Raw genomic sequence first — 69,525 nt, forward strand, 5'->3', positions numbered from 1 at the left:
CAAAAATTAAAACACAAAAAAGAGAATATTTTGGTCAAAAGAGTGCAATTTATTGCTTCAATTAACACACAAAAATGAAGAAGAATGGAAGCATTGCTTCAACAGGTTCAAAATAATAGAAAGAATGCAAGCTCGTAATTATTGTCATTACAAGTCGTTTTTGGAGACAACTAAAAGAACAACAAATGCGTGGGACCAATAGGGGTGAGAAGATAAAATCAATTTCCCTGTCCAGGACTCGGGCCAGATCTCTTATTCTCCTCCATGGTTAGAGCAGTGGGGGATTCGTGTCCACGTCCCCCGCCACTAGGTCCTCCTGTTTTAATGGCTTCGAGTACCTCTGCAACATTCAAAATTTCCTTGATGGAATTATCTGTAGCACTCTCATTAATCTTTTCATCTCTGAGCGGACGAGCTTCGACATTGATGGAAACAAAACAGCTCAAGAAGAGAACAACAAGAAGGATCACGGTCATCCCGAGAGATTTCAGGTTTCTTGTTGCTGCCATCTTTGACAATGCAGTGATTAATGAATGAAAATGCTGAGGGAGGCTATATTAATTCAACTCAATACTAGATTGTAGTACTAGGTTTCTTGGGAGTTTTTGGTAGACGAGGTTTGAATCCCATATTTATAGTGTTCGACTTCGAGGAGCAGGTAGAAAACGAAGATGTTCCAGCAGTACTGGTGCAAGAAGATTTTATTTGACCAAAACTTCCAAGCTTGAACACACGGAGTCATGGACGGTCGGAGGGTGCCGCCCTGGAATAATTGCTTTGAAAGTCACGGGCAAAGAATTTTTACTGCGAATTTGGAGAAAATGCAGTTCAAACTTCAAACCGCAGTTGGATTGCACGGATTCTGGTCTAACTTTTACAATGCAAGAATTCTATGATTTACTAAAAATAGTGGGTTAGACTAAAGGATATAATTGCTAACTGAGAATACAAGTATGTTTCACAAATAAGAGAGAAATTGGAGCTATACTCGGTGCTTCGCGTTTTCTTATGATTCCTTGTTTCACATTTGATTTCTCAAAGGCTTGGCGTAATTGCCTACGTTCTAAGTAAAGAATTTTGACGAAAGGAATTATCCAGGAAGGACCATACACGCGACTAATTCCGACCTCGGTAGTACTGGTAAACATGCATGCCATATTGCATGTTTGCATTACGAGACTCATGATAAAACGTAATTAGTGATCCCACATTCTCTATCAATTCCTTTCCACCTTTTGGGCTTTTAGCTTTTCTGGTAATGATTTCTTGGAAGTCAATTGGAGACCAAGATTTTTGTCCTTTGACTGCTCTTTCATGTAGTATGGTATGGGATCGCGTGTGAACGAACATACACAGGTACGTAGTGGAAAAGCTATTTGCTTTGAAAAATATACAAGAGGCCACCAGTAAAGCAGCGGCCATTGCAGCTTTGAAAATTAAGTAAAACAAAATCCCGAGTTGCAAAAGAAGTTTTTCTTTGCATGACCACTGTAATTAATAATGATTTATGGGTGGCCCCAGAAAGGACTAAACAGAAATGGTTTCCTGCAACAATAGGATTTTGTCTACTGTCCACTCAATGAGTTGATGGGAATAGGATAATATGCTTTCCTCTGTACTGGGAAGTACATCGGTGATGACGTTGATGTAGCCAGCCAGCAATGGAAGCCAGGCAGAACCAGCAGTCTCTTTGATTATTTGTCTCCTCGGTCCATTCACGATCAGAGAAGGCAAATTCGCGAGATTTTCTGCTAGCTAGTTTTAATACTACTACTACTATATGTTTCAAGTAGAGACTCATAATCCCCCAAGCTTATGATAATCTGAGCAGGCATGTATCATGGTTTACAGGACATAGATTTCACGTATGCTCCGAGGACGTGGTAATTAAGGATCTTTTTAACATATAGTAGCTAGGTGTTATAACCACCCAACCCCCCAAAAAAAAATTGTTTTTTCTTAACATTCAATTGCAATATCAATACTGTGTTCTTAGCTATTCTTATAAACCTGTATGATTGGACCGTATTACAACAATTTGCAAGGCAGAATGATGCAAAATAAGTTGATATAATTGCTCGTGGGTTATATCAGGTACGTTGTGCTGTGGTTCAAGCCAAACAAATGTTGCTCATCGTGTTGCTGGGATGATGCATTATATATGTTTCACCCGCCACTTATATTAATACTTCCTCTTTGGATTGTTATTTTTTCCGGAGGTTTTTATAGATTAATCTGCTGAAGCAATATGATGATGATGTACGTGAGATAAAAGATGATTGAAAAATATATTCACAGAAAATATATATAAAAAATAATAATAATTTAGCTCGAATCAAACCTCCCCTTGTTGGATCTAGTATCAGTTGATCGGCTGGTGATCTTCGTTCCCTAACACTTCCTAAACAGACTTGCTCAGTCGAAGTCTGCCTTGGACTGGTGGATGATCCACAGGGACATGGGCGGTGAGTGAGTCGGTTGGTTCATTGCCCATGACTCCATGCAAGTATTGGACGACCAGCTGGCCTGTGTCACCAAAATGGTCGAGGCTCAATATGAATTATGAACCAACCCAAATTCATTGGCCGACGACTTCTAATCCTATGCCATTTTCTTGCATCAGAACAAAATTTTTTTGTTTTATTAATTGGTTTCTTCCCCCCTTTCCCTTTCTATAAATCAATCTCTATCTCAAATTCATCATCTGATTCACTTGAGTCCATTGGCAATTGCCGCCACCTCAGATTTTTAAAATCCTCTTTTATACCTTAAAACTATTATCAATTATATCCCAACCTAATTATAGTTTAATAATTTGTATCCCCCTTAAATTACAAGGATTATGTATTGCACGCCCTCAGACAAAACAATGAGGGGGGGGGGGACTTAGTAAATTTTTGGATTAATCAAAATTCCATGTAGAACAAGAAACGAGTGAAGCAAACTCCAAAAAATTAAAAAAAAAAAAGATAGTAATACATGTACGAAATGTCAGATAATACCGAATTGGATTGAGAGTAATGTGAAAGGATAGCCAATTAAATTTAATAATAATGTGTTTTAAGAGAGAAAAGAGCTAATTACGAGGAAACAAGAACAAAGGAAAGTAGGCTCGGAATATTTCTTTCTTTACTGAATTTGAATGACATTTTACCATTACTCTTTTTATTTGGTTGGTTTATTAACTCGCTCTTGGATGATTTGTAATTGTGTAACTTAATTCGGATATTAAATACACTGCAATTTAATACTCATTAATTATGCATATAATTTTGTAAAACGCTAATATTATTATTAGTTATTCAGCTATCAACTAACTAATAAAATGAGTGAAAAATTGAAAATGCCAATTCTAACTAATTTTTGCTTTTCAAGGGAACACTTGTAAGAGAATTTCACTAGAGGACAAATTCGTTAGCCACACTAGATTTGTTAAGATTAGTCATCTTATGCTAACCATCAATTAATAATACAACACACAACACGTTACATTACATAAGAAATTAGGCATTTTCACATTTTGTAGTTGCTCATATCACAAAGATGGTTGTTTTGAGTTACGACAACTCCAACCACCACCACCAATATTTGATTTTTAATCCAACACTTATATATATTATCCAAAATAATAGACTGTTACCTCCTCCCCTCCCCTCCTAACTATGGGTCCATGGCTGGACTGCTGTTTTGGTTCCCAAGATAGAGTGGAAACACAAACAAAACACCATAACATAACCCGTTTAGATTACTGTTTTTGGAAATATTTATTAAAAAAAGTGATTAAAAAATGTGTTTATAAAAAATATAAACATTTTTTTTTTGTTGGTCCAAAAACTATAATCCAAGCATCACCAATTAGACATGAATCAGTTCGGCTCTCAATATGCTTCATGAAATTAGCATACTAGTTTAAAGGCTTAAAACCCCCAATATAACAGAAGAAATCTGCCTACATAATCCACCTTGTACGCCGAATTTCTAAATACAAATTCAACCAATTTATCGAGACAAATTTCACATTTTAAGACTCTTTAGCATGAATTTTTTTTTTTAAACCCATAGAATTTACTCTTAGATTTTTTCACATAAAGAACATCTTTTTTTTTTTTTCTTAAATCGGGTGAGCACTAAAAGAGGAAATTAAGCAAACAATTAAATTTGTCAAGGGTTCTATTGCCTGAAGATTTTCAGTGAGTATTATTAAAAAAAAAAAAAACTGCTCCGGATTTTGGCACCCATTTCACTGGTAAGGAAACGTACTAACAAATTAAAATAGAAAGAAAGAAATGTTGAATTCGTTCTCCGCCAGCTTCCGGAGAATAGTTAGCAGTAGCATTCATTGCACAGTACAAGATCTCTGAAATAAGATCATTAGTAGTTTAATTACATCAAGGTTGAAATAATCAGAAAAGGAACTAAAAATACAACAATGCGAAACAAATCTAGCTTACAATCCGATACATATTACCCGTAGAAATACAAATTAATTGAAAATCAAACACTAGAGATTATTAGAGTACCCAAAAACAAAAACAAAAATGCAAAGTGGAAAGTTAATTCCAAATTTAGAATAATGCTTCAAGGAATTTCATTTCCCTCGGTTATTGAAATTCATCTTTTCATAATACCGAATCGAAAGCAGCGATAGCGAGAGGTTAACCTCGTCTTTTCCCCACCGTGTTTTCACACCGGTGCCGGAAGACTTGGCCGGAACCGGCGGAGCTGGGGGAAGGCACGGCCATGCGGAAGACACCGGTCGAGAAGACGACGAAGATGACGATGGCTTCAGAAGCGGCCAGAGGTAGAGCGAGTAAAGCCGCCGGAAGCCGCCTAGGGCGAGTACCACCGACCGGAGCTGGAGCGGATTTTTGGCGTAATGTTCGGTGCAGATCAGCTCCCAAAGCCGCTCGTCTTGAGCAGCCCTGCTCCACTGCTGGCTGACGCAAGCCGCCGCCGCTAACGTCCGCGCGTCCACGTGTTTCAACACCTCGTACAACAGATTGTCATCCGATAAAACCGCCTCTCCTGCTCCGCAATCTTCTTCAGCCCTGGTCTTCTTCTTGATTATTTGGTCCTCCTCGCCGGCGATAACTGGTCGCTTCATCGACGGACTCCGGATCTGAAACGCTATGATTAACGAATTTTGATGCTTTCCAGAAAAAAAATGGGGGGCTGTTTGGCGAGGGGTTTAATTTAATTAGGGCTAGGCGAGTTTTTTGGGGGTGGGGGCGGGGGTTGAGTATTATCGCAGAGGACAAAAGAAGAAATTAATGCTGGTTTCAAAGTTTTCAGCTGTCATGTGAAATGACTAAATTCTCCCCGTGATAATAACAGTGTCTACAGTGTGGGTTTTGTCACTTTGCTGCTGTAAAGTCAACAGTAATGGCTAGGTTTGGTACATCGCTTTGGCTTTTTCCTTGTTGTTTTGATCAACTTGCCTGTTGCTTATGCCTCATTGTACTGGTTCGAGTAAGTAATTTCTCCTTTTGGCAAAATAAAAAATAAATGGTTCTCTTTTGGAATTATCAAAAAAAAAAAATATATATATATATATATATATATATATCCTGTGCGTTTTTACGAACTGCTATTTATACCAACCAGGCTTTGCAAATTGTTAGTAATATCTAGTGTAGGTTCCCATTTTGGGATGAGACAAATAGTTTGTACGGGTGGTCGAAACTTTTGTTCCGTGAGGGGTCAGCGACCCGAGTAGAATGATGAACAGGCGTAGCCGAGCGGAAATGGGACAGGGACGGTCATCAGTGTACAAAGAATTTACTTTAAAGTTACGTGATGTGCAATAAAAGTTACACGATGTACAAAGAAAATTACGTGCAGTTAAAAATGATCAAAATCGTCTTGGACGGTTGCAGGTGCAACCGTCCGTGCCCCAAGTCCGTAGCCGAGCTGACTTGTAATGAGCTGATAATGGGACCGTCTCCCTGTCGTGATTTTGACGCTTAAGCCAGTTGAAGAATGAGAATACAGAGTAGAATGAGTGTATTTTCTCGTGTTGTACCTTTTCTTGGCTCAACCGCCTGGTAGCATTCATGTATAAGACTTCTTCTGATAAGATGAGTTATGAGGTGTCTAAAGTAGTTACTCTCAAATCCTTGGCATATAACGGAAAACATGCGAAGGTAATTATTCTCTGTTTGGCGGAAAGCAAAAAAAAGAATCGGGCAATAGTATGCACTGAAGCAACAACAAGGTTACAAAAGTTAAAAGAATATTAGAAAGTAATAACTAATAATGCGAGCAGAAAGGATGAGGGGAAAGAAGGTAGCTTAAGGTACTTGATTAGTCTGTGTCCTTTTCCGTGTAGCTGTCAAATTTGTTTTTCTTTTCAGTAGAGTTCAAAACAAAATATCCCAAAGATTTCTTTAACTAAGACCGACACTTTGGCTTTTTGCTTGAACACAATAATAATACCAGCTCATCCTATTCTCAAGTATAATAATACAAACAATTCGTGCATACTCTCTAATTTTTCAGTAATTTCCATTGCAAAGTCAACTTGTTTCGGGGATAGCATTTTACTGTAACGCAATCGACAAATAATACGCTTAGCCTCCAAGTAAAAAAGGAAAAGTTTAATCGCAGGGAACTTTTGATTGTACGTCTAATTTCGCAGTCATTAGCTGTTTTTGGATGTTATTGTGATGGCAACTACTTTGAATTAGACAGACAGCTCAAATTGTAAATCATCAACTCATCAAACCAAAGGGAAGAAAAGTTGCCATCGAACTGCAGGAAAAAAACAAGAAGCAAAAAGAAAATACGTTGGCTCCAATTGACATGCGCACTCTTTTTCTTGGTTTTGATAGCAAAATTGACGTCTTCTAGAGAGAGGGAACGAAAGAAATCTAACTCTTGTTTGGATTGTTATTTTTATAGAAAAATATACTGTAACGATCTAATATATGCGAAATAAAAGGGTGATTGAAAAATATGTTTACAGTAAACGTAAAAGCTTGTCTTTGAAGAATCACGGTCCAAACTAGTATTGAGTTCTCTGTTATGAAGTTTATTTCTAGTCTAAAGTTGTTCACGCTTGACTTCAAAGGAATATTATCAAATTATTACCGTGCTATTATAGGAATCAATTTGTGGGCAAAACTACGATGTGGCTAGTTTGCAACAAAATGTGGTCAAACCAAAATAGATCAATTCATAAAGTCGAGGGTTTTTTTTTCAACAAAAGGAGTTCTTGTACTCGAGTCTCACCACAAATATGAAAACAATATAATATTAGTGAACGATTTGTAAAAATTCTCCTAATCAACACATAATTCGGAGCTTGCTGTGCTCATGATGATGATCACAATTAGATCCACCTAAACTTATACATATATATATATATATATATATATATATCAAGAGTCAATCAAACGTATTTAAATCAGCCCAGAGATTATGAATTTGTAGAATCAAGCCCCCTTGTCCATTCGTTTTACTGAATCAATCGTTTCTTTGGAAATCTGAGAAATGCAAAAGGCCCAGTCGTTATTGGGCTTTCACTTCAATTCTCGGCAAGTGCCTGCATCGAGCCATACAAGTCAACTCTTTTGTATAACCATAGAACAGCCAAGCATATACTTTGAACTTTCCATTCCACTGAAAAAAATGGGATGGGATCTGGGACTGTTGAAAGTTAAAAAAATAAAAAGAGAGAAAGGGAAAGAACACACAAAAAGATACAATAGAAACTTGACATGGCATCTGCGAATACTAGTGGCCGGTTCCCCCATCGCTTGGGCCGGAATATGCTCGATACTCTGTTCCCTTTGAGGACGAGTAGCTGTGAAAAGTAGCTGATTTTGAATGTTTTAGAACAAACGACTGTTCATCAGCTGAATCCAACTTTTGTGAAGGACCTCGATGTTTAAGGTGCCTGGAGCCATCGACATTGATCATCAAGGATGACAGTAATAACATGAAAACGATGATTGAAGTTGTCTTGAATAAGAGGAAACCATGAGTTTGCTTCATGTTTTCTTGAACGGACGCAGTAATCTGCAGGCAGCCTCTCTCGAATGTATTGCTTCTTGCAACTGATTTCTTCATCAAGTGCTACGAGTATATATACTATATTCAAAAACGTGTCGCCACCTTTTGAAAATGGGGAAAATAAGAAAAACTAGTCATAAATACATAGTAGAAGAAGAAGATCAACTTAGTCACATGTCTTCGTAATGTCTATCCAAGTCGATATCTAGTAATATTAGTAAATCACATTTAAAAATTAGGCATTCAAAGAACTCCGTCTGACATGATCAGTAATCTGACTTGTTTAATGATAATTATTCCAAATTTGTGATCACATTCCATCGGTAACTGTTAAGGAAAATTAGGCAGGCCCCTCAATTGATCCCTTTGCTTCCCCACGAAAGAATTTGTGGTCGGTGCTATGGCTGGCCGGTTGTTTAAGGCCGCTGCAGGTATAATGTCAACTGTCAAGAAGCAAAGTTGAGAATTACCACCAGTGGGATTGCATATCTTTTCATGCTTTGTAAGAGCTGGAACGTGTTTTCTAGTTGTCTCTGTAGAATAATGGTTGTGTTCCGCATGCACGGAATGCGCCAGCCAGCTGAAAATTCGTAGGTAGATTTTAAGAGGTCTGCTGCTGGTGGTGCAGATGCTTCTTCTCGGAGTCCTATTCAAACTGCGACCCATGCAAGATTCAGATTTTGTCGTTGATCAGAACCCCAACACCTGTACAGAAAGAATTTCTCAAGATTTCCCCTAATTACGGTTGGAGGTCGATCGATGTGCAGCTGGCCATGCAAATTGTTCTCCTGTTACAACTAGTCTGTATAGCCTTCTGCTATTGGTTTCATTTAGATTAGATATATCTTGCAGCAGGAAAACAATATTCTGTAGGGCCATTGGATTTAGTCACAAGGTCAATCAGGAGACATGGTCACCTGTGTTGTAATTAACTGGTGTATTTGCAAATTACAAGTGATGTGTACTAATCATATTTGCGATGTATCTGCTAAATGTTTTAGAACACAAAATAAGAATTTAGGTACAATAGGACTTTCTTGCAATCTCAACTGCCAATTAAGGCACAAGTGACATAAGCAACAACCCGTATGAACTAAGATACTAGCTAGTTAAATAGAGAAATTACAAATTTTATCATGTTCCAAATGACATTGTAGGACCCATTAATTCCACATGAGATATAAAACCAAATAAAACCATGGGAGCTTCTTCTTCTTTTTTTTTTTTTTCTTTTTGGTCCAGTAAGGGATTGGTGAAATTTAAGAAGGAGGAGGGGACTAGGGAGATTTGAATCCGAGAACGTTTAATTCTTGGAGTTTCAACCTGTGAAAGCCTTGATTGTCTAATTGGCGGACATATACATATATATATATATATATATATATATATATATATATATATATATATATATATGTATTAATTTTAAAGCAAACTAATTCTTCTTTTTATTGATGAAGAAATAAAAAAGTTTCTGGTTGCTCTATTAATGCACATTGATGTAAAACTCTCTCACGCGTTAGTTTGTATGATTAGGATATTAAAAATTAGTGAGAGTGTCTAAAATAAGGAGCGAAAATACCTTAAATATAGGAATCAATGATTAGATTTGAAAAAATGCAGTGGCTGAGAGTAGTAGCAATTTTCAAAGTTACAGGTTTTGTAAGATTCTTATTTTCCTTTCAACGAATACAACAGGCAAAAAGAAAAACAAGCTCCTCCCGCTATCAGAGGGAAGACTAGAAACCCACTCGCAGACTGCAGATGCCTAACAGTTCCTAGAAGACAGACGAGCTAGAACAACCGAAAAGACTTCCCGGCAAGGAAAAAGAGGACAAGTGGTAGCTAATTTTGGACTAGAATTTTTGTATTATACCAAAGCGCCAGTAAAAACTTAAGTCCATGTTTTCCTTGCTCCTCCTAAAATTTCTCCAAGGTACAACCACAACTCAATTCACATCAAATATTGAATCAACAAACAAATCCCTACTGGTTAGAAACTAAAATCTTCAAACTGTACTAAAATGGACAATGCTAAATACGTCACAAGAATGTTTGAGAATGTTGGCACCGTTGCTCGGCCGATTTCTGGTTGGGGAATGTGAATCACGAAGCGTTGACATATTGATATGTTACCAAAATTTTCAACCACAGACCGCCTCATGGGCCACAAGCTGAGGATTGAGGGTGCGGAAAAAGAGTTTACTTGTACAACTGGAGATTATGGGATTTGGCTGCTTTTCAATTCAATGAATTATCTCTCCATTTTCTACAATGACATGACATGTATTTTCATTTATTAGAAAAAGATATGACCATTTTAATTTTAACTGTTGTTAATAAATGAAAATTTATATCATGTATTCAGACGTGCATTGTGAGAAATAGAGAGAAAATTCACTGAAGAGAGATCGAGTTCGAGATGATGGGGAGGCTCGTGTGATTTACTTACGTGAAAGTTTCACGGAAAAAAAGTAGTTATGAAACTAATTGCATTTTATAATAGTGCATTCTCCGGGTATGAAGTGATAATATGGCATGTACAAGTTCAAACTGCAAATCTTTTGATTGAAAAGTGAGCAATTAGATCATATTTTCTTGCATGCAGGATAGAGGATGCAAGATTTAGATCACATTATTATTATTTTTTTGACAGCCCTTGTGTGATTATGGGACAAAACCTTTAAATAGAATGATGCTGGCTGGTTTCTTGATTATTAGCTGTTGTCTACTCTTTGTTTTCGACTCTGTCCCTAATTTCTGTGATTTTGTCGGCAGCAAATACATACAAGACACAACGAACAGCTCATGCCCCGAAATCTGTTCAATGTCAAAGGAAGCCCCGAAATCTGCAATGCTTCCAGCAAAGACCGCAAAACCGATGCGTTACTACTCAAAGTAGAATTGTAGCTGAAATAAAATGCGCATATTTTAGCTTTGTTTCATGACAGAGCCACCGTCCAGTCAAATCCTGTAGAAAGGGTAAAAATATGGCATGCATGGTCGTGAGAAGAGGCAAAAGGAAGGGAAAAACTTCCATATTTCTACACACTTCTGCATGCATGTCAAATCCGTACAATAGATTGTCAACCATTGTGGACTTTGCTCATTCACATCCTAAGTTTGTGGTAGTTGAGCTGGTAAATTCTATTGTGAGTAGCAACGCAGAAGATTTCGTGAGCAAACTCACCACTTCTCCTCAGCCTCCTCCCAAGTGTGAAAATTTGAAGTCATATTCAATACTAGTAAATCAAATTGATTTAGAATATTGGGCTGCAACGTTCATTTCATTGGTAATTGCTTGTTACTTTTGATCGCACTACTAATATTAACTTCTTCTTTTTTTTTTTTTAACTGAGAATGCGGAAATTACTAAGCTATTGCCTGCTGTCTATTACTATTTAATTATTTAATTTCCCAGGATTCTTGGTATATCAATCAACCCACATGTAATCGGCCAAGAATTCAAATAAAAGTTCCTATATAATTTGTTCTAGGATTGCTGGAAGAATGATGATATAGACATGTCATGTCAAAATCTAACTTTAGATGTCAAGTCATATAAGAACTAGAAAATCGATCTGCTTAATTATCACATAACGCTTAATTCCTTTAGCTATATATTGCACTTTTCTCTGAACCAAATAAATCTCACTCAGGTTTATAATCCATCCAGGCTACCTTTCAACTTTACACAACTCTTTTGGTACTAAACCGATGCATGCAGGCATTAGAAATGCATGCAAAGACTAGAATAAACCCTCGTTAATGTCATCATATTTGACTGTTTGAACAACAGAGCAGAAAACAAGATGATGCATACTACTTATCCAGCATTGAGGCGGCTTGATGTTGCGTTTTTTCAAACATAAGAATATTTCATGGTAGCATGCAGCCGACCTTCGTATTGAGGGCATTAATCACTCAGATCCTCCCCCCTCCCCCCACCCCAACACACACACAACACAACACAACACAAAAGTCTTCATTGTGATCTGTAAAAAGTGTGTAAATCCGATCCATGAAGAGGCACCCCGTGTTTCTTTCTCCACTTATTACCACTAGTAGAAAGCACAACTTACGGGCATGGAAATTAAGAAAAAAAAAATTTAACTGTCTTACTAAGACCAATAGAAATTGGCTTTACTTTTGTGAAAGTGAAATTGAAAAGCTAAAAAATGGCACAAACCAAACTCGCTCCTCATGCTTTATGCTTTATATATAGAAAGATGTATAATGTCAAACACTAGTAAGAATATTGTTATATAATTGGAGCAAGAGGAGAGAGCCTTTGAACATGACTCTCAACTCTCAAACATGTTGCTTTTTAGCACTAATTCAACTCAACCTTTGTAGGACCAACCATGGACAGTTGACGAGAGGTTATCCTTTCCCCCAGAAACTGGTCTGAAGAACACGTCCATGAAATAATGGTGGCTGCACAAGAAAGCCACAACAAATTAAGAACTTCTTCTTTTCACGTCATACTCAATCAATTGCCTTGTATTTATAGACAGAATCATTAATGAATTATAAAGGGAAAAATAAAATCAGGTATTCGGGACTTTATGTTTTGATGCTGTAATTGGTAAATGTTTTTTTTTTTTTTTTTTTAATGATTCCCGTATTATTGTACATGCCACTCTCGAGATTTACAAAGAAAAACAAAATTCAAATTTTGGAGAAAAAACCGGCTGTAAGACTAACAAAAGAACTACTACTACTGCTCAAGTAAGATGCTAATTTTACCGCATTTTTTTTTTATGGCCCATGCAGACTGAAAGAGAAATTTCCAATTTTGTGATGAATTTTAAAAAAATTCTACAAAAGGGGTGATTTTGGTGAGATATTCCGCAGGGAAGGTGTTCGCATTCGTGAAATGCGAGCTCTGTAGAGCTCGCATTCGCGAAATGCGAGCTTCCCATTCCTTGAACCATTGGACACCTCCCTTTCCTTCATTTTGGACACCTCCCTTATTACTGCAATAAATAGAAAGACCAGACATGTAAGCATCGACAAGACTTACGTTCAAATTGAAATTTAGTATATTTGGAAACCTTATTTAAGAATAATGGTGTCGTATTTTAGTGACATACTTTAGAGAGATAATATGTTGGAAAAGTAAAATTTTGGTTGGACAACAGTGTTTAAGAAATAATATAAAAATTTTCTAAAAAATGGGCAACCCATTCACATAAATTTGTAGGAGTTCAGCTACAGTAATCTACGTGCTAATAACTGAGAAAGAAATGAAAAATCGAGAATATTCCAAAAAAATCCAGGTTTGAGTAGTCAATACCTGAAGTTGGAAATTGAAAAAAAAAAATGAAGACCATGAGAATTCAAAGAATCCAAGCTTAAGAAATGCCGGAGCATTAACCACTGTACAGGACCAAACATTATTTGCAACCCAAATTAGTAGTAAAAGAACTAATATCATTCACTGATTCACTATATTCACTATATTCCTCACAGAACTCGCATTCCGGGAATGCGAGCTCGGTGAGCTCGCATTCCCAGAATGCGAAGACCCTCCATTTGTAGAACAACCTCCAAAAATCGCCCCAGTTGTAGAACCCTTTTTTTTTTTTCATCATAAACTAAGAATTCACCCCAGACTGAAAAGGGATTGGCTGTAAGACAGTAGTGCTTTTAGCCAGAGGGATTTCTTTGACAACTTCTGCACCGGCTAGTGCCAAAAATAGGTGGACGGTTCAACACTCAAAAAAAAAAAAAAAAAAAACCCCTTTCCAAGGTGTAGGGGTGTGTTGTCTGAATTCCTTTGATCATGCCACATGCCGTCTAACCTTTTTGTCACCTGGTTATTGGTTTGGTTGTTTTCTCCAAGCAAATGAACTTATTTTTGAATAACTCTTACAAGAAAGGAACCATGAAATATGAACAGGAAAGAACGCGTAGCATGTGTGGAATTCCGCGTACTCATCAAAGATTCAAAGGTGTGTGAACTGTTAACTTAAGCAGGGCATCTGGGCTTGAATCGAACTTGAAGAAATTACCTACGAGAAAACGATCCTACAAAATAGTAGTAAATCACGTACTTTAGTTTTGGGGAAAGCTCCATGCATACGTAATAGGAATCGTCAGAACGTTTGAAAACATGAAGTCAAATCCAAGCCACAAACCAAACGTCCTGCAAAGTAAACCCCATCTACCAACTCCAATATCTACTCACCCCTCACCTCAAAATTCCTCTGCACAAATAAGGAAAGTACAAAGAGTCCTTGGGGCTCGCTTCATATTCGTTTTCTAGGGTCCACTGCAAAAGTTCTTCACCGTCCTCTTATTATAAAAGTCGACTATAAATACGACCAGCATACATCCCAATCGAGTTCATCATCAAAACAATCTCACGTACGTGTAGCTTATTCCTTCTTGAAGGTGATAATCAGCACTCGCAGTCGTACCTGCAGGTGGTGGAAATGATGTTCAAGAACTCAACATCAATGAAGAACTATTCTTCATCAGTTTTCTTTTTGATTCTGCTGGTTAGTATGTTCTTGAATGTTGCCCATTGCCGAGTCCTTCGACCCACGGATAGCGTGGATGCTGCAAGCGATCAACAAATTGAAGGGGCTGGTTCAAAAGGCATGACTACTTTTGCTGTTTCCTCCAACAATTCCAGTAGGGGTAGTAGTACTATGGAAACAGTGAGAAGTTCGACAGCCAACTTGTCTTCCGGTCCAAGCGGAAGAGGTCCAGGCCATTGAAGCACAAGTATAGAAATTTTAATCTTCCATCCTTTTTTTTTGGAATTGGACAAGATCGTGAATCTTGTTTTTTCTTTTTTTCTTTTTTTCTGTTCTCTTTTAGTCTAGCCTCTTTGTTTCTCTTTATACACTTGTGATACCATGTAATTAAAGTAGAGGAGATGAATGAGAATATTACACAATTTCTTCATTTTTAATCTCGCACTGTGTTGCATACTAATCGGTAACTACTCTTTTGCTTTTGCTTTCTCACCTTCTCCCCACAATAGTGTCAACAACTAGCTAGTTTCTCTTAGAGGAAAAAAAAAAAAGAATAGAAAATAATTGTCAACAGGTACCTTTTTTTTTTTTTTTTAAGTCAACAGAGATCACCGGGAGGGAGAAATAAGTAGCTAGATGTTGACTAGCTCTCCAAATAAAATTGCGTAGTAAATTCAACTGCAAGACTTTGCAAGGGTGTCCATTAGTTGGCGTAGGAACATTGGTTGTACTGTAAAACCATTCTCACTGCTGTCAATGGCAAAATATTCCTGATCTTTGATTCACTCTGGTCTCCAAATGTCTCTCCGGAAGATGCAATTAAGTGAAATAATGCCGTTGCAACGTCATTAAGAAAAAGTCAACATCGAGCTAGAGAGAAAAAGTCAACACTGACAGAAACACTTTTACTGTTTGGCGTCGAGGAAAAATCGTTATCGGCCAACCCTTTGAAAAAAAAAGTTCGACATAAACGCATATATATGGTGGTTCAAATTTCTCATCTGAAGATTGTGAAAAAGAATTTTGTCTGACCGTGGTGGTATTGTAACTAAAAGTCTTCCGAAATAAATTTTAAAAAAAAAAAAAAATTGTGAAGAAAGAGACTGATCCAAAACGGAAGGATTTCATGACGAGGGGAAGGTGGAACTGGAAAGTTTCGATGAACAAGATTTGCTTGCATCCATTTACCTGAGCAAGTAATTGTCACCTCGCTAGTTCCATCATACTCCATTTCAAGCTAAAATGGTCATCTCAACTTTTATTACACCATAATCTATCTAATTTAGCTAACACGAAACTCAATTACACCCAGGACAAGCTTGAAATGAAAACTTGTCTGAAATGAAACTCGTGAGGCCCCATCTGCTGGGAGGGCCGATGTCACATAAGAAGAAAACAAGGAACGAATCACCCGCGTCTAAGCATCGAAACTCCATCAAATTCTAGCATCATCAGTCTTAAATTTGATATCGGTCACAAGCCCAAGAAACCCAGGTTACTAAAGATCAATCACCCTAAATGGATGGAGATCCATCTCAATATAACTCAACAGAAGTTCAAAGCATGTATCATAGAGAAGTTCTTGAGAGGAAGATATCATTTTGCTTTGAGACCTAACTCCACAATGCATGGTGGAAATAGTGGGCCATGAGAAGTAGTTGCCTGAAAGACTACAAGCAATAAGATGCTCTGTCTCAATAGAGATTAATTACCCTTCAGTCTTCCTAACTTCCAAAACACAAGATGCTTACAAACATGCTTGCTTTCTGTTAAGTGTTGATTACGAATCCAAAACTGAAAGGAAAATCAACAAAGAAGTGGCCATAGAGGTATAATGGTCACCATAGCACTGGACCAACCAAAAGTGGACTACAAGAAATCACTAAAAATTTAGAGAAATAAGATACAGCGGTACAAGGAAAAGAGGTTATGTAGGTATAATAAGAGTAACTGGCGTTTAATTTTGATCAAACATGCATATCTCTATGTCAATTTTCCTGTACCAGCATATTCAAGCTAAATTTATTCTGGTTTTCCATGAAGTATTAGCAAACAACTTTTGCCTTTGATGACCCTGACAGATTTCCACAGGAATCATCACTCACAGAGAGCAAACAATGAAGAAGTAAAGCAGAAGAGTGGCAAAGAGAAGGCAGGTCTTGGTCAACATCTCCATGAATTGTATGAAACGCATGGGGTTTACGAATGAAAGGTAACATTGGTTTATATGGAAGAAATACAAATAAAAAAAAATATGTAATGCAAGTCAATTAAATTTGCTTCAAATATGAAGTCAATATGCAGATCATCCTTTGTATATCCCCAATCATCCATGCTCCATCACCATAACCTTCACACTGTCTGATACATCTTTAAACATATTAACCAGAAAAACAAAGTAAAGGAAAAGCAATTAACTCAATCAATTAAGACTACTGTACATACCATTTCAATAATCAAAGCATGAATAACTGGTTAAAATCATCATCCAGCATAACATTTCATAGAATAAAAAAGTTATGCTAAACATAAAACTGCTCAAATTTGCCCCCAGTGTTAGAACAGATACAGTGCATGCAAGACAAGCCGCACATTCATCTACTCCCATCTTAATTTTACTTACCTCGGCCAACAAATAGCGGAAAAGCAGAAAAGAATAAAATATCAAGTTTAAGTCATTTTTTACAACACTTGTAGAAAGCACATTGGTTGTCATTGCGTGACATGTCATCCATAAAAAACAACATATCTAGCATAATCAGCAGATCACAAATTTACTGCCTGTTAAAAAACAAAACGTAATTTTCACACAAAAATAATAACTCAAGCTCAGAGATTTGAAAACGCTTTCTCCAATTGGGTCCTCAAAGAGAGGACTGCAAATTTGAGACTGGACATCTGTTTTTAACAGACAAGTAGGCAATAATACTCTATTCCCCACCCTCAACACCCCCCCCCCCCAAAAAAAATTGACAATGATCCTGACTACCAGTCAGCAAAAGATGGCATATGCAGCTATACCACATACTCTTGAAGCTAAAGCTTTCCATCTATGAACTTTGTTTAGAATGAGCAAGTAATTGCCCTACTCCTCTGGCAAGGCTCAGCCTTTGAAGTGAAAATCACCAATACCCAGTAACACAAGATTTTAATAAAATTACAAAGAGGGATGGAGATAAATATACGAAAGTAACAATCTAGTAAGCATACTGTGAAACTGTTCCCTATTTTATTACCGTCTTTTACTTTTTCCTCTTGTAAATTGTTTTTTTGCAAGACACAATTGGCGGAGTATGTCTCCTAACTAAGTGATGCAACCAACCAGTGAGCTACTCCTAGTTTCTCAAGCAATGTCTACACCTATCAACCAAACAAGGAAGCTCCACAGGACAAGACCAGCTTCCAGCAGAAAAGCATCTCCAACAACATAAATAATTTTTATCCACCAAAAAATTATTAGTGCGAGACGTCTCTGCTGATGCAAGTCAAAAATCCAAACATTAGGCTTTACCTCAGATCTTTTGACTTATGCTTGCTGTACTCAAACTAGGGGACAAAGCGCTCAAGTTCATCAATTCCTCCTTGTTTGTAGCATGAATGAGACATCAAACTAGTTTCCCCTTTTTCCTTCCGGGAATTCCAAACATTGACAACATAGATACCCATGCTCCCAATATACAAAGACAACTCAACGTGTGATTATTTTTTCCAGTCCTGGAAAAGGTTGCAGGCAGCAGAAGGATAGGACAAACAACAATAATCTGATTTGCAATTGTACACAGGCAAAAAGAAACTTAAATGTATAACTGTTGTGCATCCAGCATCAGCAAGGCTGAATATCCTAGCCATCAACTGAGCTTATTACATGGAATGAGATCTATGTTGTTCCTCGTGAACTCAAAGGAGGAGAACCAAAGAAGTTCTAGTCTTAGAGTCCCTCCTCAAAGCATACTTTAGTTGCTACATTTAACATCACCAGATCAACTTGGTCACCAAGGAAACTTTATCCCCAAAGCTAGAGAAGCAAAAAAGACTAGAAATATTTTTAGTGTACAAGAATCCTTCAACCCTCACCCCTGCCTTGGTCTAAAGCCACTTTTACACCAAAAAAAAAAAAAAAAATCCACCTTAATAAAACCAACCTAGATAGCCTCATGTAACAATGACCGTGAGCAAAACCTTCTAATTGAATACCATGTAGACCAGATTAACAGCTGCAATGACTATGAATACAACGTTGCAACTATCTTGGAAGACATTCAGGAACTAAGCACAGGTTTTGAAAGCTGTTGTTTCCTTTTTGTACCCAGATCAGAAAACGAAATCAGCCATACACTAGCTCATTTTGCTGTAAAGTTTGTGCATGATGTAGAATGGGAACAAGATTTCCAATATGGCTGATAGACTTAGCACAAAAGGACATGAAGGCAGTGGCCCCTTTTTGTAATTAACTCTTGTACTATCAAGCGTTAATACCCATATACATAAAACTGTTAACATTTGTTGAAAAAAAAAGAATACCATGTAGACATATGCTAATAAAGCTCTAGTTTCTTTAAATATTTAAAAATTCTCTAACACCAAAAATGTTGTTGCTAAGATCTTCTAATCCATTTTTCCTGAATACTTGCTGCATAAAGCTACAATACTTGTCACATATTGAACCTATGAACTCCCACTGCCAACCAACCATAATGCAAGAGTTACTATAAGCAGGAACCTAGTACCAAACACCAATCCTAAGGCCCCAAAAAATTTGAAGGATTTGAGGTCATGAACCCCATGCCAATTGTGATAACTGATAAGTACCCACTCCGTCAATTTTTGTGACATTTATCAACTTTCCTTGATCAATTAAACTCACCTAAATGACAACCATATTTAAATACCAAATACAGACAATTCAAAGGAGGAAAAGAAATTGAAATATTCCACTGCAGCAGAACAAAATGACACATCAAGAAAACACCAAACACGCACTGTCACTTTTTTTGTCACATTCATCAACTTCCCCCATCATTTCAATGCACAAAAAGACAACCATACCAAAAACAGACAATTTAAGGAGGGGGGCAGGAGGAGGAGAAATACCATTGCCGTAGTTTTTAACGGTTTCTACCAATCTGTTAATTAAAGCCCGTCCACAACAAACATTTTTAACAACGTGAACAACTATGGAAAGCCCTAAGCAGAACAATCACCAAATCAACCCACACATACCAGCACATTTCCTGACAGAAAAGAGAAAAAGAGACCACAATGATAAAGGAACATCCAGCTAGACAACATTATAGCAAGGCAGTCAAAATATGCCCAAGAACTCCAGTAATATTACAAATTCCAGATCTCGACATAACGTAGATTAAGTACTCCAACTATAATTCCTAGAGAACATCCTCAAGACGTCACATTTCTCGCAACATTAACCATATAGTAGTAATTAAGAAACCTAGATAAACTCTCAAGAATCAATTTTGAGACCTTCTACCTCCCCGCTTATCCCACCATCATCCGCGGCATCCTCCTGCGGCTTGTTCTCCGATACAGACGACGGAGCATCAGCAGCGGCGGAAGCAGATCTGGACTTGACAGTATCGAGCATGCGGCGAGAGATCTCCTTGGAATAAATCTGCAGAATCTCGATGCCGTCGTCATCGGTGGAGGCGGAAGCACCGGCAGCCGCGAAGGCCTCGTCTTCAATCCTCTTGGCGGCCTCGGACGCCTCCCCGGTCGGAATGACGCCGTAACGCTTGGATAGAACGGAGGGAGACGACAGCGTCTCGATGAGGCGATTGATCACCGCGTCGCGAGTGCGCTGAGTTGGCGGCCAAATGCTGAAGGAAACATTTCCGATGCTTTTCTTTGAAGAGGGGTCGGACGACGCCGTTTGGTCGACCTGGGGCTGTTCGGCTTCAGCCATTGTAGGGGTTTTCGGGAGCTCAATTTCTTCTCTCGAGGTTTCTTCGAGGTTAATTTGTGCGGAATTGGCGTTATTCTTGTCGGTCATTTTCACTGTGCTTCCCCTTTTTACTGTGGCGGAGGGTCCGGAGAGATGTTTGAAAGAGGAAACAATTTAAAAATGGGGGTGGAAATTACTGCGGGAGGGACTATATATAGGCAGAGGACGGGGGCCAGGTGGCAAAATTGTGGTGAGCTAAAAATGACAGTACACCTGTGTAGATTGATAACTAAGAACCGTCCAGGAAAAGGCATTGAGCTTGTCTCTTCTTTATCCTCCCTCAATTAGGGGGGATGGGAAAAAGTTTCTTTGTTTTCCTATACATTTGCAGTAATTTTTCCCTGCTTTATTTTGCTACAGTAGGTTTTTTTTTTTTTTTTTGTATGTGTTTTTTTTTTTTTGGGGGGGGGGGGGGGGGGAGGGGGAGGGGTTCAAACAAATTAAAGCTATAAATTGAAAAGAAAAAAAAATTGATCATTTGGAAGTCAAAGTTGCCAAGGATCCACCTTTCTTTAATTTCAAGCCAAGCTTTTTATGGCCATTGATGTAGACTAATTGTATGTTTTTTATATGGAGACCAAATAACTGCTGAAAGGTGAAAGATTGCTGGTAAGAAGACTTGGCTGCAACATTTTGAGGCCGTTCTTCTACAGCTTTGACAGCAATTGGGTAACAAAGAGTATCCGTAAAGGTTCAAGTTTGATGCCTATTAACTATTAAGAGCAATCTTGTGCTCAGTGTTTTAGGAATTATAAATGTTGTATGATATGAACAGCCTAGAGTCTTCAGATGAATTGGTTGTTCTTGGTTTTTCCAGCATTTCGAACTGCAGGTCAGAGAGGTGGGATTCGTGGGCTGCATCCTCAGAAAGGTCCTCCTTTTGTCAGCAACAAATTCAACGAAAGCAAACTCAGAGGTTTACATTTTAATGCAGCAAAAATACAATAGAGGCTGAATGTTGTCCAAAGATCGCAGCATGAATAACTTCAAGCTCTTAGATTTTCCATATATTGGCCATCAACATTGCAAGTCGATGTTGGGATAAATTCTACTGCTGCAATGCGCCTTAGATATCTCCAGTAGTCACCGTAGGGAGATGAACCAATTGTGGTGCAGTTGTAGTTCATCACTTTTCCAGAAACAGGATCATTGCTGTAAGCAAATATTACGTCATTCTTTGTGAAGCATTCTACTACTGCTTTTGGAGAAGAAACTACCACTACATTACGGGCTCCAAATTTAGGAAACATAGCATCACCATACTTTCAGGAAGGTTGTGCATAAATCTGTGCGTTGGCCTTTTCGCGAGATGGAGATGACCTATAATAGGAAGAGCCTTTGGACCTGGTGGTAGATTTTTAGGCTTTCTGAAACTGAATTTGAGAAGAATGAAGGAAAGGGAGAATAAAAGAACCAAGTTGAGGTACTGATTGGCTCCCATTTTCTCCCAACCCTATTATCATTTGTAACTTGTAAGCCCCAATTGATTGTATAGATTGAATTCAGGATTGATTTTTGACACTCATTTATAGATCCCTGTCTGACCACTTTACTTATACATGGTTCATCGGAGATTTACCTTCTGAACATTATGTCTGGTGAGTTAATGAAAGAGTGAAAATCTGGGAAGCTCCTAAATTATCACCTTGTTCACTTTTGGCCGCTGATCTAAATTTTGTTTCGGATTGACCTCTGAACAATTAAAAGTGCATATTTTAAGGAATTCTGATAATTTTAGACGAAAGTCTAGCGGGAACCAAACGGCATTTTGGGGCGATTGCAACGATTAGAGTATTAACAGGGTATTGTGGTAAAGGGCTACCATTGTCTACTCAGGTTAGGAGATATAAATGCCACTCACAAAACCAAACGAACTTTCAACTATAGATGCAGTAATTTGTACTGGAAAGCATCCTTTTGCATTTAAGGACTACAATGTTGGAAAGCAATTTGCTGCTGCTATCTCAGACTCCAAGTTGTGATTTCCCAAGCAATGCACCACTGCAACACGAAAATGATAGTAGTAGGCTACAGCGGCTGCAGTTATCCCTTACAGAGTTGGGATAACAAATGTATCATGGTTTGTCGAGGTTGTAGAGGGCTTCCAGGGGCTCTTTCTTGGGCATGGTTAGTCCTGTCCCTTCTGTCATATCTATTTTCTGTTCGCCTTCCCTCTCCTAATCAAAGCACTGGATTAAAGCTCCCAAGGCAAGTGCTACAACCCTTCTGCCTAAATTAGTCCCCAGACAGGCTCGTCGCCCTGCACCAAATGGAATCAGCTTATATCCTTCGTTTACCCTACCATCAAAGCTCTCAGGCTTGAACTTTGTTGGGTCGTCCCATATGTTTGCTACTCTCATGATGCAGTATTCATCTTTTCATCGTTAACAAGGCAAGTAATAATTAGGAGCAAGGAAGGTTTTGTAGTAAGTATCTTACTGCTCAAAGAGTAATTATAAATGCCTACATGTTAGTCACTAACATCAGAAATTGAAAATATGGTGTTATTATTACTGAATAAGTGCGCTGCAACAAATGTCATGGAAAAACTGAAGAGGCAAACTCAAGGAAAATGGAGAACGTTGATGTTTGTGAAAAACTTGGCAGTGTAGTCAGCTTGCGGAGAATAGACTCTAAAATAGAAATAGAAATTAGATATAGGAGAACAAGCATAAGTTTTCCCCATTGGCAAGACATCGTGAAGCTAAAATTCTTACCAGTATGACGGATTTGATAACTACATCAGAATCGTCGTATTCAGGTTCTGTTTCTTGTAGTGATAGCATAACATCTATCAAGGTTGTCATCCTTTCATTGTTGCTTTTACCTGCCTGAACCGTTTCGCTCCTAATTTTTCGGCCCTCGTCAACAAGTTTCTGGAAGAAGTTGTCCATATCCAAGCATTGTGTATCGTGTTTTAATTGTATGCCTCCCAATTTAGATTCTGACTACCGACTGCTGTCCAAAGAATCAGCCCCGATTCACATTTTTGTTCAGCTTTATTACCTCTATCGTTGTACATATGAAATCTGAATCTATCCGACGTTTTGGAGCGAATATTGGTACCAATGACTCAGTAAGGATGGAAAACAATTCACTGTGAGCCTGATTTGCAAAAATCCTGCTTTGTCAAAGGGAAACAACCCAACTTTGAGTTGAGGACTTGAGATGCTGATAAATAAAAGTCACCACCAGCTATCGACTATAAGAAAAAGATTGGATTATTTGAATAATAACCCAAAACAAAGAAAGAAACGTGCCATGCTGTAGACTGGGAATCTTTGCAGCTTGAACATATATGATGAAGAGGAGACATCGGTTTTTTTTTCAGCAAGTTTTTCTTGCCTGCCACTCGTTGATAATAACTTGATAGCTTGTACTGTCAAGATTCACAGCATCTAGTTGGCTTGCAAAGTTGATAGAGAAGTCAGATTGATTCTTGGCGCCGAATGCATAGGGCCTTCAAACGGACAGCCTTCTGCAGAGTGATTCTGCAGATAATAAAAGGGAATGTTCAATTCACCATCCTGTTCAACTTTATCCCAATCAAAATACTGGATGAATGTACCCACTGTGAAGCTTTTCCTACTGCATCTGGAGAAGAAACTACCACTACTTTTTGCATTTGGTTCAGTTTTGTCAAAATGGTGGTCGTAAGAAAATTTTATAGTTCAAGAATAATGTGAAAAGACTGAATATCTTTTCTTAGAAAGAGTACACCTTCAATTTGTCAACTTAAGAGGATGCAATTGGAGACCATATTGACACCACTAATTTACTTTTGTGTAGTTCTGTTATGGCTACTTAGCGTACCATGCAACGAAAAGGGGAGATGTCAAATTGCCAAAAAGCCAATAGGGCTGGAGCACCTTGCCAAGGATGGCTAGCCTGAATCCCTGTTGGTAACCAAGCAAGAAAGTACCACTGCTGCCTAGATTCCAGAACCATAGGAGAACCATAGGTTTGACAGAGTCCATCTAAAGTCTAATGAATGGGCTGTTTCAAACTTTGAAGAGATCATGTAGATGACCTGTTATTTGCAGAGCTAGACGGCCCAGGGTTGTCTAATTTGGTGCCTTCTTTTCAAATACAGGGACTTGAATACAAAAGAAAACATGGAAAACAAAATAACCAAGTTGAAAAAAAGTTTCATATCCCATTTCACCATTTCAGTGGAACTCAATAACACAGTTTTGATGATTTATAAGCAAAACTTATATTCCTTATTCGAATATCCTTAATTTTAGCATTCATTTTCAAGGCGGCACTAAAGAATGCTGTTGAAGTATTGCTTGTCGAGGTCGGCATATAGCTTCCAAGGGCTCGACTTTTGGAATGCTAAAGCCCCTGCCTTCAGTCAGGTCCACCATCTCTTCACTAGGTCTCTCCCACTCAAACACCTGAACAAGTGTTCCTAAAACAAATCCAAGCACCCTAGTTCCTATCCCTGCACCAGGGCATCCTCGCCGTCCGGCACCAAAAGGAAGCATTGTAAATCCATCGTCTCTCCTCTCCTGGTGCCTCTCTGGTATAAACTTAGTTGGATCTTCCCAGAGCTTGGGGTCTCTGTGGATGGCCCATAAGTTCACCAGCAACATTGTACCTTTCGATACATGATATCCAGCAACAGTACAGTCTTCAGAGGCTTCATGAGGGATCAGAAGGGGAACTGGTGGATACAAACGCAGGGTCTCTTTGATTACATTCTGTAGATAAGTCAAGTTTGGCAAGTCTTGCTCTTCTAAAAGCCCGTCTTCTGGAACATGAGCATCTATCTCAGCTTTGATCTTTTTGATGGCTTCAGGTTGGTTGAGGAGCAAAGCCATTGCCCACTCCAGGCTTATTGACAGTGTATCTGTTCCAGCAATCAATAATACCTGTAGAATTTGCAAGATGAACAGAATATTACACAAATTGCCATACTTGAGGTATAAAATAATTTCAGTTGACTCCCCCGACATAAATTGTCTATTGTCAAATTGGCCTGTAACTAATACACACACACACTACAGAGTACAAACTAATGGGAAAAACACACCCTATGGAAGTTATTAGAAATATAATTTTTCCTTTTGCAAAAGAAAAAAGTTATGATTTTTTTTTTTACAACAAAAAAATTTGGAAGTAAAAGTTATTAGAAGTTACTAAACTAAAGTAATTATCTTTAGTATACTTTAGTGAGAGTAGATTTGAAAAATCAAAAGATGACACAAAATCATTACTCCCTCCATGTCATTAAAAATTAATCCTAAAAATTGTGTTTTTTAGGATTAACTGAAAGAAAAAAACTTTTAGGATTAACATTTAATCACATGGAGGGAGTAATCCTAAAAGTTTTGTGTTCTAAACTTTTACATGGTCTAAACTATTTGTCACCTTCAACACATCAAAACATAATCATTACCTTTTTACTCATGTATCCCTTAACTTCTTGTAAATGACATGAGTTGTACCATTTAAGTATTAAATATATGAGCAACTATCAATAGGAGCACATTACTGAATTCCGATTCTCAAAATTCAAAAGAAGACAAGAGGGAGTACAATTCGATTCCAACTTAAAAAACATCAGAAACAAAAAAAAAAAAGTATATATATATATATATATATATATATATTTATTTATTTATTTATTAAAGCATTAAATGAAGATTGCAGGATGAAGAAGTTACCATTATAATTCCTTTTATCAGCTCATCTGAATAATATTCATGTTCATTTTCTTGCAGCGAGAGCAAATGATCTATCATGGTGGCACTTCCATTGCTACCAGCTGCTAAAAGTTGCTTACGCTCATCCACCATGTCCTGCATGAACTTGTCAAGCCTTTGCATCAAAGTTGTGAATCTTTTTTCCAATCCCTTAAAATCCACCCACCTCAAGAAAGGCAGATAATCCCCAAGGTTCGACCTTCCACTATTCTCAAGCATTTCCCTGATAAAAAACCTCGCCTTTCTCGCCTCCTCGGCATCCGCCACACTCTCTCCATAATACCTCTTTCCAGCCATAGTCATCGAAAGAATATTGAAAGCAAGCTCAACAAACTTAGACTTCAAGTCCACTTTTGTTGATCCTCCACCTTCATTACACTTGTGCATCAGTTCCCTTAATAGCAGCATCAGTTCCGTTTTTCGAGTACCTATGAAAACAGCAATACGAGCTGGAGAGAAAATCTCCAATGCTGCTAAACGGCGAAGATTTCGCCAATGATCTCCATAAGGGGCTACGCTGATGGTGGTGTAGTTGTAACTGAAGTGTTTTGATGAAAGGCTTCGAGGGCGGTTCGCAAAGATGATGTCGTTCTTGGTGAAGCATTCTTCGACTGCTGATGGTGAGGTGACGATAAGGGCCTTACGGACGCCTAGCCGGAGAAGCAAGATTTCACCATACTTAGCCGAAAGTGATTGTAGAGTCTGGTTGAGTGGTTCTTTGAGAAGATGGAGGTGGCCTATAAGAGGAAGTGAAGGTGGACTTGGGGGTTGGTTTTTTGCTCAAGATGCTAGTTCTCTTAGCAAAATGTTGAAGATGAATAGAACGAAAATTGCAAGGCATGCAGTAAGAGAATAAGTCAACTCCATTCTTGCCCAATTCCCCTGTCTTTGCCCAGGCAACATCTCTATGGCTATTTGATAAGTATTTGGTCTCTCTCTCTCTCTCATATGCATACATACATACATACATACATACATACATACATATATATATATATATATATAACAGATACAACTTGCTAAGAAGTAATGCTCCGTAAAGTTTTGCCAACAAATGAAGACAGATCATTTCCCTGAACCAAAAACAAGAAGTTAAAAAAGATCAAAAGCAAAAATACAAGCAAAGACATTGAATGATATGGACCCAAAACAGCAATAATTTTTTTTAAGAAAAAAAGGAAAGATATGCATCCATTTGCACGGTTGACATGTCTATTATAAATGAATACTGCATGGTGCCTCCACTCTGTTGATTCTTTTGGGTCAACTACACTGTTAACCACAGTGTTCCTTTCGGATTTGAAGGGCTTCAGTTGACAATGTGGAGCACATGACAAAATGGATAAGATAAATTGTCCAGAAAGAAATGGTAGGATGGCTGGTGGACAAGTTAGAAAATTGTATCCAAAATTATAGCAATTTGGACAGTAGTATGATAGTGGTAGTGGTTGGTAATAGAAAATTTTAATACGGAAGTCTAAGATTCATATTCAGCCCAAGACATAATTAACTTCTCCTTGTCTGTTAAGAAATCACTTTTTATGTCCTTTAGTTTATTTAGTTATTCGATTTCCATATGAATGTCCACTTTTCTCTCCTTGTGAGACGGAGAAGTGATGGCTCATGGATCGTAGAAAGAGCCTATAATTCACTCACAAGTAATCTTTACATCATAATAAAACATCCTGGATTGCATTTTTCTCAATTTTTTTTAGAAAAATTACTGTAGCGATTTAATATATGTGAGGTAAAAGGATGATTGAAAAATGTGTTCACGGAAAACGTAGTAATTTTTCTTTCCAACCAAGACATAGCCACTACGTTTAGGCACGGAAAAAGAAATGTTCGACAATCTGTTGAAAGTTGGACAGCCTGTTTGGATTGTTATTTTTTAAATTTTTGCAGAAAAATATAGTATAACAATTTAATGTATGTGACATAAAAAAAAATGATTAATTGTCTCAACAAACTTAATATCTCTCTTGTTCAAACACTAGTTTTTTATGAGGAAATAAGTCTGTCACGCTAATTCTTGCTATGGTTAGAGTATTATTCAAATGATACTGCTTTATCCTGTTTCAAGCTCGATTTTGTCAGAGTTCTTTTAAATTACTGAGCGTGTATAAGCAGGAAAGCAAATAAGCTTGTTTCTCAACCTGAAAACAGCTGACTGGTGAAGCAAAACAATGTACAAAACGTACATAGAAAATTTTTGCTTGTTCTCATGAAACTCTATATTTTATGTTTAATCGTTTGTTGGTTCGTCAACCTTTAGCTGCTCTTTAAAACTTGTATAGCCTAAGGAAGATCCTTTTTTTTTTTTTGGGCTAACTCCACCTGCATCAAATTGTATTTAGGGTTTATTGCTTGGGTCTCCTTTAGTTACTTTTCTCCCACTCGACTCGACATGGACATCTATCTATATAATTCATGCGGGAGACACAAATAAATGAAGAGTCTTGTATCTTAAATGAAGCGCATGGGGACTGGATCGACTCCACTGATTAATTTGGTTTGTCAACCGTAGTAGTGTCTTTTTTCGGGTTTGTGCGTTGTGGAGCTTTAGATGCTAATTTCCAGCCCTGAACGAAAGAAATGCAACACAATATTGAATGCGAGGAAACTGTACAGTAGCCAGTAGGTGGTCGACAGTTGAGCAAATTGTATATTCGTGTCATCAATAAAAAGTTTTAGCTATTAAGTATTAACAATAGCCATGATGATGATGATGATGATTGAGATTGAAGATCTAATAACCAAGTCCAAGGTTCAAATTCAGTTTAGAACATCCTGAGTGGACAAGAGGTTTCTATAGAGATTGATTTACTACGGAAACTTGTTTACTGGAGTAGTATTTTATAATCTAGCTATTGGCTAATTTATCAGAGTAGGCATTCCTCATGTTTCCTATGAAAATACCAGGTGGTTTTTTTTTTTTAGGGTTGGCTCTATTCCTTACAAAGAGAAAGGGAGAAAGGACGACTGCTTGAGAATTGAACTACACTCAATCAATTAAGATGTGGGTCTCGGAGACATAAGTGCAGATGTTGGGGAAAAGCGTGTAGAACTCAGAGTCAGCTTCTTGCAAAGACAATAATGATTGGATTATGGTCTTGCTTTGATCAGGTGATGAGGCTGAACCACTTTCAGTTCTTCGACTTTCCTCAATCAGATCGTGCATGAACTCATCAAACTTCCTCTGGTAATTCTCCAACATCTTCCTATACTTTTTCCCAAGACCAGACCGCCTCATTATTGGCACATATTCACAAGTGTCCGTGGGCAACTTCGCCGAAAACATATGATCAGTCGACATTGTTGGAAATTGTAATGAAGATTAATGTCCAGTAGAGGACCTCCAAATCCAAAGGCATGCTCCAGAAGCTAAGGCAAGTGATGTAGCCATGTAAGTTTCACTCTTCCACTCTTATCTATCTGATATAGGCAGTTAACAATGGCCAAAGCGACAGCAACATTAGCCTGATATATATAGATGGCAAAAGAGGATAGATTCCATAGATATCTGCCTACCTGCCACAGAATTAGTATGACCTTCCACCTGCGTTGGATTTTGTACTTGTTAGCTGCACTAAGATACTTGCATTCCCCTAGAAACAAACACTATATATAAGATATAAAGGGTGCAGTTGTTGTGAGCTAATATTATTGTATTTTAGATTAGGTCACAAAGTCTCGTTAAAAAATTGGTGAAAGTAACTTGCGAATTAAGGGGTATGTGTACATTTATTACTTTTGCACATCGTACACATTATTCAAGCTGTTCAACGTGAAACACACAAAACTCTTGCTAGTCGTAAACACAAATAAAGATTTTATACACAAAGGATGGCTAAGTTCTAGTACAAGAATTAGTCTTGCGAGCCACTTGCTGATAACAACTTGATAGCTTGTACTACCACAATTCGTAGCTTCTTGCTAGCTTTCAAAGTTGAGAGAGAAGTTGGATTGATTCCTGGCGTGGAGCGCATAGGGCCTCCAAATGGTTAGACTTCTTCATAGTGATTCTGTTACTGAAGTCAATGTCCAATTCGCCATCCTGTTCGACTTTATCCCAATCAAAGCACTGGATGAATGTACCAACTGCCAATGAAACACTCCGAATGCCTAGATTGGCTCCGGGACAAGCTCTCCTCCCTATCCCAAATGGTAAAAACTTGGAATTGAACTCTTCTTTATCCATTAATCCCTTCCCTTCGAATCTTTCTGGCATGAATTTCTCAGGCTCCTCCCAGAGTTTTGGATCCCTATGCACGGCCCAGGCATTAGCTAAAACAATCGTACCTTTTTTAATATCATAACCCCCGACTCGGCAGTCTTCAGACGCCTGATGAGGTAGCAGAAGTGGTGCCGCGGGGTACAGTCTCAATGTCTCATTGACAACACAACGAAGATAGGGAAGCTTTGGAATATCAGATTCATCCACCAGCCTTCCATGTCCTACGCTGTTGTCAATCTCTGTCCTTAGTTTCTGTAGTGCCTTCGGGTGATTCAGTAAAAGCAACATAGCCCATTCAGTGGTCAGTGTGGACGTTTCTCTGCCTGCTGTAAGCATTATCTGAATCAAGGGTTGCTTTTGTTAGACAAAATAAATATGGTTAAATTAGGGTGGGAAAGAATCCCAGAACGGTTGCTTTTAAATGCTCTGTCCAACAGGATCATCCTTCTGAAAAAGCTTTACTAAGTACAAACAAGGGAAAGGATGATTGAAAATGACAACCAATGAACTCAAATGCAACAAGGCTGAAGCTATTATCATTTCAAAAGATTGTTTTGGTGAAATTAATGGTGGTTGTTTTCAGGAATTTTCCTAATTAAATCTTCTACTCAAATCTTATCCATAGCATGACAAATAACAAAAGTAAGCATGAAGTATCAGATTTTGACCTCGATTACTACTCTTATCTTAGTATCAGAATCCAAAGTTTATTAAGCAGGACTTTTGTAAGAAGGCCGGTTGGAGGAATACTAACCCCACATAAGTCTATTTTTTCTTCATTATCAGAATCAAAATAAGACAAGGAAAGGAAGGAATTCACAAGCTCCATAACTTCGCTGTCACCTATAACGGATTCTAGCTTCTCTTTAAGAAGAATCGATTGATCAAGAGTTTTCTATGATCGGGTTAGATCAAGTCTATATAAACCATCAACCTATACTCTTGAAATGACATCAGAATAAAATTCTTTTAACACTCGTTCTAAGTCCAAAAGAGTTCTTTAACAAGATATTCTTCTTAAGAATTGCTTGATTCATCATTCTACCATGACATGTTATTACAAGCTTGTCTGATTCTTTAGGGATAACTCCAATATAATTATAAGGGAAATTTTCACCACAGGTCCACAACACAATATATGTTGATATATGTCTTTAGGATAGTTTTGAATAGATAATATATTTACACGAAGAGGTGATAATATCCGCCACTTTCTACTAGTTAGCTCCCACAGGCAAAGAATCAATTGCTAAAGGTTCATATAGAGCTGTTACTGTTGCCTCTCTGTAGCTTAATGAATTCAATTGAAAACCATATTAGCTTTATATTGCTGAAGATAGCAATTGAGCAAGTGAAACAAGTTCTGCAAAATAATGAGTTCATAACAAGTGTAAATGCAATAAAGCGGAAAAAAATTAGTATATTCTGCCAGTTCAAATTTCACTGCCTTGGCAAAGTAGTGAAGTGGGATAAGCTCATGCAGTAAGAAAAACAGAGAGAAATTCCATATTGCACTAACCAATGCAATACTCTTGATGATGTCATCTGATAGAAAATCTGATTCTTTTTCCTTGCGGGAAAGCAGATTTGCAATCACTGCCTTCTCCTCTTTGTCCAGCAGAGTATCTGAGCATTGAAATTCGTCTATGAAACCCTGCAAGAATTTATCTCTCTTCTTGTGCAAAGAGATCATTTCCTTTTCCAGTCCCTTGTAGCCAATCCATCTTAATATAGGGACGAAGTCACACAAATTCAGCGCAATGCCTGCGCCTGAAGCAAACATTTCCCCGAATTCTTTAATTATTTGCATCCCCAACTCCTCCCCAGCATCCTCTTCTCTGATACAGCGTCTTCCAACAAGCATCCTCATGATAACATTGAGTGTAAAAACAGAAATCCAACGGTTCAATTCAACTCTTACTTGGCTTCCATTCTTTGAAACTCTGTATATTGACCTGAGAATCATCTTAATTTCTTCTTCCCTGATAACTGAAGTCCTCTGGAGGCTGTTGAAGGAGAAAGATTCAACGACAAAGAGGCGACGAAGATCCCTCCACATGTGGCCATATGGGACTACCCCAACGGCTGTATAGTTATAGGAAAGCCTGTCCCCACCCATGCTCCGAGGACGGTTTGCAAGTATGATATCATTCCGGGTGAAGCACTCTTCAATGGCGGATGGAGATGACACAACAACAAAGGAACAGCAGCCGAATTGGAGAAAGAAAATGGGACCATATCTTGATGATAATGAAGTCAAGTCTTCGTAGAGTGAGTTCTTGATAAGGTAAAGATGGCCAATTATTGGCAAAGCAAGTGGACTTGGTGGTAACTTCTTGTTCTTGACATGGTTGAATAGCAAGTTTTTGAAGATGAGAAGTAAAGGTAAAGAACACAATAAGATGGTGACGAGGTAGTAGCAGAGATTCTCCATGGCCTAAAGCTGAAAATCACACGAGACTTCTTAGTTAACTTCTGCTATTTTTGTCCCCTCTTGCATTGATAATGTGCAATTATTCGTGTGCTAAAAAGTCAAACTGGTAACGCCAAAGTCATTGGTTATTGGATAATGCGTAATAATTCTTCACGCAATTGTGAGAGGAACTTTGTCGTTTGATGTCTATGAGCTCACCAATTGGCAAGAATTATACATTGAAATATATATCCAATAAAGATAGAGGAGTGGCGTTGGTGTAAATTTTTTTTTTTTTGCTAATTTTTATATATGTGACGTGCATCTAAACCCACTAATATAGGCACTGTTAGGAGATGAAAGATTTATCCAAACAACTGAAAGAAAACAAGAGAATAGATGTGGTTGTTGGCATCATCTAACTTGAAAAAATTAAGGAACGTTCCAATAGTTACAGCAATGATCTTGTTTGGCTTGTGAAGCAGATAGATACTGGAAGTCTTACCAGTACGATTCCTTAGACAATATCCAGGGTGTAGAACTCAGGGTCAGATTCTTGCAAAGACAATAATGATTGGATTATGGTCTTGCTCTGATCAGGTGATGAGGCTGAACCACTTCAGTTCTTCAACTTTCCTCACTCAGATCGTGCATGAAATCATCAAACTTCCCCTGGTAATTCTTCAACATCTTCCTATACGTTTTCCCAAGACCAAGCCACCTCATTATTGGCACATATTGACAAATGTCCGCGGGCAACTTTGCCGAGAACATATCAATCGACATTATTGGAAATAGTAATCAAGATTAATGTCCAGTAGAGGACCTCTGAATCCAAAGCCATGCTGGAGAAGCAAAGGCAAGTGATGTAGCCATGTAAGTTTCACACTTTCACTCTTATCGATCTGATATAGGCAGTAATCAAATCAATGGCCAAAGCGACAGCAACAGTAGCCTGATATGTATAGATGGCAAAAGAGGAGATTCCATAGATATCTTCCCGCCTGCCACAGAATTAGTATGACCTTCCACCAACGTTGGATTTTGTCACTAAGATACTTGCATTCCCCCAGAAACAAACACTATAAGACAATAGGTACAGTTGTTAAAAGTTAGCATTGTTTTTTAGATTTGGTCACAAATTCTCGCACAAAACTTGGCCAAAGTGACTTGTGATTTGAGAGATGTGTACATTTATTCCTTTTGCACATTATGCGCATTAATCAAGTTGTTTAATGTGAACACACAGATCGAATATTAGTTGTAAACAGAAATAAAGATTTTATACACGAAGGATGGCTAAGTTCTAGTACAATAATTAAGAATAGTCTTGCCTGCCACTTCATGATAACAACTTGCACTACCACAATTCATAGCTTCTTGCTAGCTTTCAAAGTTGAGAGAGAAGTTGGATTGATTCCCGGCGTGGAACGCATAGGGCCTCCAAATGGTTAACCTTCTTCATAGTGATTCTGTCATTGAAGTCAGTGTCCAATTCGCCATCCTGTTCGACTTTATTATTAACATAACACTCTAAGAGCCAAAGGCGTTACTGTTCATTTGCTTTTTCGTCGTCGGTATCACGTGCCAAAAGCGTGTCTTATTGTTAACATAACGTATTTTTTATTATTACAAGGCCACCCGGCCTACTTCGTTAGCTGGTTTATTTTTTATCTCCTTTATTTGTCCTCTTTTTCCTCTTTTGTGTATCGTCTTCGCATCTCAATGGCCTGGGAAAAACTTTTCCTGATTCATTTCCTTAATGGAGTTTCGTCTCTTCCGGTCATTTTCCCTATGCTTTACCATTTTTTCGTTTTGCCCCTTTGACTCCATCTCCTTTCAATTGAACTCTCTTTTGTCCGCTGGATTTCTTCTCGCTGCTGTGTTGCCTTCTCTTGGCTGATTTCACGTATCTTCTTCCGGTGACTTGTGTTTTGAGCTGGCCTCGCGAAAAGATTTCCTCGGGAGAACTTTTCCAGACTGCTTTCCTTAACGGAGTTTCATCTTGGTCGATTTCGCCGGTCTTCAGGTGACTTCTTATGATTATTTTTACGCATTTTCTGGTCATTTTTCCTATGCTTTACCAATTTTCGTTTTGCACGTTTCATTGCGTCTTCTTTCGATTGCGGTTTTGGGTCAGCCATTGCCTCTCTTTTGCCCGCTGGATTTCTCACTACTGGGTTGCCTTCTCTTGGTCGATTTCACCAATCTTCAGGCGACTTATGTTTTGAGCTGGCCTCAGGAAAACTTTTCCAAAATCCTTTCCCCAGCGGAGTTTCGTCTTGGTCGATTTTGCCGGTCTTCAGGTGATTTTGACCCTTTTTTAATTTCGTTTCTTCTTCTCACTTTCGGCTGTCAAGATAGAGATACTGATTTTATTGCATTCTACTTTTATGTTTTATTACTGAATCTGGATTTTTGGTTGTTCCCTTCTTTTTCCCTTTTGAATCTTTGATTTTTTTGCTTCCCCAATCTGTGTTCTTCACTGTTCCCCCTTTTTTTTTTGGCCCTTGTTTATTTATTTCATTTCCTCTTTTTTCCTGTGCTTTTCCTTGTTCCTTTCTTATTTTTGTTTATTTATTTCGTTTCCTCTTTTCAGCTGTGAAGATGGAGATACTAATTTTATTGCCTTCCACTTTTACGCTTTATTGCTGGATCTGTGTTTTTTCCTTGTTCCCTTTTCTTGGTTCTTGCTTGTAAATATCGTTTTTCGTTTGCTCTCTTATGGCTTTGGTCCTTATGATTTTGTTAAAGCTAATAAAGTAACGAAATTTTTTAAATTAATTCAACCATCACCTCTAATAAAGTTATGGTTGTTAAAGCTAATAAAGTAACGAAATTTTTTAAATTAATTCAACCATCACCTCTAATAAAGTTATGGTCTTAAAATTAGCTCACGTGGTTCTATAGCACTGGTCTTGTAAGAGATGCATTTGCCACGTGATAACCACGACGAAAAACAAATGAACAGTAACGAAAAACCCATTAAAGACGGTCTTAGATTATGGTCTTAAATTTTATAGCACTGGTTTTTCATGGCTCTATTTGAAAGCCACTTAAAACCCATTAAAGATGCCTGCTTTGCAGACGTTGTTCATGGGATTAGTATATATTTGAAGTATTTATCAAGATGTGAAAGAATTCATTTCTCTTTTGTATGAGGTGTGCTTGATTTTTTATAACTCCGTATGTTTATTGCTGCCTATTCACTGAAAAAGGAAATATATGGTACCTTAGTCGTTCTAAGTATGTCTTCAACTATGGTGAATTAAATGCTGTAGGTTTTCTCCTGTGACTTTTCCTTTCCTTTGCTTTTTCTTTGTTATTTGTTCTCTTACATACTGTACTTTGTTGATGTTGTTCTTGGCGTTTTTATGATTTAGGTTATTTTACTGAATTTTCATCCTAGCCTTGTGCATTCGTCTTTGGAATCTACGGCAAAGGTTCGTTTTGTGTTTTTTCCCTTCTTTTGGAATCACCTTTGGAGGTTTTTCATGTTCCTTGTTGATTTGCTTAATATAGAGTTTTTCAGTTTAGGATTTGTTTAGTTGATTTGCAATTTTAAGCTTTTATATTGTACTAAAGTGTTTTGGTTTGGGCTGTCTTTTCTGCCTTTCTTAGCAACGGTCTGTTTATGACCTTTTTTTTTTCTCCAAAGGTCACCTTGTTTGTTGGTTCCTGGCAGTTTAACCTGTGTTTTTTGGTTTGGTAGGAGTTGAGTTTGGGATGATAAAAAAAAGTTAGGAGTTTATCATCCCACTACATACGTTTATCATGAAAATGAGATAATGTTTGGTAGTCATCATCATCTAGCATTGGGACTACCAAACAGATTTCGAGGATTTATCATGAACGAAGAGGCTTTTCTTTGATTTTCCCAGATTTATAACATGTTTTTGGGACTTTGGTTTTGGGCTTTTCTTTGTTTTTTCCGAATTTATTCTCCTTCGCTATCCTTCATACTCCGTTCAAATCAGATTATTTTTTTATATTGTTGTTCCTTATTTTTCTTACCCTTTTCAAATCGAGTGACTTTTTTTGATGTGGTTGTTCTTCATCTTTTAAAAAATATATATCTACAAGATCTTCCTTTGTCCCCTTTATTTATTTTCCTATGTGCGTATCTTTTTTTTTCCTTTTTAAAATGCATAGAAGCCCTTTGAATGGGACCTGCGAAAGTATTGATGCATTTCTAAAGGACATTTGAAAGATTTATTTCTATGCAGTAATCTGAACAATATGAGGTGAACAGAAAATTTCCAATATGAAGTGCTTATTTTTTCCTGTACTTCATCTTTTTTTTATTTTTTTGTTGGCCAATGCCATTTTTGGGTTTGCTGGAAGTCTTTGAATATGATGGCAAGGCTTCTCTGGATGTACTCTGTTTCTGTAACCTCTCTCTCAGGTAATTTCCTCACCAAACTAGAGATACAAGGAAGGTCACCTAAAATTGGGAAGATTTTGTTCTTATTTTCTTTGTATTTTTGGAGAACAATTTGGTTAGGATTAATGATAGGTAATGGCCCGTTGTAGAAATTTGAAGCATTTTTTTAAAAAAATTTCAGCTTTTTGTCAAATATGTTTTTCAGAGCTTTGTTGAGTTTCAACGTTTTTGCGCTACCTATGTCTTGTTTGTACTATTTTTTTGAAGTTGTAGGTGTAATATAGTGTTTATACTTGTTACTAGCAGTTGGAAGCTGCAAATAAATGATTATTAGTTGGAAGCTGCAAATAAATGATTATACTATAATTTCCTACCAATTACGAAAGTCAAATGCTTTACTTTGCTAGCTTGCAGAAGTTGATCCTTTTGCTTAAAATTATTAAACTTGCATACTGTATAAAGAAAAAGCCTTTTGTTTGATACGTTTTCTGACATCGTTTTTCAATTAGTACTGCTTTTCTTTTTTTTATTTTGTTTCTCACTTTCTTCATGAGTCATGACATGAATTTGTTGTTTGTTGATTCAGACTTATATAGGAAAGGCTTGTCAGGGGCATCCACTCAGCTCTCCTACTTTTCCTCCAAAAGGTGCCCGAAGTTTATTTTCCTGCTGATACCTTCTTATCTTGGTGATCATTTTGATGGGTTTAAAAAATAGATAAAGTAAAATAACTTTTGCATATGAAGTCTATCTTTTTAGGCTTTAGCTCCTTGCCAGGATCAGTTAAAACTAATACATATATTTGTTTAGTGTTTGAATACTTCAAACATCATGTTTATTTAATGTGACAGTTGCATGTTTTTCCCCATATTTTGGGGTTTTCTGTTCACTAAAAAATTATAAAGCACCCAAGTATGCAAGTTTATTGCCATATTTTGGCCTTGTACCTCCCTCCTGGAGTATTTTAACATTACGTGCATTGTCCTTAATGTAACAATCACTTGACCCTTTTTCCCCCATGTGATTCTTTGAATTAGATGAGTTCTTTTAGGTATAGCTCTTTTACTGAAATTTTTTGAGTTTGATAGTTTTTACATTTGCCTAGGATTGTGTTATTCCTGCTTGAGAGTACCTACTTTTTGCTCTTTCTGCAGTAGAAAATATCAGTTTTTTTGCTTCATTAGTTCATTATGAACACAAGTCATTTTTTGTATGGAAGGAAGAAGAAAATCCAAGTCAGATGTCAGAGAAAGATTTGGCTCTCATGCAGGCAATGTATTAGATCACTGCATCTTTTGGAAAAGGTTCTATCATGTGGATTGGCTGCTTTGCCCCTGTTAAACAAGTTTCAGTTGTGTCTACAGGTTCATTTGCACTTGGGATTGGAGGATTTCCAAAGGTTGGCCATCTTATGTGTTTCTTATGCTGCAATGCCAGATGTTGATTTTGAATTATTGTTTCAAGTGCACTAAACATCTGCAAATATCTAAAGAATCATATTGACATCGTTTTAGAGTGCAAATATACCACTGAAAGGACTTTTCTCTATCTAATTGGGATTTCAACTAAGAGCTGCTGTAATTATTCTTGATTTGAATATTTCCATTCTGATTAATCAGCATTTGCAATTTCCAGATTGTATAGCAAAAGAAAAGCTTTGCCTTGTTCTTGAAAACCTTCACTAAAATGGAAGCTTTTAAATTACTTTGTATCGCTATTGGTTTCTGTTAACCTTATTACTTTGTATCACTATTGGATCTGTTTGATGTAATTGGAGTAGTGCCTTTTGGCATCAGGCAATATTAGTAGTTCCATGTCCATGGGAGATGTTACCATCCCCAAGCAATTCACTCAGACTGGCTTATGGGATTGGCTCATAACTTCCACTTCGTGCTTTTAACATGAATACATGAAACTTTGTTATACACCTATTTTCGACTGATTTACATGAATCTTTTTTCTGAGCAGAAACTTAATGCGACAATCCCGACAGGTGATTTTACTAAATTGGATTTTGAAGCCTACAATGGGCCTTCCAGAGGATATAGCGTTCTTTTCAAAGTAAAGAAAGCCTAATACTGCTTAAAGAAAGCTTTGGTTTCACGTAAGCAAGAATTAGTGTACACTCATCTTGAGGTATAGGACTCGATACAGTTCCTTCTCTTCTGTATTTTTCCTTTTCTTTCTCAATTGAAGATTAGTAAGTATAGGACTTGTTTATGATTAGTTGCATTTGTTCTGTGTTTCCGAAGCCTGAAAAACCTTAGCAATTACTAAGTGTCAAATATTAAGTTTCGATTATTATAGCATAGAAAATTTCCCTATAGAGGCTTCTATACAAACCTTGGTTTTGCCTTTATAGGTACACAAATATTCCTTCATGATTTTATAGTTTCTTAATACTTCTTATCTTATGCTAAAGGAAGAATTGAGCTATTAAACCTTAAACTTTTCAGTGAAAATATTTTAAATTTTAGATCTAGAAAACACATTCTTAGATGAGAATATCTCAAGCTACTCTGGGGATAAAAGCAACTATGCAATCTGGCTTACATGTCAATGCCTCTGACTTTTGGAATGGAGTATTGTTTTAACATAATAAAAGATGCCCTCCCTATGATGAATAAGTTTCCACTTTGTTTGTGCATTTTAGGATCATTCCATTGACCTTGTGTTCAGCCCCTTCCCTGCTCCCCCTCCAAAAAAAATTATAAGACAATTGAATGAGTTTAATGTTGGGATATTTTGGAGTTAGAACTTGTTGAATTTATCGTTCGGATTAGGATCATTTGCTGCCAGTTAACCTATTTCCAATTTCTTCCTTTGGGTGATATCCGTGGATGGCCATACTGCAATAGATTGCATTCTGAATTCTTTTAATTTCAATTTTTTGGAAATAGCAAAGTAGCCAATTTATCTGCTTTGGTGGAATTATGAGTTACCATGCAAGTTGCTCTAACTTTACAACTTACAGATGCTTAGATCTCTTTTCTTTGATACTTAATAATAGACAAAATATATGTCATGCTCCTCTTAAGAGGGGAAAAGGTGGGTTAAGATTTTGTATGAATATTACAAGTTTTAAAGTTGTCGAGTTTATCTTGTTTGTTTTGGGATCAATCAATGTCTCCTGACCCCTTTCCTGTTTCTATGTATTGGTGCCGAGGTCTATTGCTAACTGCAATGGAATATGTACTAAGATTTTATTGTTATAATTTCATGATTAGGTTGTCGCGGGAGAACTTAGCAAATCTTGCCATGGGTGGCAGCAGAAACAAAATTACTTTTGGACAGGGGAAAGATGCATTGTGCGTTTCAAGCTCCATGCATTGTACAAATCATTTTATTAAACTGAGCATCTCCATTTTTTTTCCCTTCCACACTAATGCGCGGTTTATGCATTAAACTAGGGAACTAGGGTAAGTAGGGTCATGGGATAGAAAAGAAATCATGTATCCGTGAATCATACATTTCACATCTAATATATTAGTAGTTCTGCAAATTTCAAATTCTCTTGTTATATCTGTAACACATTTCCTTTTCTAAAACAAGAGAGATAACTCGGTTACCGAATTATCTTGTTACATTTGTCCCACAGTTTTGTGTTGTTAATCAGTACGTACAACTTCAATATTAATTTCTATCTATAATTACTGATCAGCAATCCGAACTACTATTTACAAAATTTTAATGCTTCTATGGGCATTCATGTTTTGTACTCCACCGCGCGAAGCGCGGTTTATCTCTCCTAGTCCCAATCAAAGCACTGGATGAATGTACCAACTGCCAATGAAACACTCCGAATGCCTAGATTGGCTCCGGGACAAGCTCTCCTCCCTATCCCAAATGGTAAAAACTTGGAATTGAACTCTTCTTTATCCATTAATCCCTTCCCTTCGAATCTTTCTGGCATGAATTTCTCAGGCTCCTCCCAGAGTTTTGGATCCCTATGCACGGCCCAGGCATTAGCTAAAACAATCGTACCTTTTGGAATATCATACCCCCCGACTCGGCAGTCTTCAGATGCCTGATGAGGTAGCAGAAGTGGTGCCGCGGGGTACAGTCTCAATGTCTCATTGACAACACAACGAAGATAGGGAAGCTTTGGAATATCAGATTCATCCACCAGCCTTCCATGTCCTACGCTGTTGTCAATCTCAGTCCTTAGTTTCTGTAGTGCCTTCGGGTGATTCAGTAAAAGCAACATAGCCCATTCAGTGGTCAGTGTGGATGTTTCTCTTCCTGCTGTAAATATTATCTGAATCAAGGGTTGCTTTTGTTAGACAAAATAAACATGGTTAAAATTAGGGTGGGAAAGAATCCCAGAACGGTTGCTTTTAAATGCTCTGTCCAACAGGATCATCCTTCTGAAAAAGCTTTACTAAGTACAAACAAGGGAAAGGATGATGAAAAATGACAACCAATGAGCTCAAATGCAACAAGGCTGAAGCTATTATCATTTCAAAAGATTGTTTTGATGAAATTAATGGTGCTTGTTTTCAGGAATTTTCCTAATTAAATCTTCTACTCAAATCTTATCCACTAGCATGACAAATAATAAGCATGAAGTATCAGATTTTGACCTCGATTACTACTCTTATCTTAGTATCAGAATCCAAAGTTTATTAAGCAGGACTTTTGTAGGAAGGCCGGTTGGAGGAATGCTAACCCCACATAAGTCTATTTTGTCTTCATTATCAGAATCAAAATAAGACAAGGAAAGGAAAGAATTCACAAGCTCCATAACTTTGCTGTCACCTATAATGGATTCTAGCTTCTCTTTAAGAAGAATCGATTGATCAAGAGTTTTCTATGATCGGGTTAGATCAAGTCTATATAAACCATCAACCTATACTCTTGAAATGACATCAGAATAAAATTCTTTTAACACTCGTTCTAAGTACAAAAGAGTTCTTTAACAAGATATTCTTCTTAAGAATTGCTTGATTCATCATTCTACCATGACATGTTATTACAAGTTTGTCTGATTCTTTAGGGATAACTCCAATATAATTATAAGGGAAATTTTCACCACAGGTCCACAACACAATATATGTTGATATATGTCTTTAGGATAGTTTTGAATGGGTAATATATTTACACGAAGAGGTGATAATTGATATCCGCCACTTTCTACTAGTTAGCTCCCACAGGCAAAAGAATCAATTGCTAAAGGTTCATATAGAGCTGTTACTGTTGCCTCGCTGTAGCTTAATGAATTCAATTGAAAACCATCATATTAGCTTTATATTGCTGAAGAAAGCAATTGAGCAAGTGAAACAAGTTCCGCAAAATAATGAGTTCATAACAAGTGTAAATGCAGATAAAGCGGAAAAAAATAAGTATATTCTGCCAGTTCAAATTTCACTGCCTTGGCAAAGTACTGAAGTGGGATAAGTTCATGGAGTAAGAAAAACAGAGAGAAATTGCATATTGCACTAACCAATGCAATACTCTTTATGATGTCATCTGATAGAAAATCTGATTCTTTTTCCTTGCGGGAAAGCAGATTTGCAATCACTGCCTTCTCCCCCTTGTCCAGCAGAGTATCTGAACATTGAAATTCGTCTATGAAACCCTGCAAGAATTTATCTCTCTTCTTGTGCAAAGAGATCATTTCCTTTTCCAGTCCCTTGTAGCCAATCCATCTTAATATAGGGACGAAGTCACACAAATTCAGCGCAATGCCTCCGCCTGAAGCAAAATTTTCCCTGAATTCTTTAATTATTTGCATCCCCAACTCCTCTCCAGCATCCTCTTCTCTGATACAGCGTCTTCCAACAAGCATCCTCATGATAACATTGAGCGTAAAAACAGAAATCCAACGGTTCAAATCAACTCTTATTAGGCTTCCATGCTTTGAAACTCTGTATATTGACCTGAGAATCAGCTTAATTTCTTCTTCCCTGATAACTGAAGTCCTCTGGAGGCTGTTGAAGGAGAAAGATTCAACGACAAGGAGGCGACGAAGATCCCTCCACATGTGGCCATATGGGACTACCCCAACGGCTCTATAGTTATAGGAAAGCCTGTCCCCACCCATGCTCCGAGGACGGTTTGCAAGTATGATATCATTCCTGGTGAAGCACTCTTCAATGGCGGATGGAGATGACACAACAACAAAGGAACGGCAGCCGAATTGGAGAAAGAAAATCGGACCATATCTTGATGATAATGAAGTCAAGTCTTCGTAGAGTGAGTTCTTGATAAGGTAAAGATGGCCAATTATTGGCAAAGCAAGTGGACTTGGTGGTAACTTCTTGTTCTTGACATGGTTGAATAGCAAGTTTTTGGAGATGAGAAGTAAAGGTAAAGAACACAATGAGATGGTGACGAGGTAGTAGCAGAGATTTTCCATGGCCTAAAGCTGAAAGTCACACGAGACTTCTTAGTTAACTTCTGCTATATTTGTCCCCTCTTGCATTGATAATGTGCAATTATTCATGTGCTGAAAAGTCAAACTGATAATGCCAAAGTCATTGTTTATTGGATAATGCGTAATAATTCGTGAAACGTGAAATTCATGACGAAATTGTGGGAGGAACTTTGTCGTCTATGAGCTCACTAATTGAGATGAACTAGGAGGTATAACTGCCGAGTTGCGCGGTGGAATAGCCAGCATGTATGCCTATTTAGGCATGATTAAGTAGGCATTACATGGATAGTCATAATGTCATTGGAATAAATATCTTGGGTTACTTGCATGTGTTTTATTTATTGAGATTTATATACCTTGTAATTTAATCATTAAGATATTTAAGAATATTTAGAAGAAAATTTAAAAATAGCTTTCAATCCAAAAGCACAATTGTAAGACAGCTTATTAGATAGACAATATAGATTAGGAGGATGAGGTAAGCAAGTAACTGAACTAAAAATTAATATCAAAAGAAAAAACAATACAAAAGGTAATACAAAAATGTAGCTGAACAATATAAAATCCAAGTTCATGATAGAGCGAATAAGGAAGAAAAATGTGAAACTCAACAAAAGGTTAAATCAAATGAAGCTATTTAGAAATATGAAACCAGTGATCGGTACATTGCTTCGGCCAACAACAATTGCATCAATAATTTAGACTTTTAGTAACATAATACTTGAATTCTTAATGTGTGATGCCAGGGTACATAATCTCTATTCCATTGGCTCCAAAGATCAGAATAGCTAATGATTTTCTTGCTTCTTACAGATCACTTGATTAAGCATATAGGATCATAGAAATCAATTTATATGCATTAATTAATAAGCAGAAAAATATTACTCAAGTCTGAAAGTTAGGTGCTCTGGTAGATAAAAGGAGAAGGTAATAAGGAAATATACCAAATAACAATAAATATCCAGAAGCCACATGGTCCAAAACCTGTTGGTGCTATCAATGCAGAATATCTCAACTATGTTAACAGAAGCATGTGTTTGAAGCAAAAACATCAAAATGCAACTCTAGGCATACACATAAGCCAATGAATGCATAAGTTGTACATCTGTCTGAATTTGTCTAATCTTGACATAATCCAAAAGATTTCCTACTACATCAATGTAGCTTCAAGGAGTACCATGGATAAAGAAAGATCAGACAAGTCTTTTTTTTTTTTTTTTTTTTGGCATTGCCAGAGTTATCAACTTCTATAGATTCCCTTCCTATCTCTGTAGCATCTCTAAACCTTGCTGTGAGGCGAACTTGTAATCGTGAAGAAGATCGTTCTCCCTCTGAAATAAAAAAGCGTGCCATGTTAATAAATTGGATAAGTAAAGATTCAAGGGGGACGGAAAAATTAATGTAAAAAATGACCTGATGCATGAGTTTGAGCTAGTGTTACAAACGAACCGAACTGCTCGTGAGCGGCTCGAGTCAAGCTCGATTAGAGCTCGATTAATATTGAGTTCGAGCTGGCTCGAGTCGAAATCGAGCTCGAACTCGAATTCAAAATATTAAACTCGCGCGAGCTCGAGTATATATATAATTTTTTTTTATTTTTTTTTATTTTAAGTGTATATATATTTTTTTATTTTTTATTTTAAGTATATATATTTTTATTTTTTTAATTTTAATAGTAAAATTACATATATATATCCTTAATATTTTATTATTTACTAAAAAATATTATTTTATTTATTTTTTAAAAAATAAAATAATTATTTTTTTTCGAGCTCGAGCTCGAGGTTGAAATTGTCAGCTCGTCGAGCTCGAATTTGAGTTCGAGTTCAATGAAATTATGTCGAGACTCGGCTCGATTAGGCCAAAACTCAACTCGGCTCGACTCTACTCGGCTCGTTTTCAGCCCTTTGAGCATTCTATTCTTCAGCCTGGACAAGTTCATTGTTGGCACTGATGTGGAAATCTTTGTTGCCAGAAGACGTTGCCGTGCTTTCTCCAAAGTAATAAGCAACCGTGTAATGGTTATATCCATTACCATCTCTGATATTTCCTGATTTCAGTTGTACAATGAACTTTTCAAGCTCTTTATGCACCTTTTCAAGCGGCAATTGTTCATTCTATAAGTAAAACCATAAACTTGAATTAGTACGCATAGTCTATATATGATTCCGACAAACTTGTTCACACAGATAGAGACACATGGCAATGGTGACTTATCAATTTTCCTAGAGGGCATGTAAAAAGGTTACACAAAACACCAGCCAAGGAAATCTCTTGTAATCAGCAGGAAAAAAAATCAAATAAAAAGACTCAATCTTTCAAGGTAAAAACCATAACGAGAAGGAAAGGCAAAGCATATACATTTTTTGACTATACAAAACTCCATCGTCTGACAAGCTGAAATGCAAACTCAATGACAGGCACACAAGTACCAAAAAGAAACCAAAAGAAATAGCCAAGGAAAAATTGTAAGAGAAGCTGCAATTCTTACAAAAGCTCAACCAAGCTCAAGATCCAAGCAATTAAAAATTTTTCTGCCTAGGAAAAAATCTAAAAGCTTAACACATCAACAGACGCATAACAGGAGAGACCGACAACAGCACCGAGCAAAGACACAGTCGCAACCTATATCTAGCAATAGTTTCATAAGCACACCGGTACCAGAAACAATTCTTAGGAAGACTCAACCATTTCAAGAAAAATAAAAGCAAAGACCCAGAACAACACCAAGCAAAGAAAAAGCCACAAACCAGTAAGATTAATCAAAGCCAATGCATAAAGGAATCGTAATCAGAGCTCGCAAGTATAGGATCCCTAAAAGGGCCGAGTACTCAGTGAAACAGGAGGAAAGAAACGAAGAAGTTTAAGCCAAGGTTGTAAGCAACTCGGATAGAGAAGATAGTGAGAGGGAGAAGCTCGAAAAGGGGAAAATTTGACGCATAATTGAGATGCCATCTCCAAAAATTTACACCCCATTGATAGAGGTGAACACTGCAAATTGCACCAATCATCATTTAGGAAGATGCTTCTAATAGATTCAGGCGTAGCAGCAGAAAGAGCTGAAAGAGGAAAGGAAATCACAGGCGCATATCTCGTCCCCCTGAAGACGGGCCAGTCAGACAATCTGTTTACCCGTATAAAGTAATAATGATGGACCACCCACATGATCCGCCTGCTTTAAAGAGACAAGTGCAAGTCACGTGACGACGACGAAAAGTTTGAAACCTCTTGGTGCATTGTATGTTATGTTGACAATTGGCAAGAATTATACATTGAAATATAAATATAATAAAGCTAGAGGAGTGGCGTTGGTGTAAATTTTTTTTTTTTTTCCTTGCTAATTTTGAACTTTCTTTTATATCCTTATAAAATCTAATTTTTACCTTAATTACCTAATCATATTTTACCTACATAATTACTCATAATGGCCTTAAGTATTTTAAGTACCACATTACTATAGACTTATAAATCAGAGTTCTTTAATTTATATAAATTGTATGTATGTGAAAAATAAAATTCATATAATATTAATTTATGTTAATTATTTTTAAATTACACATAGATTAAGTATGCCTTTAACGCTTGTCTCCAATAACTGGGACATCAATCAATAGCAGAATAAAGGAGTTTTCCGCTATTGATTTACCAAAAGAGACATTGCCCGTTCCATGGTTTCTTCTGAAGTACTTGTTCCGGCCGTGACCAATGCCTAAACAAAATTTATAAAGAAGAAACACTTGGTCGAAGGAATGAGGATAAATGTTAGAATCTCTGATCTAATGAACCGTTAGGCTTCTTTGGAATTTAGTCTAATTGAAGATTGTTTTTTTTTTTTTCAATTTAGTTTGCTGGAATAATTGAATGACTTTAACCCTATAATAATGATTCCAAAATGATGGGGATTAATATTTTTAATTTGAATTTGAACATTAAATTTTGGATATGTGACGTGCATTTAAACCCACTAATATAGGCACTGTTAGGAGATAAAAGATTTATCCAAACAATTGAAAGAAAACAAGAGAATAGATGTGGTTGTTGGCATCATCTAACTTGAAAAAATTAAGGAACGTTCCAATAGTTACAGCGATGATCTTCTTGTTTCGCTTGTGAAGCAGATAGATACTAGAAGTCTTACCAGTACGATTCCTTTGACAATATCCAGGGTGTAGAACTCAGGGTCAGATTCTTGCAAAGACAATAATGATTGGATTATGGTCTTGCTCTGATCAGGTGATGAGGCTGAACCACTTCAGTTCTTCAACTTTCCTCACTCAGATCGTGCATGAAATCATCAAACTTCCCCTGGTAATTCTTCAACATCTTCCTATACGTTTTCCCAAGACCAAGCCACCTCATTATTGGCACATATTGACAAATGTCCGCGGGCAACTTTGCCGAGAACATATCAATCGACATTATTGGAAATAGTAATCAAGATTAATGTCCAGTAGAGGACCTCTGAATCCAAAGCCATGCTGGAGAAGCAAAGGCAAGTGATGTAGCTATGTAAGTTTCACACTTTCACTCTTATCGATCTGACATAGGCAGTAATCAAATCAATGGCCAAAGCGACAGCAACAGTAGCCTGATATGTATAGATGGCAAAAGAGGAGATTCCATAGATATCTTCCCGCCTGCCACAGAATTAGTATGACCTTCCACCAACGTTGGATTTTGTCACTAAGATACTTGCATTCCCCCAGAAACAAACACTATAAGACAATAGATACAGTTGTTAAAAGTTAGCATTGTTTTTTAGATTTGGTCACAAATTCTCGCACAAAACTTGGCCAAAGTGACTTGTGATTTGAGAGATGTGTACATTTATTCCTTTTGCACATTATGCGCATTAATCAAGTTGTTTAATGTGAACACACAGATCGAATATTAGTTGTAAACAGAAATAAAGATTTTATACACGAAGGATGGCTAAGTTCTAGTACAATAATTAAGAATAGTCTTGCCTGCCACTTCATGATAACGACATGATAGCTTCTGCTACCACAATTCACTGCTTCTAGTTGGCTTTCAAAGTTGAGAGAGAAGTTGGATTGATTCCTGGCGTGGAGCGCATAGGGCCTCCAAATGGTTAGCCTTCTTCAGACTGATTCTGTTGCTAAAGTTAACGTCCAATTCACCATCCTCTTCAACTTTATCCCAATCAAAACACTGGATGAATGTACCCACTGCCAATGAGACATTCCGAATGCCTAGATTGGCTCCGGGACAAGCTCTCCTCCCTATCCCAAATGGTAAAAACTTGGAATTGAACTCTTCGTTATCCATTAATCCCTTCGCTTCGAATCTTTCTGGCATGAATTTCTCGGGCTGCTCCCAGAGTTTTGGATCCCTATGTACGGCCCAGGCATTAGCTAAAACAATTGTACCTTTTGGAATATCATACCCCCCGACTCGGCAGTCTTCAGATGCATGATGAGGTATCAGAAGTGGTGCCGCGGGGTACAGTCTCAATGTCTCATTGACAACACAACGAAGATAGGGAAGCTTTGGAATATCAGATTCATCCACCAGCCTTCCATGTCCTACGCTGTTGTCAATCTCAGTCCTTAGTTTCTGTAGTGCCTTCGGGTGATTCAGTAAAAGCAACATAGCCCATTCAGTGGTCAGTGTGGACGTTTCTCTTCCTGCTGTAAGCATTATCTGAATCAACGGTTGCTTTTGTTAGTCAAAATAAATATGGCTAAAATTAGGGTCGGAAAGAATCCCAGAAAGGTTGCTTTTAAATACGTTGTCCAACAGGATCATCCTTCTGAAAAGCTTTGCCAAGCACAAGCAAGGGAAAGGATGATGGCAAATGACAACCAATGCGCTCAAATGCATCAAAGCTGAAGCCATTATCATTTCATAAGATTGATTGTGAAATTAAGGGTGGTTGTTTTCAGGAATTTTGCTAATTAAAATTTCATGCTAGAAACCTTATCCACTAGCATAACACATAACAAAACTAAGCATAAAGTATCAGATTACTAATCTTATCTTAGTATCAGAATCCAAAGTATGGCATAACGACTCTATGCTATATACGGATACAACTTATTAAACTCATGATCCAAGTCAGTTGATGCTAAATTAAGCAGGACTTTTGTAAGAAGGCCGGTTGGAGGAACACTAACTCCACATGAGTCTATTTCTAATTCATTATCATAATCAGAATGAGCCAAGAGAAAATAAAGGAATTCACAAGCTCCAAAACTTCGTTATCACCTATAACGGATCCTAGCTTCTCTTTAAGAAGAATCGATTGATAAACAGTTTTCAACGATCTGGTTAGATCAAGTCTATTTAAACTATCAACCTTTACTCTTGAAATAACATCAAAATAAAATTCTTTTAACACTTATTCCGATTCCAAAAGAGTTCTTTAACAAGATGTTCTTCATAAGAATAGCTTTATTTGTCACTCTACCAGGACATGTTAATACAAGTTTGCCTGATTCTTCCGGGGTCAGTCCAATATAATTTTAGGAGTAATTTTCGCCCCACTACAATATATGTTGACATGTATCTTTGGGATAGTTTTGAATAGGTAATATATTCACACGAAGAGGCCATAATTGATGTGTGCCGCCTTCTATTAGTTAGCTCCCACGGGCAAAGAATCAATTTCTAAAGGTTCATATAGAGCTCTTACTGTTGCCTCACAGGATCGTAATGAACTTAATTGATAACCATATTAACTTTATATTGCTGAAGATAGCAATTGTGAAAGTGAAACAAGTTAAATGTAGATTGGTGGTGGGCAAAAAGTATATTCTGATAAGTGGGATAAGCTCATGAAGTAAGAAAGACGGAGAAATTACATTTTGCACTTACCAACGCAATACCCTTTATGATGTCATCTGATAGAAAATCTGATTCTTTTTCCTTAGAAGCAAGCAGATTTGCAATCAATGCCTTCTTCTCCTTGTCCAGCAGAGTATCTGAAGATTGAAATTCGTCTATGAAACCCTGAAAGAGTTTATCTCTCTTCTTGTGCAAAGAGATCATTTTTTTTTCCAGTCCCTTGTAGCCAATCCATCTTAATATAGGAAAGAAGTCACACAAATTCTGCGCAATGCCTGAAGCAAACATTTCCCTGAATTCTTTAATTATTTGCATCCCCAACTCCTCTCCAGCATCCTCCTCTCTGATGGAGCATCGTCCAACAAGCATCCTCATGATAACATTGAGTGTAAAAACTGAAATCCAATAGTTCAAATCAACTCTTATTAGGCTTCCATTCTTTGAAACTCTGTAAATTGACCTGAGAATCATCTTAATTTCTTCTTCCCTGATAAATGAAGTCCTCTGGAGGCTGTTGAAAGAGAAAGATTCAACGACCAAGAGGCGACGAAGAACCCTCCACAAGTGGCCATATGGGGCTATCCCAACGACTGTATAGTTATAGGAAAACCTGTCCCCTGCCATGCCACGAGGACGGTTTGCAAGTATGATATCATTCCTGGTGAAGCACTCTTCAATGGTGGATGGAGATGACACAACAACAAAGGAACGGCGGCCGAATTGGAGAAAGAAAATTGGACCATATCTTGATGATAATGAAGTCAAGTCTTCGTAGAGTGAGTTCTTGATAAGGTAAAGATGGCCAATTATTGGCAAAGCAAGTGGACTTGGTGGTAACTTCTTGTTCTTGACATGGTTAAATAGCAAGCTTTTGGAGATGAGAAGTAAAGGTAAAGAACACAATAAGATGGTGACGAGGTAGTAGCAGAGATTCTCCATGGCCTAAAGCTGAAAATCACACAGAGACTTCTTAGTTAACTCCTGCTATTTTTGTCCCCTATTGCATTGAACAGAGGTATGTGCTAAAAGGTCAAACTGATAAGGCCAAAGTTATTGGTTATTGGATAATGTTAATTATTCATGAAACAGGAAATTCATGAGCTAATTGTGGAAGGAACTTTGTCATTTTTGATGTATATAAGCTCACCAATTCAGATAAGCAATTGGCAAGAATTACACATTGAAATATCTCAAATAATTGTCGACATCAATCAATTGCAGAAAAAAGGTGTTTTAAAATTAAAAGCTTGCAGATTTTGACTCTAGAGCATGGAAGAGTCAAAGTCACCGGTAGTTTTCCACTAACATGCCAAGAAGAACTTTCAATACACGGATTAGTATGGAAAATGAGGAGAATTTAGTAGTTTGCACCTTTGTGTATGTTGGTTCTTTAGGAAAAAAAGAGTTGTAAAACGAAAAATCATTGAAAAGTCCATCATATTTCACCAAGAATTTTGTTGTCCTTCATTTTTAAAATGATAACTTTACATCACTTACAAAATCAAGTCGATAAAATTTGATCTTATTCTAAGTTTTCAAGTACTTTTTACTCTAAAACCATCACATAATCTATACATGATCATTTTTTTGGGACAAAAATATTGGATTTCATTTATAGTTAAACAAATAACCAGATTTATATTCATTTTTATTCCAAAAAAGTAAGATCTTATCCGACCTATATTGATTTTTTTCCTAAAAAAAATAGATTCTGACCTAATCTATATTCATTTTGCCACTAAAAAGGTGGGATCTAACTTTTTTACATATAAACAATGACTACATATCAGTCATGTAGTAATTTCAGGTTAAAAAATGGTCAAAATTTTAGGTCGAGACTAAATTTTATTAATTTAAATTTATAAGAGATATAAAGTTAATATTTTAAAAATAAAAAATAAAAAAAATTATTTGATAAAATGCGAGGTACGTTTAAAATGATTTTTCGGTTGCAAAATTCCTCGTCGGATAAATTTTTGAGGAAAACAGTGCGTTGCGCACTAAATTTTCTTTCACTCTGAGTAACCGAGAACCTTTTACTGTAGAATCACGAGCAGGTATTTTTCTGCCCTTTTCCATGTACCTTTTCTTCTTGTTTTTCGTTTTGGGTCAGAGACTCAGAAGCAGACGATAAGACCCGTTCGACGGCCCTACCCGTAGAAAGTGGGTTGTCATGCCGCTGTCTCACCCGAGCCCTTCTCCCCCAAATTAGGTCGTACAATTTCTTTTTATTCGGCTATGAGATTTTAAATCTCCATTCTTCTGGTATTCAGACTTTTTTTTTTTTTTTCATAATCAAATTTGGTTTCGTCGAATTGTGTAGCTCTGCAGAATTGAATCCACTAGTCTACTGAAATTATCTTCAAATTCAACTTATGATTCGAAATCCAAATATCCAACAAGTATTTTTTGATTAATACATAGGATAGGAGTGGGCACGGTACCCGCCCCTAACATGATTTGGCTGACCCGACTCTAATATATCGGATCAGTCATTTTGCGACCCTAACCCGCTCCTAATATTTTCGGGTACTCGAATAGCGGGTACCCGAAAAAAAGGGGCGGGTCATAGGGTACCCGTCCCTAAAAAAAAACTATTTTTCAATAAAAAAAAATTTATTTTCTACTTAATATCAACATGTATTTCAATAAAAAAACATGCTTTTCCAATTAATATTGGTAGAGATATTGTAATTAAAGTCCATACATCACCATTTTCACACATTTCATCCAATAATCAAATCGATCTCATAAATTTAGTACATATTAGAATATCTAATGGACAAAACGAAGTTTCATAATAATTTTGAGTACATCACCATTTTCACACATTTCATACTTCTACAACACAACAAACACAAGGATAATAAGTATTTGGTAACTTCCCCAAGGATATTATGGTACAAGACCGCATCTCAAATAAGTCAATTGTGAAATCAAGTTCGGAAAAGAATTGAATAGAACTAATTATTTTTGAAAAAAATATAACCAAAATAATGTTAAAAATCTTCCCCAACTTCTTTACATCTTTGGAATAGACCTTATGATATTAAGGTGATGAAAAAGAAAAATAAATTTCTTACACTAAATAAAAGAGACAAATTTAAGAGATATAATTGCAAATGAATGACACAAATATTTTAATTATCTAGCTAACAGAAAATTGAGACTCCAAACAAAAATCTTTGATTGAATTGATGCAAGATTTGCAGGAAAGATCGATGGAGGTAGAATAAAAATAAAAAAGATGAAAGGGATGAACAATTTTTATAACAGAGTTTTACAAATTTTTTTTTTCATTTTGTTCATGTTTCACCGAGAATATTCACTTTCTTCAAAAAAAATGAGAAGAGTAAATCATATATGATTAGAATATGAGGCTGCGAGCCACTTCACTTGCACTTAGGATTAAAAATTACAAAATTATAAAATGATCCCTACTTTTTAAATATTTATAAAATATACCCTGCGGGTCGGGTACCCGCGGGTTTTTATTTTTCTGATCCGTATCCGTACCCGATTTTTCGGGTACCCGACCCTCATCTGCCCCGCTAAGAAAAATCGGATCGGGTATCCTATTTTTTGGATCGGATCGGATCGGATTCATCGGGTTTTCGGATCGGCGGATTTTTTTGCCCACCCTTAACATAGGATTCAAAATACTTTGAATCTTTGATATTGTAGTTTCCATAAACGGAAGGGCACTTTCCTCTTCTAAGTGACGCTTGCATCTTTCATCAATTGAAATGAGTTTATAGGAAGTACACTATATATTTCTCATATCTTTGTTGACTAAGTAGTTTGTTGTTGGAAATTAGATTTGCATGGAAAAAAAAAAACAAACTTAAATCCCAAAATAGCTTTAGTTTAGTGATCAAAATTGAGATCATAAGAATTAAAGATTCTAGTTCGAGGCTCGTTACTATTTGTACTGTACGGGTTTGTAATTTTTTTTTTTTTTTGTTGAAATTGCTACTATTTATATAATATAATCTATTGATTGCATTACTCTCGTGGATGGTTTCTTGGAAACCCATTTTGAAAAGTAAAAGTACATTGTTTTTTTTTTTTTTTTTTTTTTTAACGGAAACGATAGATGACATTTTATAGATAAAACTAACTTTACAATATCTGAGCAATGGCCCAAGCAACTATACTAAGTGTACCAAGACACTTAAGGAGAGCCAAAAAATCTCTCCTCATCCCTACATATGCTTAAAGCATAATGACTAATGTGATTACATTGTTCTTTCTTTAGTAGACACAATATCTTGGATTAAACATGGACAAACTTAATTACCTGCTAACTAATTTGATTTTTTGAACATATATTAATTGGGTTATTCTCCCATAACTTGTTCGATTTTTGGAACGCATATATATTGGGTAAATCTCTCATAACTGGGAGAGGAGTTGGATTGATTCTTGTCGTGGAATGCACATGACCTCCAAAGGCTTAGCCATGGACAATGTAATTCTAGTGGTATAGCTTGTGTTGATTTCATCTTCTTCAATCTTTCTCCAATCAAAGCACTGAATGAATGATCCCACTGCCAATGAAATATTTCTAATTCCCATGTTGGCTCCAGGACAGGCTCTCCTTCCCACCCCAAATGGCACAAAGTTGAACCTTTCTCTCTCCATTTCCATTGCCTCAAATCTCTCTGGCTTGAACATTTCTGGCTCCTCCCAGACTTTGGGGTCCCGTTGCATGGCCCAAGCATTAACTATAAGCGTTGAACCTTTTGGGATATCATATCCCCCAACGGTGAAATCTTCCGATGGACAATGAGGCAGCAAAAGAGGTGCTGGAGGATACAGTCTCATTGTCTCGTTCACAATGCAGCGCAGATACGGAAGCTTTGGAAGATCAGATTCATCCAGCAATCTCCTATGTCCTATATTGTTGTCAATTTCCCTTCTCAGTTTATTCATTGCCTCTGGATGACTCAATAAAAGCGACATAGCCCACTCAGTTGTCACGATAGATGTTTCAGTTCCTGCCACAAACATAATCTGAAGCATTTTTTTGTTAGATTCCGAAAAATAAACATGCTCTCAAAGACCGACAATCAAGACTATAAAATTGGCAGAACTACGATGGCCTTTGGCCAAAAACTCAAAGTCGCACTTCTTACTACTAGTGATTCTTGCTAAAGCACTTGAGAAGATGCAGTGTTAGTGAGAAATCACTTTTTAGTTCAGTTATCAAATAAAAGGCATTCTTTAAGGTCAGATTACTAAATGCAAAAACAAGCACGGACTTTAGGCGGTAATCTTCCACTACATAATTTGCAAGAAGCCAACTTTCTCATGAAGTTCCAGGATTGCTTATCCCCAAAATCAGTAAATAGTCCCGAGTATTTCCGGAATCATTTTAAAGCTTGCTCGTATACATGGAGCAAGGAAAAAGTATGATCACCGTGAAGCAGGAATTGGTACAGACTATGAGAGTACCCACGAGTGATACTTGTGGATACACTGCAATAAGGACCTTGTTCTAGGTATGTGGAACCGAGCAGGTGATCGAGCGGTTTGGTCAAACGTTTGGCTCGAACTTGATTTGACCGAATTCAAGTTTGAGCTCAACCTACTCGTTTTGTGTAACGAGTCGAGTTCGAATATTAGTAATAACTACTCGGGTATTCAACAAGTTTAATGGAGTATTTATATTATTTATATATAATATATTTTAATTATAGAATGACTATTCTGAGTTCGTATTTTAATAAATTTACATGAAATAATGTTCAGTAAAAAAAGTGATGAATGGCAAAATGATAATATGATAAATCTAAAATGTAAAAAATTAAAAACAAGAAAAAAAACCACTCAGTTTGATCTCAAAACTCAAACTCAAACTCGAGCTCAAGTAGCTCGAGTCTGACAAGGCTTGCGATTTACTCGAGCTCAAACAAGTTGAGTTCAAATTTAATTTTCATCATGTTGAGTCGAATTTAAAGTCAAATTTTTATACTCGTTCAAGCTCAAACTCAAGTAGCACTGATAGTAATCGAGTTTGAGTTCACATATGGTGCTACTTCAGCTCGACTCGGGTCAATAACACCCCTACTTTGTTTAACAATGACTAATAAATGCCTTCTACTCATGTTAGCTGAACTCGAGGTTTTTTCTTTTTTTTTTTTTTTTTTGGAGCAGCTGGAGTGATAACGACCACAGCTCAACAAAAATCATTAATATCTTCCCCCCAAAAAAAAAAAGCAAAAAGGCAAATAAAAATAAGGAGGACCATAGACTATAGACGTCATGAATCTTGCCTAGCTAACTGCAACTCTACAACAGCTAAGAGAACTAGTGTAGAACTAGTACAGGATCATAAAATCAGCTGGCCTGGATTTCCCGTGCTCTATATGGGTTTGCTTTAGTAGGAATCGTATGTCCATTATCCAATTAACTCTATTGAAGTCAAGTCAACAAATACATGAAATCATCCGTAACTACGAGATTCATTTGAATTAATAAGTTCAAGAATTGCTATGATCTTCTCGAATGGAAAGAAGTACAGAAACATGGAGAGAGAGAGAATTGCATAGCCCACATACCATTAGAATGCTTCTGATAAGTTGATCCGAGTAAAAGTCAGGTTCTTGGTCTTGATGGAATAGAAGACTCCCAATCAAGGAGGCATTCTTCTTCTCCTTGTCCAATTTATCCCGTCGAATTTCATCTACTAGGCCCTGCAAGAATTTATCCCTCTTGTTCTGCAAAGAGATCATACTCCTTTCGAGCCCTTTGTAACCAATCCACCTCAATACTGGAAAAAAGTCGCATGAATTCATTGTAATACTCGTGGTAAATATGTCCCTGATTTCTTTACGCTTTTTCTTCCCCAACTCATTCCCGGCATCCTCCCTACCAACTGTGCATTTCCCTGCCACAATCCTCATCGCGATATTAAGCGTATAAACGGAAACCCAATGATTCAAATCGATACTTCGACTTCCTCTCTTACAAATTCTGTAAAACGATTGGAGAATGATCCGAATTTCGCCTTCCCGAATGACGGATGACTTCTGAAGGCTGTTGAATGAGAACGCTTCACTATTAGTGAGCCGACGAATAGCCCTCCAGACATGGCCATAGGGAGCCCAGACGAATGCTGTGTAGTCATAGCTGAAATGGTCCGCAGCGACAGAGTGAGGACGATTTGCTAATACAATGTCATTCTCTGTGAAGCATTCTTCAATGGCAGATGGAGAAGATACTACCACGAAAGATCGGCAGCCAAAACGGAGGAAGAAAACTGGACCATATCGATGTGATAGTTCAGTTAGAGACCGGTGCAGCACGTTCTTGATGAGGTAAAGGTGGCCAATTAATGGAAGAGCAGGCGGGCTTGGAGGTAACTTGTTAGTGGTATTAATATGAAACAGCAACCTTTTGAGGATGACAAGGAGAACACAGAAGAAGAAGAAGAAGAAGATGAGATAAGAGTAGAGATCAGGCTCCATGAAACTAGATGAGAGCAGCTTATAAGTTCAGCTAGTTAAAGACAACATTGGAAACTCGCAGATGGGGAAAGAATTGCCAGAGGTAGAAACTTGAGTTAGGAGATCGAATAACATGGTACAAGATTTCGGGTTCCATTTCTTGGTTATATAAGCCTGCATATATCGATCACTTGATTCCAAGAAACATGTTTCACGTTAAAAATCAGATATTTTGCAAAATAGATAGGGAAAAATAATGAGAAAATTATGCAACGTGAAAAATACTTAGCGTGAGGGGAACACACGTGCAGATCATGTGGCAAGCAAACTTTGCAGTTGCAGTCGGATATACAGAATTTGAGAATCCTCGTTTGTCTTTGAGGAAATTGTTAGTAGCTGATGCAATGGGAGTTTGTAGGTCACGTAGGGTTTCTACTTCATTGCCAACAAAAATCAACATGTACTATACTAATTGATTGGTAAGTGGACAGATAACAACAAATATTTGATATTTCATTCTAGGGGAGATTTTTTTTTTTTTTTTTGGTATATGGTAATAAGGAAAAGTATATGCAATGACCTTAGGGAGGCAGTAGTAAACGTGAAATAAAATGAAATAAAAAGCATAAACTTATTAATGGAGCAAGAACTCAAAGGGTGTTAAAGTTATTAGCCAAAAAGTATACATTTTCCATTAAAAATCACCAATTGATCGAATGTAAAATTCCTGGAGGATTAAGGAAATTCATCGATCGTATCCATTTTTTTTAAATTAGCAATTAGGAGTCCAAAATTGAGAAATGAGTGGGACTCAACGTTGATAGGCTGAGGCTGATGCGCCGACAACCACAATTCTTTCTTAGTCCAGTGATATTGGGATTCCAAAAGCACGTTTCAGTTCAGACTCTCCATCGTTCTTTATAGTTGAATACAAGTTTCATTCATCTTCTTCATTTTTTGAAAAAGCGGGATATGGAATTGGTAGGCATAATTCTTTGGAATCTATAGCTTAACTGAAATGGAGCGTTATTTGATGATTCCTACCGTGATCCTCCCGATTTGGTCTCTCTCTCAATTTGAAAATCTCCAACTTCTCCTTGTAAAAATTGCTGAAATAGGTCCTATCATGTATAAGAAATCTGGTGCCGGTCCCAGATTTTAGAAATGTGAAGGGCTTACAATTATACTCTCTTCATATGGGCAAACACTACTTGACTTCGTTAGCATACTTAGCCTCATCAATTCAATTGACAAACACTGCACACGGAAAATCTAAAGACGGCCGAACCTCGGAACATCGAATCCTGACATAGCCGTATTTACTCGTGTATTTTGTTTCACAGTTGAAAAGCTATTCGGAAGAAAAGAGAGCAGTGTAAATGGTAATTGATGCATGGAGCATTTGGTGATACGGTGGAAGAAGAAGCAATTCGGAAGATTTGAAGGGGAATTATTCTGTTAGCCAACAACGGAAGATACTGGGTCCATGGAATAAGCATCTCCAAGGACAAATATGTAATCAAACTCTAGAAAATACTGGGTGCGTTTTTTACTCCTGGTTTTTCCTTGTCTTTATTGGACAAGTCTTCTAATAATTTTATCTATAGGGGGACCTCAAACAATACACAAAATTTTTAAAATATACATCTCAAAATATTCAACACACGTCCACTCTTTCTTCCACCGCCATCATTCCTAACCATCTATTCTTCCATCGCCGCTGCTGCCCCCGCCGCCACCTCGTGTATGAGTCATCCTTAATCTTTTTTCTTTTTAGAAAAATGCAGTTTTGGTATCCAAATATTAACACATAACCTGTTTTAGTTCTCAAACTTTGGGCAGAAATAAATTTGGTACCCAAACTTTTAACTTTTAAGCACATTTAGTATGGCCTTGAACGTTTTTTTTCCCAAATTGCTATCTACAGGAGTCACATAAGAGTCATATGTCCGGCTACTATTATATAAAAACATGCCAAAACTATATAAAATATCATTCTGACACTAAGGTGAAAACGAAATATAGCAAAAGAAGGAGAAAAGGAACAAGCTGAGCAGAGTTGGGCAAGTGATTAAAGTTTTAAAAATATCTCTTTTGATACTTAGTGTCAGAAGGATATTTTACATTTTTTTTTGGCATTTTTTATACAATTATTGCCGAACATGTTACTATCACATGACTCTTCCCGATAGTAATTTGAAAAGAAAAAAAAACTGTTAAAAGTACTAAATGTGCTCAAAAATTGAAAATTTGGATACATCCAAAATTTGTGGACTAAAACAGTTTGTATGTCAAAATTTTGGATAGCAAAACTGCATTTTTCTCTTTTCTTTTTTCCTCTCTCTTTCTTTCTTTCCCTCTCCTTCTCCCCCTCCTCCTTCTTCTCCCCTTCCCCCACCACTCCTTTTTCTCCTCCTCCCCTCTGTCCCCCTCCTCCTCCTTCTCTTCCATAGCTCGGCAACCGCCACCCCTCTCCCTTGCTGGATTTGGATAGTGCAGTAAGAGTGGAGGGAGAAAGGGGAAAGAATGAGGAGGAGGGAGAGAAACAAAAAAAAAGGTTGCTGCCAACGGAGGTCTCAGGTTGGAGCAGTGGTAGTGACAGGGAAGGAGAAGAGAGGAAAGAAAAAGGAAGAAAAAGAAAAGAAAAGAAAAAATTAAAAAATCTAATTTTTGTAAATTCTCAAATATAAAAAAAGTTATTGGACAAATTCTTTACTGCAATAAAATTTTATGCAAATATCCAAAAGCTCATCGTTCAAATGGACCCACTAATTTTTGATTGAACTCTACCATCAAATCTCATTAATACTACAACCACTAATGCTTAGCACACATGGCAACACGCCATCAAAGAAGCTGATTTCAGTATGTGACATATAAACCACCGAACTTTGACTCAATTGTCACCAAAAAAGAACTAAATCCGTCCTTGAATTGTAGGTTAGGTGTTCAAACCCCACTTATTTTGAAAAAAATCCAAAGGAGGTCAGAGTATCCGTTTTGTTTAATTAGATTTTTATGCCTACTAGCCCCTTACACTCGATGTCTTTAGACTCCCTCCCTCTAAATTAGATTATAAAAATATTATTATTGTACGTCAAACAAGCAAATAAGTACAAACATGATAAGATGACCACAAAACCTTACCGATGGGCATGTAGAGGGCAAATCCGTCATCCAAACCAACACACATGCCTCTGCCTCTTGTACACCACGTAGCAGAAGCAGCAACAAGTGAGTAAAATGATGAAAATACCCCCAAGGTGAGCAGATTAAAAAGCAGTGAATAGTGCCCAAAACATCTTATTATGTATAAGGAAATGTTCATAGTTAATTGTATCCGTATATCCCTCATGTATTGTCAAAGTGAATTTTTTGGTCCTTTACTTTTAAAATAGTAATTTTACGTCCGATACAAAATCAAATCGGTAAATTTTGATCCCAACCTAAGTTTGGACCCTTTTTACCTTAAATCCATCGCGTGGCCCACATAGTTAATTTTTTTAGGGACAAAAAAATTAAACCCCATATATAGTTAAACAAATTACTTGTTTCATATTCATTTTTACCCCTAAAAATGCTAAATCTGATTAGAACTATATTCATTCTTTTTTCAAAAAAGTGAAATGTGACCCGATTCATATTCATTTTTACCATTATAAAAGTGGGATTTGATGTTTTTTGCATATAAAAAATTATTACGTGTGAGTCGCGTGGTGATTTTGAACTAAAACTTAGGTTGAGACCAATATTTACTCACTTGAGCTTGTAAGAAATGTAAAGTTAATATTTTAAAAGTAAAGAATAAAAAATTTTATTTGGTAGCATATAAGGGACATTTTGAATAATTTTTCCTACTCAGTATTATCACATAAACATGTTTGCTTACGATGCTAAGTGGTAACTAGCTTAAAACCGCAAAAAATGTTCACCTGCACTTACCTTATCACCTGGGATGGATTATTTTTTTCATTTTTTATCCTTATGATAAATTAAAGATCCTTTGGGCTAGATCCATATGGACCAGGCATTCTGGTATGTAAGAAATAGGACAATTGAGTTTTAAGTAAAGAACACAAAAATGGAAATCATTAGACCACCGAATTGGAATTTTGAAAACGAATGCTTCAACAAAAGGTGTTTTTTTTTTTATTTGTCATAACAATAATATTTCTATAATATAATCTATTCTATTCTATAAAAATAAGAATCTAAAAAAACTATTAATAAATATATAAATCCAACCAAATTCTACAATTTAAAAAAGAGATTTTAATCTTTTTTGGTAATCATCGAACCAGCGCACGGTGGTTTCAACTCAAAGGTGTTTGCCAAGCAAGCAAGACGATAGGATAGGATTCTCACGCCACTGCAAATCTGTCGGGGATTTTTATTGAACCCATACTGTGACTATTTCAGATGGACACATCCGTACTGGTTTGAATGGTCAGTAAAAGTTTTATATACTAATGTTGACCCTTTTTTTTTTTTTTGGCTTCTCGATGAAAAGCCAAAAGGTTGTATATTCACGCGCCGACACACATGCCAATTCTGAGCAAATTAAACCCCATCATTATTATTGATAATAATTTAACTTAAAGAGCTTAAGAATTTTTATTTGGGATTGATTCAATACTATTTAGCAAGACGAATAGTTAATTTAGGAGGTAATGGGAAAAAGATTATACATTCAAGCACGGACACGCATGGGGATTACTGGTGCTAATTCAATCCCATCATTGTTAACTTAAGCTTCTACCTATGAATAATTATAGGGAAATGTATATGAATGATATATAACATGCTACGTGCTTACTGTTTAATTAGCTTAATTTTTGAAATCTAAAAAGAAAAACAAATTAAATTGGTAATTCACTTCAGGCCAAAGATCGATCGTATTGCATGTCTCAACGAGATTAAAGCCTTGCAATAAAGTTTTGAAGTTAATTTTCCACGGCAATTCCTTGGGTCTTGCCAAATTTCTTGTGTTTCAATTAGGAAAAATCGTTCAAAACGTTCCCTACATTTTATTAAATGAATTCTTCATCCTTCATTTTTAAAATAAAAAAGTTTGTGTCCGATTTTAATTTTTTTTCTTTTTAGAGACAAAAGTAAATATAGATCGAGCCATTTGTTTAACTACCATTTGGATTTAACTTTTTTATCTCTGAAGACGTGATCATATATAAGTCACGTGAGCGAAACAGTAGGCATTTTACAATTTTTGCTGATTGTTTTCGACCCTTATAAGCACACACTCCCAAAGATACTCCCTGATACACTTGATTCTTCTAGAAATCTTACAAAGTCCCAATAATACAGGCTTCTTGGAATCTTGTAGGGAATACAGTGCAGAAGGAAAAGAACAATGAACAGGGGATACACCATGACAACAGAAACAAGAGAAATCTGCGTAACGCTTTGCACTAGCTCATAGGCATAATGGACTTATTTTGTTGCATCCTGCAGATATGATTGGGCCTCAAAATAAGAGTTTAGTAGTTGTTACCTTTAGATTTAGCAGTGATGTATTATTGGATTGTGTAATTCATCAAGCATTAGGTAACATCCATATAATATTGCACTGAGTTGATAGATTACTAGCATAAAATTTTTAAACAACACTACCCCCCCCCCCCCCCCCCAAAAAAACCTTTCCCAATGAAAAAAACTAAAAACTAACTAAAAAGGTAGGAGAAAGGTCTCCAGCCAAGTAACAAAAACTGCAATAAATAAAAGCATCTTCAACTTCTAAAAAAAAGTGGGATAAAGTGAGTTTCCTGAGTTTTAGTGAATTTCTATACATGGAATAAATAATGCAGAGAATGGAAATTGTGAAAAATGACAAGAACGTGTATCCGAACAGAAGAGAAAAAGAGCCAATTCCAAATTTCGATCGAAACTCGAGGTTTCTTTGAAGAGAGTGAATTTACTAACATGCAAACTACAAAGCAAGCTAAAAGGTGAATTCTATTTTTCTAATGGTATACAATATCATAAGAAGCCAGTCTGGCAGGAAAAACACATTAATCTATGAAACCAGAATTCAACTCGATCTGAAAAGATCATATATATGGTCCTTACTTGCATAGCTTGACCACCATAGACAAAATTCTCAAATTAGTGTGATCAGAGGGCAGAGGAGTTGAAGTTGAACTGATCAAAATGTTAACTGGTGCAAAATTGTCCGTCCTTTTTCCTCTCCCATTCATCACTGCCTAACTCACTCCACTTCAAAAATATCATCAAAGCAAGCTAACAGATTAACGATTATGAAGAGGGTCTGAGGCATTAGGGACTCTCCTCTTGGTTGAAGAAAATAAGTCGAAGGAATGTTTTACATTTTGCCCTTCTTCTTGTTGGTGTTGCTGCTGCCTTCGTAGTTTATGCTGCCTCTCTTGCACTACTAATGTCAACTTCTTGTTCACGCCAAAAACCATCGTTTTCTTCCCTCCATAAGCCAAGAAAGCCAGAAAAACCAAGATTACTAGCTTTTGAACGAACCCCATTCGCCAGGATTGCTGAATTTTCATTTTAGTATGAACTGTAAGGAGATAGAGGAAGAGGGATTTGAGAGGAGAGAAGGGAGAAGAAAAGTGATATGGCTTTCTTTGGCAAGTGTAGAAGAAGAAACAAAGTGGATAAAATGCAAAAGGCAATTATATAATATAACTGGTCATGTTATTGAGTATAAATCCTGCAAATAAGGGAAGGGACACAACAGACGATGGAACTTTTTTTTTCCCTTTACTTTATATATTCTTTATGCTTCACGAGGACTTTTCTCCAGTTTTTGCTTTTCATGCATCGCGCTTTCAGTCCCTAAAACAAGGGTCACTTGTACACAAATTTTAGGTGGAAATGGATGCTGAAGTTGGCTCTAGTGCTTTATATTCGTCTGGGCATTGTTTGTCTGCTTTCGAAGCTAGTCAAATTTGCTTTTTATAGCTACTTCTGCAAATGACCAGAAATATGTACTATGCTAGTATTGCACCTACAAAAGGAAAACTGAAAGCAAATCTATTGAAGACTCTCTGCAAAAGTCATCTGTGTGAATCTATCAACAGTTCAATACTCTTAATAATATGGTGTACGTACACAAATTTCTCTCTTCTGCTATATTTATATCATCAATGCATTAAGATAGCCAACAGCCGTTGGGGGCGGTTGGCCGAGGGCTTCATGCTATCGAGCAAATTTAGGTTGTGTTTGGATTGTATTTTTTGTCATTTTTTATGGAAAAATTATTGTAGTGATTTGATATATGTGAGGGAAAAAAATGATAGAAAATGTGATAACGGAAAACGACAATATTTTCAGACAAAAATAAGTAATCCAAACAAGGCCTTAGTAGAAGCAATTTTTTTTTAAAATAAGCAATTTGACTGACATAACAAAATGAATAATTATATGTTTGGTTCCTCAAAAAAAAAAAATTTACTCCATATGTTTGGGAAATATGATAAGTACAACTTTTTTTAGTTTTTCTTTTCTTTTATTTTCTCAAAATATCAATGCTTATTATTGTTGAATAATAAAAATTTCCAATAATGAAGTCGTTAGTCGTCAATATAATTCCTCGGATACTTTAAAAAAAAAAAAAAAAAAAAGGAAAGAAAAACGTATTCTTTTTCCGATGACTGAGAAACTCAGACTTTTTCGTTAAGAAAAACGTATTCATCTACACAAAAGACACTCGTGTGGGACCCCTTTCCATCCGACCTGGTAGTGAAGGGAAATTAATTGTACTTATCAAACTAACGCCTGAGGGTATTTTAGTCATTCCACTGTGTTACACTTAAAATCCCAACGTCCTCGGCCTCCACAACCGAAAGCCAAAACCACCCCTTCCCGTCTCAGAACATCCCCATTCCGGCGTCCTCACCGTCTTCTCCCTACCACTGCCTAGCCTTCCCAACCGCCGCTGTCACCACCGCCTCCTTTAGCGCCGGGTTCAGCTAGCGATGATATCTATAACTTCGGCTGAGTTAAACTACCTCATTTTTCGCTACCTTCACGAATCAGGTCCCTTTTTTTCTCCCTCTAAATTTTTTTCTGCGTTCTTTGACAAGTTTGTATGAATTTGTTGTGCTTTAATTTTTTTTGTACTACTGTTAATTCTTATTTTTTATTGATGACTTTTTGAAAATTTTTTAAAGTAATGTTGTGAGGAGGTAATGAAGATGGTTCAAGATAGCTAGCACGGACTTAGTGAAGTAGGAGGAATTTATGAATTTGTTGAAAAGTCAAATTGGTCTGGAATGACTGAAGCTACTGGTGAAAGTTCAAATTTCTTTTCCCCAATTTGTGTTGAAAACTGGTTGTCAAGTTTTCCCTTTTTAGTATAGAAGGTGAAAATTGGAAATTGGCTCTAGTTGATTAATTGCTTCACTTTTGAAGTTTAGTTATGGGTTTAGTCCGTAGGACTGTATTAAATACATTGTACCACATTTTAGGAAGGGATGGATTTTCAATAATTTAACGGTATAGGACTCACTTTATGGTTTTCTAATATGCCAGTAAAATGCTAGTAGCTGCGAAACTTGTGCACTGTAAAGAAACTTTATGTTTTTTTTTAAGGGTGTAAAGAAACTTCAAAAAACGCTGAACTTTATCTGATGGGCTTACATGACATTTCTTTTAGTCTCCCATTTATGCAGTAAAAAAAAAAAATCCAACCTTGAGAAGTTTGGCCCCTCCAAAAGCTGTTAAGAGCATGTAGCTCCACCATTTCTTTTCGAAAGTTGGGATCTTTTGCTCCCTGGTTATAAGTTAACACAGGATATCCTTTGATACATAATACTATCTCTGTATCATTTCTTTTAAGCATCAGTAATCATTGGTTCTATAACTAGAGTGCTAACTCATGTATCCACCTTTGAATTTTTGTTATCCTCTTTCAAGGATTATGAAGCAAAAATCTTGTTAATTTTAACTGGTCTGTTTGTCCTCAACATCATTTAATAGCAAGAAGTACTTCTGTTCCCTTGAAACATAAGCATTGGTTGATTTTAGAACACTCATCTTTATTCTCATATGCATTATGCAACTAAGTTGTCTAAGTTGGTTTAATGTAACCGATTTGTATGCAATATTTATGTAGTGAATGATGTTTACGACTAGAAACTCACATTTCTTGTGTGATTGCACGTGATAAAGTTGAGGACTGAGTAGTTTGCCTATTTTGCCTCCCGTTACAGGAATAGAATTTTTTATCACAAGGACAAAAAGTTGGAAACAAATATGTGAACAGTTTTGAATCCTATAGGAATACTGGCTGGCTGATTTGTATTGACTAGGAAATGCATTATTCCATGTATTCATTAGTCATTAGTGCTTGTATTACTGTTTCAGGTTTCACACATTCAGCTTTTGCTTTTGGATATGAAGCGGGAATCAGCAAGAGTACGATAGAAGGCAACTTAGTTCCTCCTGGTGCCCTTGTCACATTTGTACAAAAGGGAATTCAGTATCTTGAATTAGAAGCAAACTTGAGCAATGTAAGCATACTGATACATAGATTCAGTTCTTTGCCGTGTATGTCAAAAATTTCAACTGATTGGCAATTATAAAGATTTTCAGGACAATGCAGAAGTGGATGAAGATTTCCAGTTTCTACAACCTTTGGATCTTATTACAAAGGATGTACATGAACTACAGAAGATCATAAAAGAGAAGAAAGAAAATCTTCAGAGAGATAAACCTAATGAAAAGGAAAAAGATGATCTGGAAAATGGACAGGAACATGAACATGAACCATCAAAAGAAAGAGAGAAGGAAAAACAACAAAAGGAGAAAGAACAAGAGAGAGAGAAGATAGATAAGGATAGAGAAAGAGAAAAGGGAAAAGAAAAAGAGAAGGTACACGAAGATCTCACTGATACAAAAATGGTTGTGGATACTACTGGTACAAAAATGGAAATGGTTGTGGATACTATTGACACAAAAATGGTTGTGGATTCGTCTGGTCCTAGGCATGACGAAGATGGAATTAATGGAGGTAATCTGCATTATTTTGTTCTTTTCAAAAATGGTTGTGCATGGTTTTGTTCTTTTCTCCAATTTGTAATGTGCTTGACAAATGACACGTAGGAGTGACATACGTCAATATACTTCATACAAATAGAGTAGGTGAACTTAAAATATACTTGACACGTAGTATGATCAGATGTCAATATACTTCATACAAGTAGAGTAGATAAGCTTAGAATGTATCGAAGGATAAAGACTAAACGGTTCCTTATCCTTATCTTGATTTAAGTGATGTCTTTATCCATTTGATATATCGTTAAATCTATTATAAAAAGATCTTGTACTTCTTACCTTGCAAAACAGAACAGGAACCAATGGAGATTTGCGCAAGTTCGACATCCTTGCCTTGTGAAATCTCGAATTCTGATGTGACGGTTTTGGAGGGTCATGCTTCTGAGGTTCGACGGATTGTCTTATGAATATTACGGTTTGACTTTCTTAGTCCAATTATATATGGATTTCTCATTTTTAAGAACTTTCAAATTATGTATTTCTTAACCTTTTGTTGACAGGTTTTTGCTTGTGCTTGGAGTCCAGCAGGTTCACTTCTTGCATCTGGGTAATGTATCTCTCCCTTAATATTGGCATCGTGATTTCCATGTTTTTGGTGTATATGTGTGCATAAAATCTCTTTTATCATTCTTTTATCTTTTGTGTCAGTTGATTGCAATTTATTTGTATGAGTAATTTTGGAGGTCATATGAGGATACCTAAACTTAGATTTTTTGTCATCTTTGGATTTTGCCACTAGTTTGTTCCGATCAGACCATATGTGTATTTTTGTTGTTTCGATCTTTTTGGTTTTGATTTATATGGATAAAAGCTCATTTATTATTATCTTATCAGTTCTTAAGTTGCAATTTATTGTTTTGAGTAATTCGTTGGTCACATAAGAAAACCTAAACTCTTAAGATATTTTGGTCACATAAGAAAACCTAAACTCAAGATATTTTGTTATCTTTCAATGTGCCCGCCGGTTTGTTCCAATCAAACAATAAGCGAGAAATCTTTTGTGGATTCAAGTGCATGTGGCCAGAATGATGCATGCCTTACTATCTGAGCTAATCATAGGACTGCAATCATTTTAGTACTGTAGAATTCCCTAGGATTCAAATTGCAGTTTACTTTTCTCATCTCAGTACTCTCACTTAGGAAGAGCTTTATATTGAAGTATATTTGTAATTCGTGAGGGAATTGTCACTGATATCATTTCTATATATGGAGAGATAGAAGGAGATGAAGGCAATAGGAAAGTTGTATGCTTCCCAAGAATAATTTCTTTCATGTTTAACTGTGTCTCCATTGATTTTAATTTTTTTAGGTCTGGGGACTCTACTGCACGTATCTGGTCTATAGGAGAGGGACAAAGCAGCTGTAGCGTAGAAAATGGGGCTCCAAATGTCTTGGTGTTGAAACATTTCAAAGGTAGAACAAATGAGAAAAGCAAGGATGTCACAACATTGGATTGGAATGTGAGTTTATTTTAATGTATCTTGGAATTCTCTTTCGCTGTTAGTTTTCATCCATATTCTAGTGTTCAAGAATTGTGTTTTTGTTTTAAATTCGGTCTTAGGAGATTACTAATTTCTCTTTTCTTGCTAAATGTGATGTGTGTAGGGTGAGGGGATGCTACTCGCTACAGGTTCTTATGACGGCC

At 36.8% G+C, this 69,525-nt stretch overlaps 9 protein-coding genes and 1 long non-coding RNA gene across 34 annotated transcripts in view; 3 read left to right on the forward strand and 7 right to left on the reverse strand.

The window, feature by feature from the left end:
- Window positions 1-4,588: 4,588 nt before the first annotated feature.
- On the reverse strand, window positions 4,589-5,104 carry LOC113711083 (F-box protein GID2-like). The gene has a single exon (XM_027234228.2). The coding sequence runs from the start codon at window positions 5,102-5,104 to the stop codon at window positions 4,589-4,591; it is 516 nt and encodes a 171-aa protein (XP_027090029.1).
- Window positions 5,105-19,758: 14,654 nt separating this feature from the next.
- LOC113710836 (MFP1 attachment factor 1) lies at window positions 19,759-20,589 on the reverse strand. Its single transcript, XM_027233883.2, has one exon. It carries the CDS (start codon window positions 20,503-20,505, stop codon window positions 19,960-19,962), a length of 546 nt encoding a protein of 181 aa, XP_027089684.2. The 5' UTR covers window positions 20,506-20,589; the 3' UTR covers window positions 19,759-19,959.
- Window positions 20,590-20,904: 315 nt separating this feature from the next.
- LOC140015418 (uncharacterized) lies at window positions 20,905-21,978 on the forward strand. The gene is made up of 2 exons (XR_011822074.1): window positions 20,905-21,148; window positions 21,275-21,978. It is a non-coding gene; the product is annotated as an uncharacterized lncRNA (long non-coding RNA).
- A 2,735-nt stretch (window positions 21,979-24,713) lies between these two features.
- LOC113712900 (cytochrome P450 81Q32-like) lies at window positions 24,714-29,484 on the reverse strand. Its single transcript, XM_027236532.2, has 6 exons — window positions 29,203-29,484; window positions 28,282-28,338; window positions 27,398-27,475; window positions 27,217-27,241; window positions 26,130-26,818; window positions 24,714-25,334 (listed from the first exon to the last, which is right to left on the reverse strand). Exons 1-6 carry the CDS (start codon window positions 29,482-29,484, stop codon window positions 24,714-24,716), a joined length of 1,752 nt encoding a protein of 583 aa, XP_027092333.2.
- A 402-nt stretch (window positions 29,485-29,886) lies between these two features.
- LOC113712982 (cytochrome P450 81C13-like) lies at window positions 29,887-32,904 on the reverse strand. The gene is made up of 2 exons (XM_027236669.2): window positions 31,925-32,904; window positions 29,887-30,744 (listed from the first exon to the last, which is right to left on the reverse strand). The coding sequence occupies exons 1-2, from the start codon at window positions 32,837-32,839 to the stop codon at window positions 30,112-30,114; spliced, it is 1,548 nt and encodes a 515-aa protein (XP_027092470.1). The 5' UTR covers window positions 32,840-32,904; the 3' UTR covers window positions 29,887-30,111.
- Window positions 32,905-33,301: 397 nt separating this feature from the next.
- LOC113712985 (uncharacterized) lies at window positions 33,302-40,711 on the forward strand. 23 transcript variants are annotated; one of them, XM_072067515.1, is made up of 8 exons: window positions 33,303-34,847; window positions 34,959-35,124; window positions 36,202-37,223; window positions 37,789-37,849; window positions 38,422-38,477; window positions 38,567-38,601; window positions 39,196-39,338; window positions 40,430-40,711. In XM_072067515.1, exons 3-7 carry the CDS (start codon window positions 37,172-37,174, stop codon window positions 39,265-39,267), a joined length of 276 nt encoding a protein of 91 aa, XP_071923616.1. In that variant the 5' UTR covers window positions 33,303-34,847; window positions 34,959-35,124; window positions 36,202-37,171; the 3' UTR covers window positions 39,268-39,338; window positions 40,430-40,711. The 23 variants fall into 23 exon arrangements, 14 of the variants coding, with proteins under 14 accessions (XP_071923609.1, XP_071923608.1, XP_071923610.1 ...); XM_072067514.1 differs by having other exon boundaries at window positions 38,422-38,472; XM_072067513.1 differs by having other exon boundaries at window positions 38,426-38,477; window positions 39,171-39,338.
- LOC113712981 (cytochrome P450 81C13-like) lies at window positions 40,696-43,613 on the reverse strand. The gene is made up of 2 exons (XM_027236668.2): window positions 42,646-43,613; window positions 40,696-41,460 (listed from the first exon to the last, which is right to left on the reverse strand). Exons 1-2 carry the CDS (start codon window positions 43,558-43,560, stop codon window positions 40,951-40,953), a joined length of 1,425 nt encoding a protein of 474 aa, XP_027092469.2. The 5' UTR covers window positions 43,561-43,613; the 3' UTR covers window positions 40,696-40,950.
- A 3,972-nt stretch (window positions 43,614-47,585) lies between these two features.
- Window positions 47,586-51,558, reverse strand: LOC113712983 (cytochrome P450 81C13). Of its 2 annotated transcripts, XR_003453401.2 has the most exons (3): window positions 50,416-51,558; window positions 48,546-49,242; window positions 47,586-48,293 (listed from the first exon to the last, which is right to left on the reverse strand). XR_003453401.2 is itself a non-coding variant. In XM_027236670.2 (2 exons), the coding sequence occupies exons 1-2, from the start codon at window positions 51,322-51,324 to the stop codon at window positions 48,610-48,612; spliced, it is 1,542 nt and encodes a 513-aa protein (XP_027092471.1). In that variant the 5' UTR covers window positions 51,325-51,558; the 3' UTR covers window positions 48,368-48,609. The 2 variants fall into 2 exon arrangements, 1 of the variants encoding a protein (XP_027092471.1); XM_027236670.2 differs by lacking the exon at window positions 47,586-48,293 and having other exon boundaries at window positions 48,368-49,242.
- A 3,209-nt stretch (window positions 51,559-54,767) lies between these two features.
- LOC113712606 (cytochrome P450 81C13-like) lies at window positions 54,768-58,038 on the reverse strand. The gene is made up of 2 exons (XM_072066777.1): window positions 56,949-58,038; window positions 54,768-55,401 (listed from the first exon to the last, which is right to left on the reverse strand). Exons 1-2 carry the CDS (start codon window positions 57,855-57,857, stop codon window positions 54,781-54,783), a joined length of 1,530 nt encoding a protein of 509 aa, XP_071922878.1. The 5' UTR covers window positions 57,858-58,038; the 3' UTR covers window positions 54,768-54,780.
- Window positions 58,039-65,657: 7,619 nt separating this feature from the next.
- The window catches only part of LOC113712854 (WD40 repeat-containing protein HOS15), an 8,000-nt gene continuing 4,132 nt past the window's right edge, over window positions 65,658-69,525 (forward strand). Inside the window, exons 1-7 of one of the 2 annotated variants that reach the window (XM_072066855.1) lie at window positions 65,658-65,861; window positions 67,191-67,336; window positions 67,419-67,836; window positions 68,172-68,266; window positions 68,381-68,427; window positions 69,190-69,340; window positions 69,486-69,525. The exon at window positions 69,486-69,525 is cut by the window's right edge and continues 24 nt beyond it. In XM_072066855.1, the coding sequence (XP_071922956.1) occupies window positions 65,801-65,861; window positions 67,191-67,336; window positions 67,419-67,836; window positions 68,172-68,266; window positions 68,381-68,427; window positions 69,190-69,340; window positions 69,486-69,525 (958 nt within the window). In that variant the 5' untranslated portion in view covers window positions 65,658-65,800. The remainder of the gene's footprint in view (window positions 65,862-67,190; window positions 67,337-67,418; window positions 67,837-68,171; window positions 68,267-68,380; window positions 68,428-69,189; window positions 69,341-69,485) is intronic. The other variant, XM_027236455.2, reaches the window with a different exon arrangement.

This window comes from Coffea arabica, chromosome 10e (assembly GCF_036785885.1).
Source record: "Coffea arabica cultivar ET-39 chromosome 10e, Coffea Arabica ET-39 HiFi, whole genome shotgun sequence".
Lineage (NCBI taxonomy): Eukaryota > Viridiplantae > Streptophyta > Magnoliopsida > Gentianales > Rubiaceae > Coffea > Coffea arabica.

Excerpts from the sequence above, each read along its gene's own strand:
- LOC113711083 (XM_027234228.2), bottom strand. The coding sequence starts at position 5,104 with ATGAAGCGACCAGTTATCGCCGGCGAGGAGGACCAAATAATCAAGAAG.
- LOC113710836 (XM_027233883.2), bottom strand. The coding sequence starts at position 20,505 with ATGACCGACAAGAATAACGCCAATTCCGCACAAATTAACCTCGAAGAA.
- LOC113712900 (XM_027236532.2), bottom strand. The coding sequence starts at position 29,484 with ATGTCGACTGATCATATGTTTTCGGCGAAGTTGCCCACGGACACTTGT. Across the intron at positions 28,339-29,202 it reads TCCCCAACATCTGCACTTAT|TCAGCTGTTTTCAGGTTGAG; the intron begins GTCTCCGAGACC and ends TTGCTTCACCAG. Across the intron at positions 25,335-26,129 it reads TGATAAAAGGAATTATAATG|GTATTATTGATTGCTGGAAC; the intron begins GTAACTTCTTCA and ends CAAATTCTACAG.
- LOC113712982 (XM_027236669.2), bottom strand. The coding sequence starts at position 32,839 with ATGGAGAATCTCTGCTACTACCTCGTCACCATCTTATTGTGTTCTTTA. Across the intron at positions 30,745-31,924 it reads TCATCAAGAGTATTGCATTG|ATAATGCTTACAGCAGGCAG; the intron begins GTTAGTGCAATA and ends CCCTTGATTCAG.
- LOC113712985 (XM_072067503.1), top strand. The coding sequence starts at position 37,172 with ATGATGGCAAGGCTTCTCTGGATGTACTCTGTTTCTGTAACCTCTCTC. Across the intron at positions 37,850-38,421 it reads TCCTACTTTTCCTCCAAAAG|GAAGAAGAAAATCCAAGTCA; the intron begins GTGCCCGAAGTT and ends TTTGTATGGAAG. Across the intron at positions 38,602-40,429 it reads GGATTGGAGGATTTCCAAAG|GTTGTCGCGGGAGAACTTAG; the intron begins GTTGGCCATCTT and ends TTTCATGATTAG.
- LOC113712981 (XM_027236668.2), bottom strand. The coding sequence starts at position 43,560 with ATGGAAAATCTCTGCTACTACCTCGTCACCATCTCATTGTGTTCTTTA. Across the intron at positions 41,461-42,645 it reads TCATAAAGAGTATTGCATTG|ATAATATTTACAGCAGGAAG; the intron begins GTTAGTGCAATA and ends CCCTTGATTCAG.
- LOC113712983 (XM_027236670.2), bottom strand. The coding sequence starts at position 51,324 with ATGGAGAATCTCTGCTACTACCTCGTCACCATCTTATTGTGTTCTTTA. Across the intron at positions 49,243-50,415 it reads TCATAAAGGGTATTGCGTTG|ATAATGCTTACAGCAGGAAG; the intron begins GTAAGTGCAAAA and ends CCGTTGATTCAG.
- LOC113712606 (XM_072066777.1), bottom strand. The coding sequence starts at position 57,857 with ATGGAGCCTGATCTCTACTCTTATCTCATCTTCTTCTTCTTCTTCTTC. Across the intron at positions 55,402-56,948 it reads TTATCAGAAGCATTCTAATG|ATTATGTTTGTGGCAGGAAC; the intron begins GTATGTGGGCTA and ends AAAATGCTTCAG.